General features: G+C 46.7%; 1 protein-coding gene across 1 annotated transcript; it reads right to left on the bottom strand.

The window, feature by feature from the left end:
• Positions 1 to 5,757: 5,757 nt before the first annotated feature.
• MED9 (mediator complex subunit 9) lies at positions 5,758 to 32,350 on the bottom strand. Its single transcript, XM_068246424.1, has 2 exons — positions 32,132 to 32,350; positions 5,758 to 6,281 (listed from the first exon to the last, which is right to left on the bottom strand). Exons 1-2 carry the CDS (start codon positions 32,257 to 32,259, stop codon positions 6,065 to 6,067), a joined length of 345 nt encoding a protein of 114 aa, XP_068102525.1. The 5' UTR covers positions 32,260 to 32,350; the 3' UTR covers positions 5,758 to 6,064.
• Positions 32,351 to 72,089: the final 39,739 nt, after the last annotated feature.

The following is a 72,089-nucleotide window of genomic DNA, read 5'->3' on the forward strand; positions in this document are numbered from 1 at the left end:
TTGATGCCAAGGACCCCAAAGCTCACAAACTTGGTCATGCCAAAAACAAATTTCACTGGGAAAGTGTAAACTGCAGCCCTTCTTAAACTGTTTATGGCAGGGTTCCCAAACTTTGCCCAGATGGTCACTGAGTGACTGAGATTAATATTCAGGGAAGTGGGTGGAACCTATAATAGCCAATCAAAATTCACCTGTTGATTTTCAAGTGGATAATTTCAATTGCTGCCATTTTTCCACTGTTAATAGCAGATGCCTCAAACCTGCTACAGTTGGTCATTGGGTGACTGGGGTTCAAATGCTGCAGAGGGGGTGAAGCCACAAACAGCCAATCTGATTTGTTTAATTTCTATTGGAATATACAAATTATTGATGCCAAGGACCCCAAAGCTCACAAACTTGGTAATTGAGTGTTTGTCCGTTAGGGTTATAAAGTGGCCGGAGCTAACACCAGCCAAATACATACACGGGCAATGCCGGGTCATCAATGGGTGGAGACAAATACAAATTTCACTGGGAAAATGTAAACTGCAGCTATTCTTACCCTGTTAATGGCAGGGTTTTTAAACTTTGCACAGTTGGTCACTGGGTGACTGGGATTAATATTCAGAAAAGTGGGTGGAGCCTACAAAAGTGTATCAAACTTCACCTATTGCTTTTCAATGGGAATATTTAATTGCTACCATTCTTGCACTGTTAATGGCACAGGCCTCAAACCTGGTACAGTTGGTTATTGGGTGACTGGGGTTCAAATTCAGAAAAGGGGGTGGAGCCACAAACAGCCAATCAGATTTTTTCATTTCAATGCAAATTATTGATACCAAAGACCGCAAAGCTCACAAACTTGGTCAGTGAGTAATTGTGTGTTAGGGCTAGAAAAATTATGCAGAGTCAACACCAGCCAAATACATACCCGGGCAACGCCGGGCAATCAGCTAGTGTTCTCTAAATCTGTCTCTGACTGTTTCTTTGATGTAAAAAATGCTCCAGAAAGCAGCCAAATTGGTTGTGGAGCTCAGACAAGCTCTTTTGCATAGATAACAAGTGAAGTTTCTTAACTCTTCCTGTACTGGAAACAATAGGAGACTCATGTTTGTGCTGCTAATGTGCCATTTCTTAGCTGTACTACGCATACAATTCATTATAAGTTTATTTTCACTTCAGTGTTACTATAAATATAGTTAGTATGAATCTGTAAAATAGGTTCGCAACAGGTTGCAGTTTTCGCATTTACGCTTAGAATTTTTGCATTCAGGTCCCTAGAGCCCGCTTCAGTAGACATCTAAAAGAAGATGCAAAAAATTGTACGCAAAAGTATCACCGTCCCCCTGGCCAACCTGCCGAGGGTCGGCCATACTTCAGAACCTGACAGCAGGACCAGAGAGAAGGCCGGAGATGCGGCGAGGGACAGACGTGACTTCAAGGGGCCGGAAGAAGCCCCAGGCAAGTAAAGATTTATTTAATTCGCCTCGGATATCCTTTAAGACACAGAGCGCTGGAAGATATACACGGTGACAGAGAGCCATGGTTTATCTAGGCCAGAGGCGGGCGAGAGTCATTGGCTGCTGCAGCTCAGGTTATACCAGTGAGGTTACTTCACAGGCCAATGCACAGCCCATATAACTCCTTCTTCCAAGAAGATTCCTCTGAAACGTAAATTATACACAACTCGACAGATTAACGCTCATTGACGTCACACGCGCCGGGCCGCCTACCTAATAAGCGGTATTGCCGGAAGCAGAGAGTGAGGATTACATACAGGTGATTTAGATAACTGGTAAACAAACACCGCGTTGTGCAACCTCCTGACCTATAAGGTATCGTTCAGCTTATAGAGGCTCCGGGCCTCACTGGCTGAAATAAACTTTCTAGAGGTGCTCACAGTTGAAGTGGGAACACGGAGGAAGAGGAGGGGGCCTGGAGGGGAGCCTTGGGGGGCTGGTAAGATGCAGCAATACTGATCACTATGAGAGCAAAGGTACCCTACAGATAATCAAATGAGACATAGTAAGGTTAGTAAACCTGGTACACACATCCAATTTTCATTGGCCAATTATACCACCTCCATGTAGTGTTAGAGTGAATAAATGTTGAATACTATGAACATATTGTGTAGGGAAGCCCTCACACTATATGGAGGTGGTAAAATTGGGGTCTTGGGCCTTCCCTCTTAACTTTTTTTTTTTTTAATTTTGCTTCTGGTTTGCTTTAATCAGGCAAAACAAATAAAAAAAATCTTTACTCACCTGGGGCTTTCTCCAGCCCCTACCAGCCGACTGTCCCACGATGACCGCTCCGCTCTCCGCCATCGTCCCGGACTCCCCGCACGGTGCAGAGGCCGACCTCGAGGTCATCCTTACTGCGCCAGCGTGAAGTGCTGCTGTCAATCACGGCCACGTTGCCTGCGGCGTACTGTGCAGGCACAGAACTACTGCGCCTGCGCAGTTCGCTTGGGCAACGTGGCCGTGATTGACAGCGGCGCTTCACGCTGGCGCAGTAAGGATGACCTCGAGGTCGGCTTCTGCACCGTGCGGAGAGTCTGGGACGGTGGCAGAGAGCGGAGCGGTCATCGTGGGACAGTCGGCTGGTAGGGGCTGGAGAAAGCCCCAGGTGAGTAAAGCTTTATTATTTATGTTTTGCCTGATGACTCCTTTAAGGCTACTGTTCAACGAACAGTTGATAGGCAGTGAAATGTCTCTCAAACTCTCGCAAGCACATGTAACTGGCGTCAAGCGATTCCCGCCGGCGCCGGATACTGTGGACTCTGCTGTAGATGCAACTTGAAAATGGCCCAATCGCGTGACCAATCCTCACTGACCATTCCAAGTCGAAGGTCCTCCTAACAGCGTCATAACCAGGGCTGCGGAGTCGCTACAAAAATCATCCGACTCCAACTCCTGCTCCTCAGTTTATGAAACCTCCGACTCCAACTTTAGGTACCCAAAATGGCTCTGACTCCTCGACTTCGACTCCACAGCCCTGGTGATAAACACACAGTTGTCAGATTGTTTCAGGTCAGGTTAGCTAGATCACAGAAGCTACACACACGCGATTATACTTGGCTGAGGCGGCAACTAGTGTGTGTACAGTGATCATCCAACATTGCCTACAGACAGGGGCGTAACAATAGACCCTGCAAGGGATGCAGCTGCAGGCGGGCCCAGAAGCCACAAGGAGCCTTGTGGGGGGGGGGGGGGGACTTTATTTTCCCTGTCCTGAGTGACTGACAACTAAGGGCACGGAGAGAAAAAACTTCCTGCATAATTGTTCCAATGACTGCATCTGCTCAACCACTGATGACAAATCATACAAAGTTTTGCAGACAAAGATTTGAATACAGTCCCTATTCAGTGTGCAACAGGCTCTTGTGTACAGCTGTGCTCTGCCCCCTGTACTGTACTGATGCTGGAGGAGTCTGCAGAGCCAGTTCTATCAGAGATGGACAGAGTGAGTGTAAGAAGCTGTGGCTGGGAGCACGCTCGTCTGTCGGTTTTCTGTATGCGTTTTCTGCACACCATGTGTGTCTGTATGTGTGATAACATGCACGTTTATCACAGAAGCTAATGTAACTGATAGAGAAAATGCTCCCGGTGCTTCACTGCTGTCTGTTTTTATCTGCATGGCGAAAACACATACAAGTGTGCACTAGCCAATTAAATGACATTGGTTCTCAGTCTACCTGTGCAGAAAGGGAGGGGGGCCCAATCCAAAGGCTCGCAGGGGGGCCCAGTGATTTCTAGTTACACCCCTGCCTATAGATCTGGTATGCCGGCTCCTTAGTGACCCTCAAGTGTTCTCCCCAATCAAACATTTTCCATAATTTCTGGCTGGGCTCCTCGCCCTCCTGAACAGTTATTTGTGCGATGATAACCCAACTACACCTCACTCACCAATTACAGCGGTGCTGGACACTGAGCACAGGAGATTGTTCAAAATGGAGTCCGCACACCGTGAGGTGAAAAATGTCCAAGAATAAAGGCTTCATTTTAGGCAACAGCACATAAAAACGGCTGAGCTATTTTTACATGCTGTTGCCTAAAATAAAGGGGAACTGTAACCCAGGAGTGATCCCAATCAGTATCAGATACCTCCTTTCCCACGAGAAATCTCTACCTTTTATTTAATCGATCCTCAGGGGGCGCTGTATGGCTGATATTGTGGGGAAACCCCTCCCACAGTGTGAGGTCAGGACCCTGGCCCTGACGATTTCCTGCCTGTGAACCCCATTGCATTGTGGGAAATAACGGCTGTTTCCAGCTGCCAAGCAAGCAGCATCTCCCTCTGTGCACAGAACTCTCAGTAACGAACATTCCGTACAGATCACCTGGCAGCAGTAAAGATGTCACCACCAGGGATACATTTCGGAATGTAAATCAGGGAGAGGAAAGATATTACAGTGGGCAAACACTGTCTAAATAATCTATAAATTCATATTGTGAAAAAAAATCAATTTGATTAGTTATATTATTTGCACTACAGTTCCTCTTTAAAGGAAACCAGAGACGGAGCACCCTCATGTATTTTACCATATATATCAGTGGGAACATTAGAGAAAACACCTATCCTGCTCTCTGTTTCATCCTTCACTGCTCAGTCTGCTTGTTATCAGCCCTGATAAAATCCCCCACTGAGCATTCAGTCTGGCTTTGCTCAGGAATCATTATAGCTGAGTCTGTCTTCTCTGATGTCTCTTCAAGCCCAAGCCTGCCCCCTTGTGGCTCTGCTATAATGTCTCAGCTATAATGATTCCTGAGCAAAGCCAGACTGAATGCTCAGTGGAGAATTTTATCAGGGCTGATTACAAGAGGCTGAGAAGTGAAGGATGAAACAGAGAGCAGGGCAGGTGTTTTCTCTAATGTTCACACTGATATATATGGCAAAATACATGTGGGTGCTTCGTCTCTGGTTCACTTTAAAGCCTTTTTTTACCTCAAAGTGTGCAAACTCCATTTTGAACGAACTTCCTCCTGAACAGTGCCAGAAAGAACAAAATAACTGCATTTACTATCAAATACGCTGCATGCAAATCAATGGCTGACTCCACCCACTTCCGCCCAAACCCAGTCCAGACATTTTCTGAAAGTGGAATTATACCGAACGACATGGCTTCAACTTCTCCTCCCGCTTCAGCCAATAAACGTCTTACCAGTCACCTCAAACTTCCAATCTAAAGGGTTTACAGGATGACACACATGGGACACCCTTTCATTACCTTCTCTGCAGGATTATTCAATAGCATCTTAAAGGATACCCGAAGTGACATGTGACATGATGAGATAGACATGCGCATGTACAGTGCCTAACACACAAATAACTAGGCTGTGTTCCTTTTTTTCTTTCTCTGCCTGAAAGAGTTAAATATCAGGTATGTAAGTGGCTGACTCAGCCCGGACTCAGACAGGAAGTGACTGCAATGTGACTCTCACTGATAAGAAATTCCAACTATAAAACAATTTCCTAGCAGAAAATTGCTTCAGAGTAAGAAAGAGATAAAAAAAGGGGAATTTCTTATCAGTGAGGGTCACACTGTAGTCACTTCCTGTCTGAGTCAGGACTGAGTCAGCCACTTACATACCTGATATTTAACTATTTCAGGCAGAGAAAGAAAGAAAAAGGAACACAGCATAGTTGTTAGTGTGCTAGGCACTGTACATACACATGTCTACCTCATGTCACATGTCACTTCGGGTATCCTTTAAGACACATGCTGTATGACAGTCACAAGACGCCCTTAGCTTGAACACAAAAGCCAAACACAAATTGTACAAACACCAATATGTATTTCAAAATAATCCAAAAAGAAAGACACGAGTGAATCCAAGCCAAAAACGTTCCTACGGAACACGAGAAACTCAAATGAAAGGCAACAGTAGCCGTCCTGGCCAGCTTCTTCCTGCAGCGGTATAGTCCTGTAGAATCCAGATTAACACAATGTTTTTGCACGTTATGGAGCGGTTGAAGCCATAGTCTGAAGATGAAACCCTGGATCGGGAATTTGTTTCATCACGACGGTCCAGTAATGATTCCCAACGAGCCGCCCTCTGCATCCGAGAGGTTGGCTTTCTGGCTAATCCTTGGGGATCTCAAACATGCAGAGACTCTTATACTTCTGCAGAAGCTCGTTCTTGGTCTGCACCTGGGCCCGGAGACTCTGCAGGTGCTGCTGCTGCTGTTCCGGAGTCATATCGATCCCCGGCATATTGCCAATTTGCTTCCTCATGGCCTGGAACTTGTTTTTGAGCTCGTTCAGTTCCTGGTAGACATCTTGGCTGTCTTTGTCCATGCTGAAAGAAAAGGAAGAGAATGGTGGTGAGCAGGCTTAGCTAGCTTCAGAGGCTTAGAAAAGTGCTTGCAATATATGAGTGGAGGGAGAGGGGACGACACATGAGAGGTTAGGACACGAGGCAGCCTTTGTGAGATTTTCTCGTTTTGCTTCTATTTGGAATTCGGTGGAACCAAAGTTTTCTTTAGAACAGAGAGCTAGGGAGGTGGGTCCTGATTCCTGCTGGGGCTGTGCTGGGCTACAATCACATAATCTTAGTCTTTAATTGGCTGCTAAGTCCCACCCAACAAGCCCCTCGTTAGCAAGGTGGTTTGGTCAGAACGTTTGACATGTACGCTTCAGCTACCAAACGATCGAGATACGAGTGTTCCGTACGCTACAAACGTGGCTCCCCACCGTAATGGCCTCAATTCACTAAGCAGTTTAGACTAATCTACTGATGGTTTTTAGTCTACTGATGGTTTTGGTCAGTTGCATCAAGAGGGAATTCCCTATTACCGAATGTTTTAGACCTGTTTTTAGACCTGGTCTAAACCATTTGGTAATTAGGTGGTTAAAGCAGGGGAAATGATCAAAAGATGCAATTCACAAACGAGTAGCTATGACTGACATCACTCATGCATAATTAATTCAAAAGGTTCCATCCTCACATCTAAAATACCTCACAGAATTACTTTACTGACAAGAAATCAGCTGGTCTGATCTCTGTCCTAAAAATTGGGCGTGGCCACTCCTGGTTTGCCTCTGTGAATTGCATCTTTTGATCATTTCCCCTGTTTTACCGACCTAATTACTGAATGTTTTAGACCAGATCTAAAATCAAGTCTAAAACATTACACCAAGCCATCAGTAGACTAAAAACCATCTGTAGACTAGTCTAAACTGCTTCGTGAATTGAGGCCAAAAATGACATCATTTTCGGGCAAAGGCGTAGTCCAACACGCGGACCACAGTGAGTTTGGGGCTGCGTGGGACTGTCTTGAAGTTAATGTGGGAAAGCAGAGGAGACACAAATAGTGGAATTATGGAGGGCGGGGGGGGGGGGGGGGGGGTTGGGTAGGACAGGTGGCACTGGCAGGCATTGTAGACACAGAGGGGTAACAGGGGCACAAAAGGGGGCAGAGGAGACACAAAGGGGGCAGAAGTAGCACTAAGGGCTCTTTCACATTAGGGCAGATTTTCTGCGTTTCAACGCAAAGGATAAAGTTTGCGTTACCCAAGGTGAAATGAAAGTCCATAGACTTTCATTTTAGCTTTCACATATAACGCAGCCTTTTTGTGCGTTGCGTTCCACTGCACCCAGGCGCAGTTTTTTGGCCAACGCTAGCTTTATGCGTTACAATGTTAGTCAATGTAAAACGCACACTATGCGCGTTTTTAATCCGTTAACGCAGGCAATCAGTCCCAGAATGCAACAGAGGAACAATGTAGAAAGTTGACAACTAAAAGAAAAAAAAATTACCTGCGTTTTTCTATGTGCAGTAACGGATTGAAAACGGATTAAAAACGCACACTCACTGCAGTGCAACGCATATCAAAACGCAGTAAAAGGCATACAACAAAACGTATGCTTTGAGCGTTCTCCAACGCAAGCTCTGATGTGAAAGAGCCCTAAGGGGTACAGGAGGACCTAGGTGGGAGCACAGAGGGGGATACTGGAGGCATGGGGGGGGGGGGGGGGGGCACAGTGTTCCAACTTACAAACAAATTCAGGTTATAGGGAACCTAAACTGAGAGGGATATGGATGATTCCTTTTAAACAATACCAGTTGCCTGGCAGTCCTGCTGATCTCTTTGGCTGCAGTAGTGGCTGAATCACCCACCTGAGACAAGCATGCAGCTAATCCAGTCTGACTTCAGTCAAAGTACCTGATCTGCATCCTGTGATCTTACAGACACAGGATCAGCAGGGGAGTCAGACAACTGGTATTATTTTAAAAGGAAAAATCCATATCCTTCTCCGTTTAGGTTCCCTTTAAGAACGAACCTAACGTCACCATCTCATTTATAAATCAGAAACTACCTGAACAGTTTTTGGAATAATTGCTTTGTGAATGATTGGATGATTTAAATTAGTGCTATCCACTAAACATGGTCAGATGCCTTCAAATACCATCATAGGCCGACTTCTCCCACGTCAAATTAGGTCAGCTAATCACGCCAACACACAACACTACGTTACACACTTCTATTCTAAGCCACACCAATCCCCAGCGAGCCGAGAGCGTGGTCTACAGTGACACGTGAAAGATTAAACAGCGGAAACAGCTCCCGAATTTGTTAAGTCGTGCCTCGCACACCGAATGTAAACACAGCATGTAAAGACGGATCATTAACCATAAAAACAAGGTATCCATTGATAGCGATCTGACCCGACGCCGGGAGCATCAGTCTCTGCGGATTAGGCAGGTTCTGCTCTGCGCGGATATTTGGGTTTCCGCCTTGTTTTTGTAGTGATCCCTTTATCCCGCGTGCGTGGCCCGGCGGGGAGGAGATCTGTGGCCAGATGGAGGTGAGTCTCTTACATATGCAGTCCTCTGGGGGCCTACGCACGGGAGTATTGTGCACGGCGGGCCTTCATATTAATTTCCCCCATATCAATAACATTCCAGTCACCTGCTGGCTGCTGCCGGACAACGTGATGGCTTCCAGTGACTGGGGAATGACATACAGGAGACTGACTTCCGGAAACAGGAGATGGGATAAAAACTATCGTCTATTGAGTAATAACTTTCCATCAGGGAAACATGGAAGCGGTCACAACGGACCTTTTTATTATTATGCTTTACAGGTAGTCCCTGACTTATGAACGACCGACCCGCCGATACAAAGGGCATGGATTCTGTGGGAACAAGTTAAAAAAAAAATTCAAATTGGACTTGTAGTTTTTGAGAAAATAGATTTAAAAAAAAAATGAAAGGGAAAAATGGCTTTTAAACTTGTATAAGCAGGTACAGAGGGCAGAGGTGACAAAGAGGGGAACACTGGAGGCACAGGGGGGCACAGAGGAGGTACAGGGGACAGAGGTGACACAGTGGGGGACACTGGAGGCACAGAGGAGGTACAGAGGGCAGAGGTGACACAGAGAGGGGCACTGGAGGCACAGGGGGGCACAGAGGAGGTACAGGAGGCAGAGGTGACACAGAGGGGGACACTGGAGGCACAGGGGGGCACAGAGGAGGTACAGAGGGCAGAGGTGACACAGAGAGGGGCACTGGAGGCACAGGGGGACACAGAGGAGGTACAGGAGGCAAAGGTGACACAGAGGGGGACACTGGAGGCACAGGGAGGCACAGAGGAGGTACAGGAGGCAGAGGTGGCACAGAGGGGACACTGGAGGCACAGAGGGCAGAGGTGACACAGAGAGGGGCACTGGAGGCACAGAGGAGGTACAGGAGGCAGAGGTGACACAGAGGGGGACACTGGAGGCACAGGGGGGCACAGAGGAGGTACAGGAGGCAAAGGTGACACAGAGGGGGACACTGGAAGCACAGAGGAGGTACAGAGGGGGACACTAGAGGCACAGGGGTGCACAGAGGAGGTACAGAGGGCAGAGATGTCACAGTGTTCCAACTTAAGAACAGATTCAGGTTAAGAACGAACCAACAGTCCCTATCTCTTTCGTTAACTGCGGACTACCTGTATTTATAAAGTGGTAACTAGGGATGATCAATGAGAAGCAAATATTTCCAAGTTCATGCAGAATTATGTTAATTTTTATGCAAATATATGCAGCTTAAAAATTGACCAATCAATTTAAATCTGGGTTGGACTTAAAGGGACTCCGAGCAGTGCAGAAACTATGGAAAGATGCATATCCTTTTAAAGCTCTCTTTCTCCTCTTTCCAATGATATATGCGATGCGATTTCGATCGCGAAAATAGAGAAAACTAAAAGGTGTAGGGCAACGATTTAGGTGTCGTCAGAAAGAGGAGAAAGAGAGCTTTAAAATGATATCCATCAAGCCATAGTTATATTGTATTACACAGGACGACACTTTCCCCAGTGTCAGCAGCTCCATTCTGCTGAATGGAGCTGCTGACTTTGACAAAAAGTCGCCCTGTGTAATACAATATAACTATGGAAAGATGGATATCATTTTAAAGCTCTCTTTCTCCTCTTTCTGACGACACCTACATCGTTGCCCTACACCTTTTAGTTTTCTCTATTTTCGCGATCGAAATCGCAGTCGCTGCAATTTCAATCGCGAAAATAGCGAAAACTAAAAGGCATAGGGCAGTGGTTTATATATCATTGGAAAGACGAGAAAGAGAGCTTTAAAATGATGTGCATCTTTCCATAGTTTCTGCACTGCTCGGAGTCCCTTTAATTTGTTCATTTTCAAGCTGCATATATTTGCATAAAAATTAACATAATTCTGCATCTCATTTATTATCCCTAGTGATCACATCTTACAATAGAAGATGCAGCATTAAAGTGGACCTGAACTCTTGCACGGGTCAAAAAGGAAAAACTAGAGAAATACACCCTGTATGTACAGTGGCTTGCAAAAGTATTCAGCCCCCTTGAAGTTTTCCACATTTTGTCACATTTCTGCCACAAACATGAATCAATTTTATTGGAATTTCCACATGAAAGACCAACACAAAGTGTTGTACACGTGAGAAGTGGAGCGAAAATCATACATCATTCCAAACATTTTTTACAAATAAATAACTGCAAAGTGGGGTGTGCGTAATTATTCGGCCTCCTTTGGTCTGAGTGCAGTCAGTTGCCCATAGACATTGCCTGATGAGTGCTAATGACTAAATAGAGTGCACCTGTGTGTAATCTAACGTCACTACAAATACAGCTGCTCTGTGAGGGCCTCAGAGGTTGTCTAAGAGAATATTGGGAGCAACAACACCATGAAGTCCAAAGAACACACCAGACAGGTCAGGGATCAAGTTATTGAAAAATTTAAAGCAGGCTTAGGCTACAAAAAGATTTCCAAAGCCTTGAACATCCCACGGAGCACTGTTCACGCGATCATTCAGAAATGGAAGGAGTATGGCACAACTGTAAACCTACCAAGACAAGGCCGTCCATCTAAACTCACAGGCCGAACAAGGAGAGCGCTGATCAGAAATGCAATCAAGAGGCCCATGGTGACTCTGGACGAGCTGCAGAGATCTACAGCTCAGGTGGGGGAATCTGTCCACAGGACAACTATTAGTCATGCACTGTACAAAATTGGCCTTTATGGAAGAGTGGAAAGAAGAAAGGCATTGTTAACAGAAAGCATAAGAAGTCCCATTTGCAGTTTGCCACAAGCCATGTGGGGGACACAGCAACCATGTGGAAGAAGGTGCTCTGGTCAGATGAGACCAAAATGCAAAACGCTATGTGTGGCGGAAAACTAACACTGCACATCACTCTGAACACACCATCCCCATATCAAATATGGTGGTGGCAGCATCGGGGGGGGGGATTGCATCTCTTCAGCAGGGATAGGGAAGCTGGTCAGAGTTGATGGGAAAATGGATAAAGCCAAATACAGGGCAAACTTGGAAGAAAAACTCTTGGAGACTGCAAAAGACTTGAGCCTGGGGCGGAGGTTCACCTTCCAGCAGGACAACGACCCTAAACATAAAGCCAGGGCAACAATGGATTGGTTTAAAACAAAACATATCTATGTGTTAGAATGGCCCAGTCAAAGTCCAGATCTAAATCCAATCGAGAATCTGTGGCAAGATCTGAAAGCTGCTGTTCACAAACGCTGTCCATCTAATCTGACCGAGCTGGAGCTGTTTTGCAAAGAAGAATAGGCAAGGATTTCAGTTTCTAGATGTGCAAAGCTGGTAGAGCCATACCCTAAAAGACTGGCAGCTGTAATTGCAGCAAAAGGTGGTTCTACAAAGTATTGACTCAGGGGGCTGAATAATTACGCACACCCCACTTTGCAGTTATTGATTTGTAAAAAATGTTTGGAATGATGTATGATTTTCAATCCACTTCTCACATGTACACCACTTTGTGTTGGTCTTTCACCTGGAATTCCAATAAAATTGATTCATGTTTGTGGCAGTAATGTGACAAAATGTGGAAAACTTCAAGGGGGCTGAATACTTTTGCAACCTACTGTATTTAGAGAGTTTAGCCTGTCTAATCCCCCCTCATCTGTGACTAATCACAAGCTGTAATTTGATCTCTCCCCATCAGCTGGCTGCCATGGCAGAGAACTAATTGGCAAACACAGAATGTTAACAATATGTAAGTAGAAACACTGCAGATGTATCGCAGGATTTATATCAGCTGTAACAGGGAAATGTTTTTTCTGTAAAGGTTATTATGCTGTTGCTTATCTATTAGAGTAGAGAGGAAGTTCTGATGTGCGTATGGGGGGGTGCACTGTACAATAAGCACCTCTGGCAGTCTGCATGCTTCTTATCTGTATCGGTTGATTCCAGCTTATCTCCCCAGTGTGCCCAGATCAGCAGATTGATCACAATCTGCGTATGTAAAGTGTTCATCAATATACGACCATCACCTCTTCCAGCGAGGGCTCTTCTTATATGGATTGCGGTATAGCATGGATTGCGGTGAGTCACCGCGAGAGCGAGAAGGCCGCAGAGCCGTATACAGGACGCTCACAGCTGCACGTCAAACGCTTTCTCTGTGACGCATCTCGGTGGCGCAGAATCCGAACGCCTCTGATGACAAACGCTGATTCAGATGCCTCTGAGCACAAAGATCATTGCAGACAATAAATTTCAAGGAACACTATCAAATCAAGTGTTCTACAATGACAACGTACAAATAACGTCTAAGTAGCTGGGTTAACATTTCCCTACTTTTCATGTTAAGTATCAGAGGCAAAAGCTGTAATTCATTGTGCGTAGATTTTAATTCGGTTGGCATGTCTCATTTGCAGAGGTGAATCTCTGCAGTCTGACATGCTAAGAACAGTGTAATATTGAAGCAGAGTTCACATACTATTACAAATGTTTATATTACATTTCCTCTGCTTTCTGCAGAAAGCTCTCAGAGACAGGCAGCTGCTGAGAGCTTTCTCTTACACACACAGGGTTAACATAAGTAGTGTGAGGGAATCCCCCCTCCCTTCATGATGTAGTCTGTCAGATTTTGGCATCACTGAAAGGATACCCGAAGTGACATGTGACATGATGAGATAGACATGTGTATGTACAGTGCCTAGCACACAAATAACTAGGCTGTGTTCCTTTTTTTCTTTCTCTGCCTGAAAGAGTTAAATATCAGGTATCTAAATGGCTGACTCAGTCCTGACTCAGACAGGAAGTGACTACAGTGTGACCCTCACTGATAAGAAATTCCCCTTTTTACCTCTTTCCTGCTCTCAGAAGCCATTTTCTGCTAGGAAAGTGTTTTATAGTTGGAATTTCTTATCAGTGAGGGTCACACTGTAGTCACTTCCTGTCTGAGTCAGGACTGAGTCAGCCACTTATATACCTGATATTTAACTCTTTCAGTCAGAGAAAGAAAAAAAAGGAACACAGCATAGTTATTTGTGTGCTAGGCACTGTACATACACATGTCTATCTCATGTCACATGTCACATGTCACTTCCGGTATCCTTGAAGTATGAAAGCTGTTATTGTGAGATAATAAAGAGATAAGCATTCAAATGTATACACCCGTACTTAGCAGCACTTCCCAATCTTAATTGAAAAAAAATGTTCATTGAAAGTCTCTGGAATTCTTCGCTGGTGGTGGTGGTATCTTTATTCCTGTCAGGTGCACACCTGTGGAATGTTCATTACTGAGTTCTATGCACAGAGGGAGATACTGCTTGCTTGGCAGTTGGAAAAAGCCGCTACAGTTCACTGACCTCTGTTGTCAGATGTCACCTGGTGTAGAGCAGAGCAGCTGGATGGGTCATGTTGCTATCCAGGTGCTTTGCACCGCAGTGGGAAACATTTCTATCTTGCAGGAGAAGTGCTGCTCCCACAGGTCAATGAACTTAATAGCAGCTGTGCAGCTCTGCAAGATGAAAACAACTCTAAAGCGTACCGGAGGTCATCTAAAGAAAATAAACAGGTCAGTGTTCTCCCCAGGATTTTCTTTTCAGCCGGGAGACATGAAAAAGTAGCCGGGTGGGGCGCGATTAGAGAATGCAGGGCCAGTGCTTCTCTGCACAACTCTGCTGATGACAGCCGGGTGCTCAACAAAACTAGCCGGGTGCAGCACCTGGCAAAAAGAGCCTGGGGAGAACACTGCAGCTAGACACCTATTTAGCCTGTGGATAAATCCTACAACTCCAAGTTCTGAGGGCACAGTGGGTGGGACAACCCGACATCTAAGTCCTGAGGGCATGGTGGCGGGACAACCTGACATCTGAAGGCATGTTTGCAGGACAACCTGACATTCAAGTTCTGAGGGCACAGTGGGTGGGACAACCTGACATCCAAGTTCTGAAGGCACGGCGGCGGGACAACCTGACATCCAAGTTCTGAGGGCACAGTGGGTGGGACAACCCGACATCCAAGTTCTGAGGGCACGGCGGCGGGACAACCTGACATCCAAGTTCTGAAGGCACGGCGGCGGGACAACCCGACATCCAAGTTCTGAAGGCACGGCGGCGGGACAACCTGACATCCAAGTTCTGAAGGCACGGCGGCGGGACAACCTGACATCCAAGTTCTGAGGGCACAGTGGGTGGGACAACCTGACATCCAAGTTCTGAAGGCACGGTGACGAGACAACCCGACATCCAAGTTCTGAAGGCACGGCGGCGGGACAACCCGACATCCAAGTTCTGAAGGCACGGCGGCGGGACAACCAGACATCCAAGTTCTGAAGGCACGGCGGCGGGACAACCCGACATCCAAGTTCTGAAGGCACAGTGGGTGGGACAACCCGATATCCAAGTTCTGAAGGCACGGTGGCGGGACAACCTGACATCCAAGTTCTGAGGGCACGGTGGCAGGACAACCTGACATCCAAGTTCTGAGGGCACGGTGACGGGACAACCCGACATCCAAGTTCTGAAGGCACGGCGGCGGGACAACCCGACATCCAAGTTCTGAGGGCACGGTGACGGGACAACCCGACATCCAAGTTCTGAGGGCACGGTGACGGGACAACCCGACATCCAAGTTCTGAAGGCACGGTGGCGGGACAACCCGACATCCAAGTTCTGAGGGCACGGTGGCGGGACAACCCGACATCCAAGTTCTGAAGGCACGGCGGCGGGACAACCAGACATCCAAGTTCTGAAGGCACGGCGGCGGGACAACCCAACATCCAAGTTCTGAAGGCACGGCGGCGGGACAACCCAACATCCAAGTTCTGAAGGCACGGCGGCGGGACAACCAGACATCCAAGTTCTGAAGGCACGGCGGCGGGACAACCCGACATCCAAGTTCTGAAGGCACGGCGGCGGGACAACCAGACATCCAAGTTCTGAAGGCACGGCGGCGGGACAACCCGACATCCAAGTTCTGAAGGCACGGCGGCGGGACAACCCGACATCCAAGTTCTGAAGGCACGGCGGCGGGACAACCAGACATCCAAGTTCTGAAGGCACGGCGGCGGGACAACCCGACATCCAAGTTCTGAAGGCACGGCGGCGGGACAACCCGACATCCAAGTTCTGAAGGCACGGCGGCGGGACAACCCAACATCCAAGTTCTGAAGGCACGGCGGCGGGACAACCCGACATCCAAGTTCTGAAGGCACGGCGGCGGGACAACCCGACATCCAAGTTCTGAAGGCACGGCGGCGGGACAACCCGACATCCAAGTTCTGAAGGCACGGCGGCGGGACAACCAGACATCCAAGTTCTGAAGGCACGGCGGCGGGACAACCCGACATCCAAGTTCTGAAGGCACGGCGGCGGGACAACCCGACATCCAAGTTCTGAAGGCACGGCGGCGGGACAACCCGACATCCAAGTTCTGAAGGCACGGCGGCGGGACAACCAGACATCCAAGTTCTGAAGGCACGGCGGCGGGACAACCAGACATCCAAGTTCTGAAGGCACGGCGGCGGGACAACCCGACATCCAAGTTCTGAAGGCACGGCGGCGGGACAACCCGACATCCAAGTTCTGAAGGCACAGCGGCGGGACAACCCGACATCCACGTTCTGAAGGCACGGCGGCGGGACAACCCGACATCCAAGTTCTGAGGGCACGGCGGCGGGACAACCCGACATCCAAGTTCTGAGGGCACGGCGGCGGGACAACCCGACATCCAAGTTCTGAGGTCATGGTGGGTGGGACAACCTGACATCCAAATTCTGAGGTCACTGTAGGCAGAACAACTTGACATGCAAGTTTTGAGGTCATGGTGGGCAGGACAACCTGACATCCAAGTTCATGCCAGGCATCACTACCTAAATAACGTGAAGAAGTTGGGCGCTAGGGTGGTGGACTTATTCTAATAAACGTAGAATGGGGAGACAAGAAGTGACCATGAAATGAACGGGTAGGTTTTTAATCACACAACATAAAACGATCAGTACAGCCAAGCGTGGCCCAGCACAAGTTTCCAGTTCAATAATCATCATCAGACACTGGAAAGATAAATGAATTCATCCTCGTTTCTCGGTATCCATCTGATGCGCACGGTTCGTTCTGCGTAGCGCCGCTATGGTCATATTACCCCGCTCGGTTCAGCAGACTGGTGAACAGCTGGCAGAGACTGTAAACAGGATCCGCACAGCACATGGAGGGAATGACGCCATACACTGCGTTCCAAATTATTATGCAAATTGTATTTAAGAGTCATAAAGATGAAATAATTTGTTTTTCAATTAAACTCATGAATTGTATTGTGTCTGAGGGCTTTTTTGATTAAAATCAATCTTGGACACCTCTGATAACTAGTTTGCCCGGTGAGCCCGATTAAAGGAAAAGCTACTAAAAAAGGGTGTTCCACATTATTAAAGGGGTCCTGTGGGGGCTTCTACCCACCCCCTGCAGCAGTCATGTGCCCGCACCATCCCCCTATGATCCGCCGTCACCGTTCAATTATTTCGTCTAACTAGATGAATACAACTACGCCGGCGCGGCCGCACGTCCTAGCTCCCGCTCGCGTCTACGGGAGCTTACTGCCACCCTTTGAACTTTTCAACGCTAAAACCTTATCAGAAGCCATTTCTCATTCATATTATGCCTGGCACAAACCATGCAATTTCCTATGAGATTGAAAATAAACGTATGACATAATGAACTGTATGTGTACAGCTAAGAAATAGCACATAAGTAGAAAAGAAAAGTCTCATATTGTTTTCCAGTACAGAACGAGTTAAAAAAAAAAAATCAGTTATCTATGCAAAAGAGCTTCTATGAGCTCTTCCACCCACTGGGTTCAACACAGTCCTGTTTTCTGAAGCACTTAAAGAGACACTGAAGCGAGACTAAATCTCGCTTCAGCTCTCATATATAGCAGGGGCACGTGTGCTCCTGCTAAACCGCCGCTATCCCGCGGCTAAACGAGGGTCCCTGACCCCCCAACCCACCCCCCGCAAACCTTGGTCGGAAATCTGGTCGCAGATTAGCCCTTCCTAGAGGCAGGGCTAACGGCTGCAGCCCTGCCTCCAGTCGCGTCTATCAGACGCGCATCGCCGCCTCTCCCCCGCCCCTCTCAGTGAAGGAAGACTGAGAGGGGCGGGGGAGAGGCGGAGATACGCGCTGACAGACGCGCGTGGGGCAGGGCTGCGGCGGTTAGCCCTGCCCCAATGCGGAAGCACTCCCCCGCATTACGGAGGGAGATTTGGGGGGACAGGGACCCCCGTTTAGCCGCGGGATAGCGGCGTTTTAGCAGGGGCACACGTGCCCCTGCTATATATGAGGTCTGAAGCGAGATCTATTCTCGCTTCAGACTCTCTTTAAAGGGGAACTGAAGTAAGAGGTATACGGAGGCTGCCATATTTATTTCCTTTAAGGGCTGGTGCACACCGAGCGGCTTTTTCAGCGTTTCTGCAGCCACTTGCGGCTGCGGATAAGCTTGGTCAATGTATCTCAATGGGGTGGTTCACACCAGAGCAGGAGGCGTTTTGCAGAAACGCATACTCCCGAGGTGAGGCATTTTTTGGATTGTGGATGCGTTTCTGCCTCAATGTTAAGTATAGGAAAAACGCAAACCGCTCTGAAAAACGGCAGTTCAGAGCGGTTTTGCCGGCGTTTTTGTTACAGAAGCTGTTCAGTAACAGCTTTACTGTAACAATATCAGAAATCTACTACACCAAAACCGCTACACAAAACCGCAAAACGCTAACTGAAACGCTACACAAAAATAACAAAAAGTGTTTCAAAATCTGCTAGCATTTTGCGGATCTGCTAGCGGTTTTTGGTGTGCACCAGGCCTTAATCAATACCAGTTGCCTGGCAGCCCTGCTGGTCTATTTCTCTGCAGTAGTATCTGAACAACACCAGAAACAAGCATGCAGCTAATCTTGTCAGATCTGACTTTAAAGTCTGAAACACCTGATCTGCTGCATGCTTGTTCAGGGGCGATGGCTAATAGTATTAGAGGCAGAGGATCAGCAGGGCTGCCAGGCAACTGGTATTGCTTAAAAGGAAATAAACATGGCATCCTCCATATACCGCTCTCTTCAGCTCCCCTTTAAGCAGCCAAGGAACAGTGAGAGACCTCTTTAGATAAGGTTTTACTGCAGGAAAGTTCAAAAAGTCATTAGCTCTGCTTTGTTTTATAGTTTAAAATATAGAGTTTGGTTTGCAAACTGCAAATAAGGCCTAAAGCTTGCAGCTGACCCAAAGTACGTAAAACGCCAGTCTGAGTGCAAGCAGCTCGACAGCAGAGTAATAATTATCGTAGTGTCTGGCAGTATTGTCCCGGGCGACTGCTAGCGGTTGAGGGGCGACACTATATAACTGAAAATAAGAAATATGCAGCTCTTTTCTTTGCTACTCATGTTCTATTTATTATCCACACTACACATACAATTCATCATAGGTTTCATACACCATGAGTTTTTTCGGCAGATAGATGACTCCATGGATAATTTCCGATAGGCCAGATCTGATTTCGATTGTTTTTCTCATAGAAATGAATGGGATTGCATCTGCCAAAATAACTAATTGTGTATTCCCAGCATAAGGGTTAATAGAATTAACGGTCTAAAGACTCAATCACAATCAATGCTGCCTGACGAAGATGCAGTGCGGACCATACCAGTGCAGGCGCAGTACCACCGCGTTCGTTAGTGGAGGGGGCCAGTTAGCCAGTGACAAAGATCAGGAAAAAAAAAAGGATTAGGGACCTGGCCAGCGGCGGCGAGGTTAAGGAGAGTGTCACAAGAGCCCCACTGGCCGTGAACACGCAAAACCGTCCGATCCGATTCTAGCACACAGATTGAGAGCTATGGACGCAATCTGCGTAGAATTGGCGGAGTTTGAGCGTCACGACGCAGTAGGGAGCCTGTGAGGTTACGAAAATACACTTTTACTCCAACCCAGGGGTAGATTTGCCACCATCTCTGTTTTCTATCAGCCCAGAGAAAACTGCTAACTGGCTATAGACCTGTGAAACAAACAACCGGTTAAAACTGTGCAATTCCTATCTATCTATCAAAACAGTAGCGTCCCTTCGGAAGTTTAGGTCTCGTCTGTGTATACTGAATAGAAGGTTTTACTGAGAGGTAAAGACCTTTTAAAAAGCCTTTATTTGTTACAATATAAATAATTAATATATACAGACAATCGTGAACAATTAAACGATGAGAGACAGTGATAACACAGTACATAAAAGAAAAAGGGATAAAAAGAACGAATACTTATGATTCTGTGGAAAGTCCGTTCGGGAAAAGACAAAGTTCCTTTGTTGCAGTTAGTTCGCAATATGGCCGAACCACATGGCCGTTGCTCCGCCTGCAAGATGGCCACTGCTATTTCCCCAAGCAGTGGCAGTCTTTTCGGTATGATGGAAAGTGGGGGAATTGGCTGGGGGTCCTCATGCAATCAGTTTTGAGCACTGACATTTCTGGGCGGAGTCTCAAGCTCAGCCCAGGGGCGTGTCAGGCAGTGAGTTCTCAGGGGAGGAACTTCCAGCCATCCACAAAATATGTCCAATTTCATACCCCGCCGGGGTTTTGTCGCACATGCAAACCGATTTCATATTCAGATTGGGCTGAGAATACACGTTCATAGGACATCAAACTTGCAATATTTGGGGCGCACGGGGACCCCATTATTCATATCTCAGCCCCTGCTTGGGTTACCTGGCTATGTCTAGTATCACCATATTCTACAGAATTAGGGAAACAAAATTATGTAATTTTCATACTCCTCCCATGGATGGTATTTGCAAAATGTGACAAAGTTATCAACACCATGCATTCCATACTCAGTTTAGTCGGTGCCGTCAAGACTGGGGGGAATGTAGGTGTCAATAGACCTCATGCTGTGCTAGCTTCCCCTGTTGAATAGACTCTGTTGGTATTTCAGCTCTGCCCAATTAGCACATTAGTGTCACCAGAGCTTTTCCGGGAGCCTTAACAGGATTTCTTGCTAAACCAGGTTGCTTTAGCCATATGCTAACGCAGGCCCATTCAGCCCTCATGGCAAAAGGGGGGGGGGGAAGGCAGGAAGGAAAAACTTCTATTTTAAAAATAAAGAATGTCAGTTTTCCGATCACGGTTGCGATCGGACACTCGGCCGCGAATCCTCGGACGACTGGGCGTCGCCCGGCGTCACACCTCCCCCTTCCCGAGCTCTGCTCAGGGAGGTGTCAACAGGACGCCTTCCGTAGCAGCTATTGGCGCTGTTGGGTCGGGTTCCCCCTGACACCGCGACAGCCCATCAGCGTTTTGGTGTCGGCTGCCTGCTTTGTGTTGGATCGTAAAGTCGTACTGCTGCAATGACAGGCTCCACCGTAGGAGCTTGCCGTTGGTTCCAGCAGTACGGTTTAGCCAACTCAGGGGATTGTGATCAGTGACGATCGTGAAGGAGCGGCCGTACAGATACGACTGCAGTTTCTGTAGGGCCCACACGATCGCCAGGCACTCCTTTTCAGTTGTGGAGTAGGCTACCTCTCGGGGCAGGAGCTTCCGGCTCAGGTAGAGGATAGGGTGTTCATCCCCCTTTCCATCCACCTGGCTGAGGACTGCGCCGAGACCGTAGTCAGAGGCATCGGTTTGCACCACAAACCGACGACTGAAGTCTGGGGCCTGAAGCACAGGGGCGCTTGCGAGGGCCTGCTTCAAGGCCTGGAAGGCATTCTCGCAAGCGGGGGTCCAGCTAACAACCTTGGGGTGCTTCTTGCTAGTGGCATCGGTCAGGGGCTTCGCCAGTGTACTATAGGCGGGAACAAATTTCCTATAGTAGCCGGCGGTCCCCAGGAACGCCTGGACCTGCTTTTTCGTGATAGGTCGAGGCCATGCCAGGATGGCGTCCACCTTTCCCGTGTCAGGTTTCAGGGTGTTACCCCCCACCCGGTGACCTAAGTACTGCACCTCGGTCATGCCAATCTGACACTTACTCGGTTTAACCGTCAGATTGGCCATGGCCAGCCTCTCTAGTACCTGGGACAGGTGTTTGAGGTGTTCTTCCCAGGTGGGGCTGAACACCGCAATGTCATCCAGATACGCTACAGCGAACCCTTGCATTCCCTCTAGCAGGTCGTTCACGGCCCGCTGAAACGTGGCAGGGGCGTTCTTCATCCCAAAGGGCATCATCGTGAACTCGAAGAGGCCGAAAGGGGTGATGAAGGCCGACTTTTGCCTCGCGTCAGGTGCAAGTGGTATCTGCCAATACCCCCGGCTCAGATCCATGATTGATAGGTACCTGGCTGATGCCAGTGTATCTAGCAGCTCATCAATGCGAGGCATGGGGTAGGCGTCTGTAGTGGTGATGGCGTTCAGTTTCCTGTAGTCTACGCAGAACCGAGTTGTCTGGTCCTTCTTGGGGACCAGGACAACAGGGGCTGCCCAGGCACTACTGGACTTTTGAACCACCCCTAACTCCAGCATCTCCCTCACCTCCTTCTGCATGTCCGCCTGTACCTCGGGAGAGACACGGTAAGCGGATTGCCTGATGGGGGGATGGGTACCTGTATCTACCCCATGCACCGCCATACTGGTCCGCCCCGGGATACCGGAGAAGGTGTGCTGGTACTGGCCCAGCACCTTCTGTAACTGCTCTTGCTGGGCTGAGGCGAGCTGTGGATTGACGTTTAGGTCGCCGTCCACATCTCGTACGTCAGCCAGCAGGTCTAACAGGGGGTCTGCCTCTCCCTGCTCTAACCGGCTGCACACTGGCAGCGCATACTGGGTCCTGTCATGGTGGGCCTTCAGCATGTTTACATGAAAGCTCTTCTGCTTCCTGCCCCCCATGTTCACTAGATACGTCAGAGGGTTTAACCGCTGCACTACAGTAAAAGGCCCCTCCCAGGCTGCTTGCAGCTTGTTCTGCCTCACGGGAAGAAGGGCATATACCTTGTCACCCACATCAAATGACCGCTCTCCAGCAGTGCGGTCGTACCATGCTTTTTGTCTGGCCTGAGCCTGGGCCAGGTTGTTGGTCACTACTGCGGACAGGGACTCCATTTTGTCCCTGAACTTGAGGACGTAATCGACCACGGAGACATCAGTGGGGTCGCCCTTGCCCTCCCATGTCTCCCGCATCAATTGTAAGGGTCCTCGGACATTCCTCCCATACAGGAGTTCAAACGGGGAAAACCCGGTTGACTCCTGCGGCACCTCCCTGTACGCAAACAACAGATGAGGCAGGTATCGTTCCCAGTCCCCACCTTGCGACTCAACAAACGTGGTCAGCATTTGCTTCAGCGTCCCGTTGAACCGTTCACACAGTCCATTGGTCTGCGGGTGGTAGGGACTGGAGACAATGTGCGTCATGTGTATCTTTTTGCACAGGGCCTCCATGAGTTCGGACATAAACTGGGATCCCTGATCGGAGAGCATCTCCGCAGGGAACCCGACTCGGGAGAAAATGTTAAGTAGCGCGTCTGCTACCTTGTCCGCCCTCAGGGAGGAAAGCGCCATGGCCTCAGGATAGCGGGTGGCGTAATCCACCACCGTCAGGATGTACCTTTTGCCACTGCTGCTGGGAGTGGGCAATGGTCCAATTATGTCGACTGCCACTCTGTGAAAGGGCTCACCTATGATTGGCAGTGGACACAAGGGAGCCTTGCGGGGGTTCCCAGCCCGTTTTACCTTTTGGCAAACAGTACATGAGCGGCAATAGTTGGTCACATCGATCCGCATCCTGGGCCAGTAGAAATGACCCTGGATACGGTCAAGTGTCTTGTGGATTCCCAAGTGCCCTGCCAGGGGAATGTCATGTGCGGACTTCAGCACATGCCCCCGGAAGGCACTGGGTACCACAAGCAACTTGGTACCCACACTTGTTTCACCTTCGGTGGGCTGTACAGGCTCGCTGTACAGCTTACCACCTTCCCAATATACCTTGAAGGTATCTTCATTCGTGAGGGGCTCCGAAGCCTGCCTTCTGAGTGCCTCGAGGCTAGGGTCAGTCTGGAGTGCTTGCACAAATGCAGCACTCTCGCTCTCAGCCAGCTGGCCCGTGGCATATGCAGTTAGTGGCTGAAGGCTACCATCCCTGTGGTCAGAGGAGGGGGAGGAGGCCGGAACCTCTTCCACCTGCTCTGAGCCCAGGTTCTGAGCAGCGCGGCTGCGTGTTACTGCCAGTACAGGTACACCTTCAGACTGGCACATACTGGCATTACTCACATCCTGGCTGCATGCATGAATTACAGTGACAGGTACAACAACATTTCCATCACAAACAATCGGTATATCAAACACAGGTACCTGTGACACAGGTACTATTGGACTCGGTACCCCTGGACTGGGCACATTCAACCCACCTCCCCCCTGTTCTTGCCCCTTGGTGCAAAGTACCTTAGTGTGGGCGGAGAGTCCGTCTCCCTCCTGGCAGTCTGAGGGGCTTGGGGCAGGTTCATAATAGGACACAAGCTTGCCCAGGTCGGTCCCCAACAAAACTGGGACCGGCAGTTGGTCCAGGACCCCAACAACCTTCTCTTGAACCCCCACCCCCCAATCGATGGACACCCGAGCCTGGGGAATGCGAGAAAGAGTGCCCCCCACTCCAGTGAGGGTAAGGTATTTGTCAGGGAGGATATTTTCCGTCGGGACCAGGTGCGCACGCACCAGGGTGACATCCGCTCCAGTGTCGCGGAAACCGGTAACAAGCTGGTCGTTCACTGTAACCAGCTGGTGGTTGCTCGTAGCGGAGTGGATCCCTCTCCCACCTGCGAACATGACGTTGTTGGGTGCTCCCGGCTGGGGTGCGCTGGCTGGCGGCAGTTGCCGTGGGCGAGGTGTAGGTGGTGCAGGAGCTGGCGCGGTCTGCCTCCGCTCCGGGCAGTTAAACTTCATGTGTCCGGGCTTGCGGCAAAAGTGACAGGTGATGCCCTCTGTTACTGCAGGCCTGGACGCAGCAGCTGCGCTGGAGGGCCTCTGGGGCGCACGGCTCACAGAGGTAGGAGAGTCTGCAAAATTGTGGGACTGACCTCCTCTCCAGCTAGATGGGGCAGTCCTGCGGGTCTCCGGCACCCTGGTCGTTGCAAAGGTCTCAGCGAGGTCTGCAGCGACCGTCGCTGACGCCGGTCGGCGCTCCAGCACAAACTGGCGTACATCAGCCGGGCAAATGTTCAGAAACTGCTCCAGGACGATTAAGTCCTCCAGGACACCGTAAGACCCTTTAGTGAGGCCTAGCGTCCACTGGCGGAGTGTGGTGAGCAGACTGCTGACCACATCTTGATAAGAATCAGTAGATTTTTTCTGCCAGGACCTGAACCTTTTCCGGTAGGCTTCTGGCGTCAGCTGGTACTTAGTGATTATAGCCTCCTTTATAGCGGTATAATCATTGTCCTTTTCCACAGGCAGCTCTGAGAAAGCATCAAGCGCTTTGTAGCGCAGCAAGGGTGTCAGATGTCTGGCCCACTGGTCTTGGGACAGACGATACTGACGGCAGGCCTTTTCAAAAGACCTCAAAAACAAGTCAATGTCAGTGTCTTTTTCGATAATAGCAAATTTAAATTTTGCACTTACTGGAGCGGCAGTCCCTTCAGCAGGGAGGCTGGGCGTTGAACTCCGGCTGGCTTGCTGCACTTTCGCCATGTTCAGCTCATGCTGTCGTCTCTCCCGCGCCTCTGCAGATTGGCGTTCCTCTCGCTTTTGCTCCGCCATGTACTGCAGGTACTTGTCCACATCAGTTTCCATCAGCTTTTGCAATGCCTGCTGCATTACTGGATCAACATAACTGGACAGTCCAGTACTGGCCGGTTCCAGGCGAGTACTTTCAGGGGTTCTGGGGTCGGGGATCACACTGACAGCCTCCTGCGTATCTGTTGCCGCATTGCCCGCGGGTTGCTCAACCTCGGTACGCACAGGATCTTCAGTCTCTGGTTCCCCTCGACTTGCGTTAGATGAGCCGGTGTCCTCCACAGTGGACACCTCCAGCGTCCGCAGATTCTGGCTATCCCATCGGTACAAGTCCGTTATCAGGTCCTGCTGTTTCTTGCCGCGGATGTCCATGCCTCTCGCCTCGCACAGACTCTGCAGGTCGGATAGGACCATGACCTTGTAATTCCCGGACATTTCCATGCCAAATAAAAGAAAACTTAGGGGAGGGGTACTGGTTACACAGTCTCTCTGTATATATGAAAAATATATTGCACTCAGTCACTACCAACGAATTAGTTCGTTTCTCGATAGGGCTAATTCGATAGCCCTACCTGAGATACTATCAGCACACACAGATCCCAAACGCTGCCGACCACTGTCACAAGAGCCCCACTGGCCGTGAACACGCAAAACCGTCCGATCCGATTCTAGCACACAGATTGAGAGCTATGGACGCAATCTGCGTAGAATTGGCGGAGTTTGAGCGTCACGACGCAGTAGGGAGCCTGTGAGGTTACGAAAATACACTTTTACTCCAACCCAGGGGTAGATTTGCCACCATCTCTGTTTTCTATCAGCCCAGAGAAAACTGCTAACTGGCTATAGACCTGTGAAACAAACAACCGGTTAAAACTGTGCAATTCCTATCTATCTATCAAAACAGTAGCGTCCCTTCGGAAGTTTAGGTCTCGTCTGTGTATACTGAATAGAAGGTTTTACTGAGAGGTAAAGACCTTTTAAAAAGCCTTTATTTGTTACAATATAAATAATTAATATATACAGACAATCGTGAACAATTAAACGATGAGAGACAGTGATAACACAGTACATAAAAGAAAAAGGGATAAAAAGAACGAATACTTATGATTCTGTGGAAAGTCCGTTCGGGAAAAGACAAAGTTCCTTTGTTGCAGTTAGTTCGCAATATGGCCGAACCACATGGCCGTTGCTCCGCCTGCAAGATGGCCACTGCTATTTCCCCAAGCAGTGGCAGTCTTTTCGGTATGATGGAAAGTGGGGGAATTGGCTGGGGGTCCTCATGCAATCAGTTTTGAGCACTGACATTTCTGGGCGGAGTCTCAAGCTCAGCCCAGGGGCGTGTCAGGCAGTGAGTTCTCAGGGGAGGAACTTCCAGCCATCCACAAAATATGTCCAATTTCATACCCCGCCGGGGTTTTGTCGCACATGCAAACCGATTTCATATTCAGATTGGGCTGAGAATACACGTTCATAGGACATCAAACTTGCAATATTTGGGGCGCACGGGGACCCCATTATTCATATCTCAGCCCCTGCTCGGGTTACCTGGCTATGTCTAGTATCACCATATTCTACAGAATTAGGGAAACAAAATTATGTAATTTTCATACTCCTCCCATGGATGGTATTTGCAAAATGTGACAAAGTTATCAACACCATGCATTCCATACTCAGTTTAGTCGGTGCCGTCAAGACTGGGGGGAATGTAGGTGTCAATAGACCTCATGCTGTGCTAGCTTCCCCTGTTGAATAGACTCTGTTGGTATTTCAGCTCTGCCCAATTAGCACATTAGTGTCACCAGAGCTTTTCCGGGAGCCTTAACAGGATTTCTTGCTAAACCAGGTTGCTTTAGCCATATGCTAACGCAGGCCCATTCAGCCCTCATGGCAAAAGGGGGGGGGGGAAGGCAGGAAGGAAAAACTTCTATTTTAAAAATAAAGAATGTCAGTTTTCCGATCACGGTTGCGATCGGACACTCGGCCGCGAATCCTCGGACGACTGGGCGTCGCCCGGCGTCACAGAGAGTACAGATGAAATCGCCGCCGGGAGACTTGGGCGCAGGATAAAGCCGATATATACGGCTTAGCCTGCTCCTGCACAAGTCCCGGCGGCGGTAATTACTATTCCCCCTCCGGGTCCACGTGGATGGTGGGGAATGACGTAACTCTGCTTCCAGCTATTGCTGGCGGACGAATGACAGTGTTGTAAAAGTAACTTCAGCTCTGTCATCTGATGGCGCCGAAGTTACTCACTGTGCTCGGCTATAGCGGTAGCTCCTATTACGGTCTATGGTGGCGCCGGCTGCGCCCAAATCTCCTGCGATGGATACAACGTGTTCGGGTTGAAGAGAACACGGGGAATGGGAGTTCCATCTACTTAGATAACCGTCTGGTTATGCTTCTTTCCTTCAGTACAGGTTAACTTTATTAAAAAAAAAAAAATATGATTAAAACGACACTAGGATTCCTTTTGTCCTACTCTAGAGGGGCGATACAAGTTACAAGAAGATCTCTCCCTAGGCCTGGAATCTGTGTGGAGTCCCAGGGCCGTGAAGGAGGGGATGGTCAAAGAGAAACAAATAATTCTGAGGTACATTTTTATATTTTTGTGCTAATGTTCTATCTATCAGGCCTGTGGAGTCTGAGTCAAGGAGTCTGAGCCATTTTGGGTACCTGGAGTCAGAGTCTGTGGTTTCAGTAAACTGAGGAGGAGTAGGGTGATTTTTGAACCAAAACCATAGCCTTTGTAAAGATTAGACTAAGGAGTCAGAGTCTGAGCAATTTTGGGTACCTGGAGTTGGAGCTGGAGTCAGAGGTTTCATAAAATGAGGAGTCGGATGATTTTTGTACAGAATCCACAGCCCTGCTATCTATGCAGCCTGAAAACAGAGCAATCAAACTCTGGGGCAAAAACATTTTGTCGGTTCAATTTTAAAACTACATAATTGTAGTTTTGTGCATGCGCAATTCAGGGCTGTGGAATCGGTACAAAAATTTTCCGACTCCTCGGTTTATGAAACCACAACTCCGACTCCGGGTACCCAAAATGGCTCCGCCTCCTCGACTCCGACTGCTCAGTCTAAAGGTGGCCACACACCATACAATTTTTTAAATATCTATTCAATTTAAGAATTGCAATCAATTTTTCTGACTGATTGTAACATTTCAAAAATATATCCAATGTACCACACACCTGTGTTCAATTTTTCCCCATTTATGATAAAAATGATTGGAAACGCTTAGAAAATTGCTTGGGTGTGTATATTAATAAATTGACAATCTAAAGCCCAATCTACACGATACGATTCTTTATACAATTCTATTTACGATCCGATTAAATCAGACATGTCCAATCAGGATTCGATTCAATTCGATTTGCCATTGTTTTGCAATGGCAAATCGAACTGAATAAAAACCTGATCGGACATGTCGGATTTAATCGGATCGTAAATAGAATCGTATAAAGAATCGTATCGTGTAGATTGGGCTTTACACACACCATGCAATCTTTAGAGAAATTGAAGAAAAATATCTGACATTCTGGATAGATAAAAAAAAAAAAAAAAAAAAGAAAATCCGATCGGATTTTTCAGTTGAATGAAAAAAAAAGCTTTCGATTTTTTCGGGAGATCCGATAGTTTTTATCGAATTGCCATAAAATTGGATTATTTTATTGTATCGTGTGTGGCCACCTTCATACTTAACAGGGCTGTGGATTTTGTACAAAAATCATCCGACTCCGACATTTATGAATTCAGCATCTCCGAATGCCCAAAATTGCCCAGACTCCGACTCCACAGCCCTGGCGCAATTACAAGTCTTTAAAAACGTGCATGCACAGAAGCGTGTGATGGAGGCGGAGCATGGCCCAGGCAGGGCATCCACCACTGCTGTGACCCAGCTGGGAGGGAGGTTTAATTAGGGGTGACAAGGGCACAACAGCAGGGGCCTCAGAACACAGGGCCCTGGAACAAGCACCCCAGGCAAGTAAAAATCAACTTTTTTGTCCCGGTTCAGGCGTGCTTTAACTGCAACCCAAATATCCTAGTTCACAAGAGCCACTTCAGTCAGCGCTTTCTTTCAATGTTCTGTAGATTGTTCTGACATTTATAGCTCTATGTCAGACGCTTATGTTAGTCTACTTGTTGACTTATGTTCCCCAGGTTAGCCACCGCGGCTCTCATAATGGGGTCATTGTTCGGAACCTACTGTTATTTGTAGTAGTGATGTAAGAGAACATTGAGGTTGTTTGCCAGAGGTTACCGCGTACGTGTACCGTGTTATGTAATGACTTGTACAATCACACAGTGAATTGCTGGTTTATACTGTTCAATAAGCGGAAGCGAAACGGTAAAGTTGGCCATACAAGCATCGATATTCCCTGCCAATAACCGACAGATCGCTGATCAAACATGCCGCATCCACTTACTTTCCATAATTCCCTACACCCCCCTCCCTCCTGCTCTGCGACCCTCTAAACAATCTTCAGCATCAGTGTCGCAGTTTGCTGGCGGCCGCTCTCGTCTCCGTGTATGAGCAGGGGCGCACAGCGCGGGCCACGTCTGCACAAGTGGCTTCATGCTACTGCGCAAGCGTGGCACGGTGCTAGCCTATGTGGGTAAAAGTGTTGGACAAAGAAAGTCCAATACTTTGATCCCCTTCGGTACCACGTGGCACTGCATAATTACCCCGACACACGCAATGGCTGCACAGTGAGCAGGGCGGTCAGCGGCTGCACAGTGAGCAGGGCGGTCAGCGGCTGCACAGTGAGCAGGGCGGTCAGCGGCTGCACGGTGAGCAGGGCGGTCAGCGGCTGCACGGTGAGCAGGGCGGTCAGCGGCTGCACGGTGAGCAGCGCGGTCAGCGGCTGCACGGTGAGCAGGGCGGTCAGCGGCTGCACGGTGAGCAGGGCGGTCAGCGGCTGCACGGTGAGCAGGGCGGTCAGCGGCTGCACGGTGAGCAGGGCGGTCAGCGGCTGCACGGTGAGCAGGGCGGTCAGCGGCTGCACGGTGAGCAGGGCGGTCAGCGGCTGCACGGTGAGCAGGGCGGTCAGCGGCTGCACGGTGAGCAGGGCGGTTAGCGGCTGCACGGCAGGGGGGTCAGGGGCTGCAGAGTGAGCAGGGGGGTCAGGGGCTGCAGAGTGAGCAGGGGGGCTGCAGAGTGAGCAGGGCGTCAGGGGCTGCAGAGTGAGCAGGGCGTCAGGGGCTGCAGAGTGAGCAGGGCGTCAGGGGCTGCAGAGTGAGCAGGGCGTCAGGGGCTGCAGAGTGAGCAGGGCGTCAGGGGCTGCAGAGTGAGCAGGGCGTCAGGGGCTGCAGAGTGAGCAGGGCGTCAGGGGCTGCAGAGTGAGCAGGGCGTCAGGGGCTGCAGAGTGAGCAGGGCGTCAGGGGCTGCAGAGTGAGCAGGGCGTCAGGGGCTGCAGAGTGAGCAGGGCGTCAGGGGCTGCAGAGTGAGCAGGGCGTCAGGGGCTGCAGAGTGAGCAGGGCGTCAGGGGCTGCAGAGTGAGCAGGGCGTCAGGGGCTGCAGAGTGAGCAGGGCGTCAGGGGCTGCAGAGTGAGCAGGGCGTCAGGGGCTGCAGAGTGAGCAGGGCGTCAGGGGCTGCAGAGTGAGCAGGGCGTCAGGGGCTGCAGAGTGAGCAGGGCGTCAGGGGCTGCAGAGTGAGCAGGGCGTCAGGGGCTGCAGAGTGAGCAGGGCGTCAGGGGCTGCAGAGTGAGCAGGGCGTCAGGGGCTGCAGAGTGAGCAGGGCGTCAGGGGCTGCAGTGAGCAGGAGGGTCAGTGGCTGCAGAGTGAGCAGGGGGGTCAGGGGCTGCAGAGTGAGCAGGGGGGTTAGGGGCTGCAGAGTGAGCAGGGGGGTCAGCGGCTGCAGAGTGAGCAGGGGGGTCAGGGGCTGCAGAGTGAGCAGGGGGGTCAGGGGCTGCAGAGTGAGCAGGGGGGTCAGGGGCTGCAGAGTGAGCAGGGGGGTCAGGGGCTGCAGAGTGAGCAGGGGCGTCAGGGGCTGCAGAGTGAGCAGGGGCGTCAGGGGCTGCAGAGTGAGCAGGGCGTCAGGGGCTGCAGAGTGAGCAGGGCGTCAGGGGCTGCAGAGTGAGCAGGGCGTCAGGGGCTGCAGAGTGAGCAGGGCGTCAGGGGCTGCAGAGTGAGCAGGGCGTCAGGGGCTGCAGAGTGAGCAGGGCTTCAGGGGCTGCACAGTGAGCAGGGCGTCAGGGGCTGCACAGTGAGCAGGGCGTCAGGGGCTGCACAGTGAGCAGGGCGTCAGGGGCTGCACAGTGAGCAGGGGGTCAGTGGCTGCACAGTGAGCAGGGGGTCAGTGGCTGCACAGTGAGCAGGGGGTCAGTGGCTGCATATAAAGTGCAGAGTGGCTGCAGGTGAGCAAGGGGGGGGGGGGGGTCAGTGGCAGTAGAGGAGCAGTGGATGCAGAGTGAGCAGGAGGTCAGTGGCTGCAGAGTGAGCAGGGGGGTCAGTGGCTGCAGAGTGAGCAGGGGGGTCAGTGGCTGCAGAGTGAGCAGGGGGTCAGTGGCTGCATAGTTAGCAGGGGGTCAGTGGCTGCAGGTGAGCAGGGGGTCAGTGGCTGCATAGTTAGCAGGGGGTCAGTGGCTGCAGGTGAGCAGGGGGTCAGTGGCAGCAGGTGAGCAGGGGGTCAGTGGCAGCAGGTGAGCAGGGGGTCAGTGGCAGCAGGTGAGCAGGGGGTCAGTGGCAGCAGGTGAGCAGTGTGTCGCGCATGCGCAGTGCCTGCCCGCTTCTCACCACTTGATGATGTCGTGTAGCAGCGGCAGGAAGGTGCAGTCCTCCTCCTCTTCCTCCTCGGTAGCTTCCTCCTCCTCTTCTTCCTCCTCCGGCTCCTCTCCCGGGTTCGGGGGTCCTCCCGTTGCCATGCTGTATCCCCGGTACACCACCGAGCCGCTGCGTCACTCTACCCGCTGCCCGGCTGGATGCACCCTATTCAGGATGACGTCAGTGAGATGCGACCGTGAGGTGTCTGTCTGACGTCACTAGTGCGCGCCGCTGCCTGAACATGTGTTCTACTGCTGGATGGAGAGATGTTAGAGAGAGTAGCACAGTGTGTCAATTCCATTGTTTTTGCTGGGACCATTAAGTGTTATATACAGTTATTAATAATATGTATCATATAGCATTGCTCCACCTCCTTAGCTCACTACACTGGCTACCCATAAAATGGAGAATCCTTTATATAATTGGCATGCTAACTTTCAAATCCCCACATGATCCAGGCCCAGGACACCTACCCCATCCTCAGATCAAAAGGATACAATAACTGAAAACCTTTGGAGCCATGCTGTCATGCTGCCCCTACCCTGTGCAATGCCTTGCAATTTGATTTGTACTATGCCCAGTGCTATGGAAGATGTTGGCCCTCGGTATATCCTCTATAATAAAACCCCTGTATCCCTGCGTCATGCTGTCCCTGTGTAGCTGGGTCCGTGCTTTTTGCTACTGCGCATGTGCGGACCCGGGCAGCAGTTGGGACTGGAGGAGGTGGCCAGTGACCCGGGCGGACGGGTGTGCGCACGCACGAGCGGCGGTTGCATGCGTGCAAAGTTTAAAAAAGCAGACCTAGAGCCCGTTTAAAAAAGGGGCTTGGGTCTACTAGTAACATATAATAATATATGTATAAATATTTCAAAATATTACTATATATATTTACTATAGTTAACCTAACCCCACTCTTACACAGAACTCTCCACTACAGATGCCTAACGATAAGACCCATCTGGTGGTGCCTAACCTAAACACCTCCCCTGGTGGTGCCTAACCCTAACCCCTTCCCCGCCGGTGGTGCCTAACCCTAAGATTACACCTGGTAGTGCCTAACCCTAAGACTCCCCTTGGTGGTGCCTAACCCTAAGACTCCCCTTGGTGGTGCCTAACCCTAAGACTCCCCCTGGTGCTGCCTAACCCGAAGACTCCCCCTGGTGCTGCCTAACCCTAACCCCTTCCCTGGTGGTGCCTAACCCTAAGATTACACCTGGTGGTGCCTAACCCTAAGATTACACCTGGTGGTGCCTAACCCTAAGACTCCCCTGGTGGTGCCTAACCCTAAGACTCCCCTGGTGTTGCCTAACCCTAAGACTCTCCTGGTGGTGCCTAACCCTAAGACTCCCCTGGTGGTGCCTAACCCTAAGACTCCCACTGGTGGTGCCTAACCCGTAAGACTCCCCTGGTGTTGCCTAACCCTAAGACTCTCCTGGTGGTGCCTAACCCTAAGACTCCCCCTGGTGCTGCCTAACCCTAACCCCTTCCCCGCTGGTGGTGCCTAACCCTAAGATTACACCTGGTGGTGCCTAACCCTAAGATTACACCTGGTGGTGCCTAACCCTAAGATTACACCTGGTGGTGCCTAACCCTCAGACTCTCCTGGTGGTGCCTAACCCTAAGACTACCTCTGGTGGTGCCTAACCCTAAATCCCCCACACCCCCGTGGTGCTTAACCCTAAGACTCGCCCCTGGTGGTACCTAACCCTATAACTAAACCAAACCGGTCCCCCTGCACAAAAAATGAAAAAAAAAAAGCATAAACGATAATTATCGGCGTCTCCTGGCACCCGAATTTCCATTTTGGGGCCGGCTTGCCTATATTTTCATATAAATCCTATGGCGGTGCCAGATTTGTCCAGAAGCTGCGTGCATCCAATTTGCCTGATTCCCTGGCTAGTGGCTCCAGCCAAAAACAGAAAGGTAGTTAATATTTTTATCAGCAAATGTTGTTTAATGTTAAACATGTCTCAGACTTCAATCAAAAATGTTCAGCTGTTAAACCCAAAATAAAAATATGGGGCGCCAAGAAACTTTTGCTTAGGATTCGGCCCACAGATACATTTACTTATGTCAGAAGTTTATTTTCACTTCAGATTTGCTTTAAAGGAAGCCTGAAGTGGAAATAAACTTATGAGATGGTGAATTGTATGTGTAGTACAGCTAAGAAATAGAACATTTGTTGCAAAGAAAAGAGTCTCATGTTGTTTTCCAAGAGTTTAACCTCCTTAGCGGTAACCCCGTGCTGGACACGGGGTAAGCCGCCGGAGGGTGCCGCTCAGGCCCTGCTGGGCCGATTTTCATAATTTTTTTTTGCTGGACGCAGCTAGCACTTTGCTAGCTGTGCCAGCACTCTGATCGCCGCCGGCCCCCGCCCGATCGCCGCTATCTGTTGCGGCGCGCGCCCCCCCCCCCCCAGACCCCGTGCGCTGCCTGGCCAATCAGTGCCAGGCAGCGCCGAGGGGTGGTTCGGGACTCCCAATGACGTCATCCCGCCCCGTCGCCATGGCGACGGGGGAAGCCCTCCAGGAAATCCCGTTCTTTGAACGGGATTTCCTGATCGGAGCCATCGAAGCGGGCGGGGGGATGCCGCTGAGCAGCGGCTATCATGTAGCGAGCCCTGGGCTCGCTACATGATTTAAAAAAAAAAAAAAACTGCTGCGCTGCCCCCTGGCGGAATTTTTCATACCGCCAGGGGGGTTAAAGAAATTCAGTTGCTATCTATGCAAAAGAGCTTCTCTGAGCTCTCCGACCCACTGGGTCCAATACAGTCCTGTTTTCTGAAGCACTTTAACAGCGATGAAACAGTGAGAGACAGTTTGAGATACAGTGGGATGCAAAAGTTTGGGCAACTTTGTTAATCCTCATGATTTTCTTGTATAAATCGTTGCTTGCAACGATAAAAAATGTCAGTTAAATATATCATTTAGGAGACACACACAGTGATATTAAGTGAAATTAAGTTTATTGGAATTACAGAAAGTGCTCAATAACTGTTTGAATAAAATTAGGCAGGTGCATATAATTGGGCACTGTTGTCATTATATTGATTCCAAAGCCTTTAGAACTAATTATTGGAACTCGAATTAGCTTGGTAAGCTCAGTGACCCCTGACCTACATACACAGGTGAATCCAATTATGAGAAAGAGTATTAAAGGGGGTCAATTGTAAGTTTCCCTTCTCTTTCTTTTCTCTGAAGTGTAGCAACATGGGGGTCTCAAAACAACTCGCAAATGACCTGAAGCAAAGATTGTTCACCATCATGGTTTAGGGGAAGGATACAGAAAGCTGTCTCAGAGATTTCAGCTGTCTGTTTCCACAGTTAGGAACATGTTGAGGAAATGGAAGACCACGGGCTCAGTTCAAGTTAAGGCTTAAAGTGGCAGACCAAGAAAAATCTCAGATAAACAGAAGCGACGAATGGTGAGAACAGTCAGAGTCACAGAACCCACAGACCAGCACCAAAGACCTAAAACATCATCTTGCTGCAGATGGAGTCACTGTGCATCGCTCAACCATTCGGCGCACTTTACACAAGGAGATGCTGTATGCGAGAGTGATGCAGAGGAAGCCTTGTCTCTGCCCACAGCACAAACAGAGCAGCTTGAGGTATGCTAATGCACATTTGGACAAGCCAGCTTCATTTTGGAATAATGTGCTGTGCACTGATGAAACTAAAATTGAGTTATTTGGGCATAAAAAGGGGCGTTATGCATGGAGGAGAAACAACACAGCATTCCAAGAAAAACACCTGCTACCTTCAGTAAAATGTGGTGGTTCTATCATGTTGTGGTACTGTGTGGCCAGTGCAAGGACTGGGAATCTTGTCAAAGTTGAGGGACGCATGGATTCCACTCAGTATCAGCAGATTCTGGAGACCAATGTCCAGGAATCAGTGACAAAGCTGAAGCTGTGCCGGGGCTGGATCTTTCAACAAGACAACGACTCTAAACACTGCTCAAAATCCACTAAGGCATTCATGCAGAGGAACAAGTACAACGTTCTGGAATGGCCATCTCAGTCCCCCAGACCTGAATATAATTGACAATCTGTGGTGTGAGTTAAAGAGAGCTGTCCATGCTCAGAGGCCATCAAACCTGAATGAGCTAGAGATGTTTTGTAAAGAGGAATGGTCCAAAATACCTTCAACCAGAATCCAGACTCTCATTAGAACCTACAGGAAGCATTTAGAGGCCGTAATTTCTGCAAAAGGAGGATCTACTAAATATTGATTTCATTTCTTTTTTTGTGGTGCCCAAATGTACGCACCTGCCTAATTTTGTTTAAACAAATATTGCACACTTCTGTAAATCCAATAAACTTCATTTCACTTCTCAAATATCACTGTGTGTGTCTCCTATATGGTATATTTAACTGACATTTTTTAACATAACAACCAACAATTTATACAGAAAAATCATGATGATTAACAAGGTTGCCCAAACTTTCGCATCCCACTGTAAGGTTGTTACTGCAGGGCAGTGTAAAGGGCCATTATTTCCGCTTTGGCTTAAAAGACAGAGTGTGGTTTTAAAACTGCAATTGTGATAGAATGATGCAGTGTTAAAAAATAAAGCTATGTAACTGAAGACTGTTTTATTTTTGCTGCTAATGTTCTATTTATTTATGTACTACACATACAATTCATTATAAGGTTTTTTGTTTTGCTTTAGGTGTATGAAGGGAAAGCTGAACTGAACTGGTGTTGGTGGGATTTAGGGTGTAATCTAATATACATGATCGTTCTAAGCCTTATGGCCACAGCCTGACTCTTTGTAGGGATGGTTACAGTGGGAACATTTGCTTAGCGGCAAGACTGAACTTGTCTGAAAGGAAAACAGAGTCCATAGAAGAGCTGTACACACCGCTAGTGAATGGAGGGTTGGTGAGTACAATGGTCTGTATGCCAACGTCGTGTTTATTTGTGTCTTAGGCTTTATATAGCTACGCATTGTGTTCAAGTTCACCGGCAAGCCACAAACTGCTGATGTCAGGATATCGCCAGGCCAGTGATGCTGTCGATTTTAACATTAAAGTGAGGAACAATTTTTTTTTTTGTTTATGTATTTAGGATCAGTTTACACTTGTTTCAAAACCGTATCCGTGGCTCAGTTTTTTTACCCTGGACAAAAACGGAGCCACGGATACCAATGTTAAAGGATACCCGAAGTGACATGTGACATGATGAGATAGACATGTGTATGTACAGTGCCTAGCACACACATAACTAGGCTGTGTTCCTTTTTTTTCTTTATCTGCCTGAAAAAGTTCAATATCAGGTATGTAAGTGGCTGACTCAGTCCTGACTCAGACAGGAAGTGACTACAGTGTGACCCTCTCTGATAAGGAATAACAGCTATAAAACACTTCCTAGCAGAAAATGGCTTCTGAGAGCAAGAAAGAGATAAAAAGGGGAATTTCTTATCAGTGAAGGTCACACTGTAGTCACTTCCTGTCTGAGTCAGGACTGAGTCAGCCACTTACATACCTGATATTTAACTTTTTCAGGCAGAGAAAGAAAAAAAGGAACACAGCCTAGTTATTTGTGTGCTAGGCACTGTACATACACATGTCTATCTCATCATGTCACACGTCACTTCGGGTATCTTAACCACTTCGCCCTATCTGGACGGATATATCCGTCCAGATGGGCACTGCTGCTGCAGCCGTGTGGTGCGCGCGATCGGGCGCGCGCCCGCGCGCGCTCCCGCTGCCTCCCGCTGCCCCCCCGATCAGTGAATGGGAATATAATTCCCATTCACCGATCTAAGTCTCCGGCAGAAATGCCGACGCTTTCTCATCAGAGAGCGCGGTATTTCTGCCCCCAGGAAACATCACCTTCTTCTTATAGATCCTAGATGCGAGATCGTTCGCATCTAGGAATTTTTTGAATGTGGCCATCTTGTGGCCAAATAGTAAACTGCACCCACATACCTAAATTACATAAAAAAATACATTATATTACATCTAAAATTAGCTATTTACCTCCCAAACTAAAATGACCCAAATACATTTTTGTATTTTAAAAAAAAATAAAAAAAATTACAATTAAAAAAAAAAAAACTACATAAATAGTTACCTAAGGGTCTGAACTTTTGTAATATATGTGGCAAGAGAGTATCTTATTAATTTTTTTAAAATTATAAGCTTATAAATAGTGATGGACGCAAATTGAAAAAATGCACCTTTATTTCTAAATAAAATATCGGCGCCATAAATTGTGATAGGGACGTAATTTAAACGGTGTAATAAGCGGGACAAATGGGCACATAAAATGCATGGGTTTTAATTACTGCAGCATGTATTAATTTTAAACTATAATGTCCAAAAACTGAGGAATAATGATTTTTTTCCATTTCTATCTTAATCTTCCTGTTAAAATGCATTTACAGCAAAGTGGCTCTTAGCAAAATGTACTACCCAAAGAAAGCCTAATTAGTGGCGGAAAAAACAAGATATAGATCAATTAATTGTGATAAGTAACAATAAAGTTATTGGCGAATGAATGGGAGGTGAGCATTGCTCGGATGCTTAAGATTTTCGATGCTGTAGGCTGAAGTGGTTAAAAATAGCGTCCATCTTCACACACTTCAAAAAACAGATCAGTGGCCTCCATTTTAGAAAATTGAACAGAGAGTCCAGATTTTGCATATTTTCACGGAGACAGGATACCCGCGGAGGCAATGAAAGGCAACACAAAAACGGATCTCCCGCTACACCGAGAACTTTGCACACAAAACGGATGCCAAAGCAGATTGCCTACTGCCTGCTCCTCCCCCTGCCTGCTCCTCCCACTGCCTGCACCTCCCACTGTCTGCTCCTCCCACTGCCTGCTCCTCCCCCTCAGCATCATCTTTGTGGACCTCTTTATCCAATAGAAACACACAGGAAGGAAGGACACATTTTTTACACGTTTTAACGGACTGGAAACGTATGCTGCAAAAGCACAACATTTTGAAAAACGGATCAGTTTTTAGAAAAACTGATCCATTTAAAAACGCATTCCGATCTGCAACCTGACAAGTGTGGACCGATCCTAACTGTATATTAGTGATGATTGCGATCAGCTAATTACCATTACAATTTCGCAATTACGCCCATACGTAATTACAATTGGCAAATCCGATGAAATTTGCGTAATCATTCTTAGTTGCACGTATTTTTTTTTTTTTGCGTGAATAGCCAACTTTTGCAGTGAATAGCAAAGGCCCCACACAGGCTATTGTCACCACAACTGCTACATATGCTAAGAAGAAGCATAGTGGATGCAAGTCAAAAAAATTATAATTTCAGAAAGACCTTGTAGTTTTTGAGAAAAAAAAACTATTTTAAAAAATACAATGAATTTTTTTTTTATGGTTTAAAACTACAAGGTCTTTTTGAACTTGTACCCACTAGTCTCCATAAAGGATTCCCGAAGTGACATGATGAGATAGACATGTGTATGTACAGTGCCTAGCACACACATAACTAGGCTGTGCTCCTTTTTTTATTTCTCTGCCTGAAAGAGTTAAATATCAGGTATGTAAGTGGCTGACTCAGTCCTGACTCAGACAGGAAGTGACCACAGTGTGACCCTCACTGATAAGAAATTCCAACTATAAAACACTTTCCTAGCAGAAAATGGCTTCTGAGAGCAGGAAAGAGATAAAAAAAGGATCAATAGCTCATAGATTTTAGCTCTGGCATACTTCAATGGATGTGTCATGGGGCGAAAACAATACAACAGTTAAAACTTAAAAAGTAGATTTAAACATAAAATAAAACTGGAATATCGTAAAAAGTCATTTTTAGGAAAGGAAGATAGATACAATCGTTTATTTCATTAGTTTATTTTCGCTTCGGGTGTCCTTTAACATCTGTAGCAATTTTGGCGACAATGGCATGTATGGGGGATTTGCTATTGACCGATAAAGTTGGCACAAAATTACGTGAACTTTACACAAAATTACAAATTTCCTGAAAGTTCGCAGTACAATTTTGCATGAGAACCAGAGATGAAGCACCCTCTTGTATTTTACCTTATAAATCAGTGGGAACATGACAGTAAACACCTAATCTGCTCTTTGTTTCATTGTTCTCTGTTTAATCTGACTGTTATCACCTCTGATAAGAATCCCCAACTGAGCACTCAGTCTAGCTTTGCTACAGAAAGATTATAGCTGAGTCTGTCTTCTCTGGTGTCTTTTCAAGCCCAAGCCTGCCCCCTTGTGGCTCTGCTATAATGACTCAGCTATAATTATTCCCTGCAAAGCCAGACTGAATGCTCAGTCCAGGATTCTTATCACAGCTGATAACAGACACTTTTAGCAGTGAGGATGAAACAGAGAGCAGAGTAGGTGTTTTCTCTAATGTTCCCCCTGATATATATGGTAAAATACACAAGGGTGCTTCGTCTCTGGTTCCCTTTAACTGCAAAAGTCAATCTGAAATCACATCTATGCAAAATTTGTGCTCATCACTAATTCATATACCGCCAACATCTCTAGTGCTGTACATAGTACAAAATAGTACAAAAACCTACATTGCTGGGGCGCATAGATTAGGACATCTAACATCACACGTACAAATATATGCATAGCTGATGTGGATTTTGAAAACATCACCAATACTGGTACATGTTCATTTGATAAAATATACAGATACAGGAAACACTAGGGGGAGGTTCCTGTCCTTGCAAGCTTACACTCTACAGGGTAGTGAGGTGGAGACACTAAGGGAGTAACCAGTGGGGCTAGCAGAGTTCCCATTTGCCGATCGAAGTGCGTGTGATCAATGATCACGGCATTAATAGCATTCCGTGGTCATTGACAAACTGAAAGTAAAAACATATATTACCGGTACTTCCTTTTAGCGTACTAACAATACGCACAGGAAGATAAACTGGGGGGACATCTAGTGGCCAAATAGTAAAAATACATCCTACATACATTACTTTTAAAGCGGAATATAACCCTGCATTTTAACTTTGCTCTAAAACATTATTTACAGTATATTATATTGAACCAGCATTTTTTTTTACTAGACCAGCATTGGAAGGGTTACACAGGGCTTTAAACTTCCTGGAGATTTCTGCAGACGCATCCGAAGCTGAAATAGATACATTTTGTTTACATAAATGTATCTAAGTGTTGAATGTGACTCATCTCTCTGACTGAGAAGGAGTTGGAGGACAGCCAAAGAGTGTGTAACATTTCTCAATAGATACATCTAACTAAATAGAATGTAACAATCTGAACTTCTGCATATCTCTCCACGGAACTTGAAACCTCTGTGTTTAACCCTTCCAATGCTGGTCTAGTAAAAAAAAAATGCTGGTTGCATATAATATGCTGTAAATAATGTTTTAGAGCAAAGTTGAAATGCAGGGTTATATTCCGATTTAATCAAAAATACATAAAATATCCCATAAATTAACCCCTTACCTCCCCTCCCACAGTTACCAAACTAAAACACTTGTATGAAAATAAAAATAAAAAGTGACATTTAAAAAAAAATACATAGTTACCTTAAGGACTCAACTTTTTAATATGTATACAATGAAGGTATATTAATGTTATTTTTGCAAATGTGGGCTTGGGATAAGTGACAGACGCAAACTGGAAAAAATACACCTTTATTTCCAAATCAAATATTTTAGCCATATGTTGTGATAGGGACATAATTTAAAGAGAAACTCCGACCAAGAATTGAACTTTATCCCAATCAGTAGCTGATACCCCCTTTTACATGAGAAATCTATTCCTTTTCACAAACAGACCATCAGGGGGCGCTGTATGACTGATATTGTGGTGAAACCTCTCCCACAAGAAGCTCTGAGTACCGAGGTACTCCTGGCAGTTTCATGTCTGTGAACCTTGCTGCATTCTGGGAAATAGCTGTTTATAGCTGTTTCCAACTGCCAAAAAAGCATGCAGCAGCTACATCACCTGCCAACAGCAAAAATGTCACCCATGTAATAAATGTCAGAATGTAAATCAGGGATTTAAAAGATTTTACAATGGGCAAACACTGACTAAATCATTTATACATAATTATTGTAAAAATGAAGCACTTTTTTATTACATTATTTTCACTGGAGTTCCTCTTTAAACATTGTAATAACAGGGACAAATGGTCAAATAAAATGTGTGCGTTTTATCCACAGCACCAAGTTTTATTTTAAAATGATAATGGCCAAAAACTGAGAAAAAAATGATTTTTTTCCCCATTTTTTCTTATTATTCCTGTTAAAATGCATTTGGAATAAAATAATTATTAGCAAAATATAACACCCAAAGAAAGCCTAATTAGTGGTTAAAAAACCAAGATACAGATTATTTTGTTGTGATAAGTATTGATAACGTTATTGGCAAATGAATAGGAGGAGCGCTGAAATGTGAAATTTGCTCTGGTCCATAAGAAGAAGTGGCTTTCAGTAGTGCAGGGGTTAAATAATCTATTTGGGTTTTCAGGGATTTTTTTTTCATGTTTATAAACCATTTTCACTGTAAAAAACAAAAAGATGCTTAATAAGCAGCATTGACAATTATTTTCTTCTTATTTTCTTGACAATGGCCGAAGCCATTACCAGAGGTAGAAGGAGGTGCGACTATGGCCAAGAAAGCTTTATTCAATCAATGTGTTGCGTATTACTTTGCAAATCCGCCATCTGGATTTTTGCCTGATCCGAAACATGGCTGCCCAGCGCAAGAATAATAAACGTAGGCCTACAGGGATTTGTAAGGTCCCTTTTTCTTCTCTAAACCTCTCCCTATGCACTTTATTATTTATTGCACAAGCACACCTTGTTCTATTGCTTTTGTTTTGTTTTGTATTTGTATTATAGAAGGTAGCACATTGGTCCAGATAGGTTCACCATGAACCATGAAGACCTTCTTGTGTAGGACGTCCCAGGTCTTATTTGCTTGCAACAATTTCCTCTTTGAATTAACGACCACATTCCCTTCTTAATCTGAAATTAGCGTGCTGTATTATTTAGAGGAAAAGAACATGAAATAAGTGGCGTAGGTAGAAATAATAATAGAGGGGCTTGGGGCAGCGAGGCCTCAATCTTCTGTGAAGGCAAGAAGACTTCCTGCACCTGGCTTCATGCCGGGGCTGGGCTTCCATCAATGGACCTTTCAGTACGGCAGGCAGTAGCCTATTATCACCTTCTATAATTACAGGTAACGCACATGATTTACACAAGGAGTTCTGCCAAGACCTCAACCCACGGCAGCAAAATCCAAATTGCTCCATAATGTCAAAATGTCAAACAAAAGCCCGGATTGTTATTCCGCTGTTTCGCAATATGCCAGAGAAAAGTTTCGAGATTCTTTAGCCAGAGTTGAAGACGTCAGAGTGACCCAACCGGCGAATAACAGTCAAGCTGTGCGGTCACTCCCCCAAACTGAAGACGGTCTCGCACTACACTAGGGACGTTTCTAGTCTTTTCGTCACTCCAGGCAGCAAGAAGTTCTGTGTCAAAAAACAACAAAAGACACATCACACAAGATAATATAAACCATGTGCTATATAAGTTGGATGCATAATACAGGGCGTTCCAAGATACAAACGGGCTGAACCTGTTCCTGTGCACCCCCAGCCCGGTGTGTAAATATAAAGTATAGAAGAGCATAAGCTGTGCTCTCACCTCTCCGCTGGAGTCCAGTGCTGTGCTTCCGCCTGTCCGCTCACTGCTCACCCTAGTGGCCAGCATCTCCTAATGCATGTAGCGTGATTACACTCACATGAGGAGAGTGAGGTGCCAGCACTAGAGGGAGCAGGTGGCAGACAGGATGATCACACAGGACCAGCACTGGACTCCAGAGGGGAGGTGAGAGCACAGTTTCTGCTGCACTATACTCTGCATTTACACACTAAGCTGGGGGAGTGCAGGAGGGGGATGAGGACAGACAGGATGGTCGCACAGGCACAGCACTGGACTCCAACAGGGAGGTGAGAGCACAGCTTCTGCTGGACTATACACTGCATTTACACACTAAGCTGGGGGAGTGCAGGAGGGGGATGGGGACAGACAGGATGGTCACACAGGCACAGCACTGGGCTCCAGCGGAGAGGTGAGAGCACAGCTTCTGCTGCACTATACTCTGCATTTACACACTAAGCTGGGGGAGTGCAGGAGGGGGATAGGGACAGACAGGATGGTCGCACAGGCACAGCACTGGACTCCAACAGGGAGGTGAGAGCACAGCCTCTGCTGCACTGTACTCTGCATTTACACACTAAGCTGGGGGAGTGCAGGAAGGGGATGGGGTCAGACAGGATGGTCGCACAGGCACAGCACTGGATGGAGAGATGAGAGCACAGCTTCTGCTGCACTATACTCTGCATTTACACAATAAGCTGGGGGAGTGCAGGAGGGGGATGAGGACAGACAGGATGGTCGCACAGGCACAGCACTGGACTCTAACAGGGAGGTGAGAGCACAGCTTCTGCTGCACTGTACTCTGCATTTACACACTAAGCTGGGGTAGTGCAGGAGGGGGAAGGGGACAGACAGGATGGTTACACAGGCACAACACTGGATGGAGAGGTGAGAGCACAGCTTCTGCTGCACTGTACTCTGCATTTACACACTAAGCTGGGGGAGTGCAGGAAGAGGATGGGGACAGACAGGATGGTTACACAGGCACAGCACTGGATGGAGAGGTGAGAGCACAGCTTCTGCTGCACTATACTCTGCATTTACACACTAAGCTGGGGGAGTGCAGGAGGGGGATGGGGATAGACAGGATGGTCACACAGGCACAGCACTGGACTCCAGAGGGGAGGTGAGAGCACAGCTTCTGCTGAACTATACTCTGCATTTACACACTAAGCTGGGGGAGTGCAGGAGGGGGATGGGGATAGACAGGATGGTCGCACAGGCACAGCACTGGACTCCAGCGGAGAGGTGAGAGCACAGCTTCTGCTGCACTATACTCTGCATTTACACACTAAGCTAGGGGAGGGCAGGAGGAGGATGGGAACAGACGGGATGGTCACACAGGCACAGCACTGGACTCCAGCAGAGAGGTGAGAGCACAGCTTCTGCTGCACTATACTCTGCATTTACACACTAAGCTGGGGGAGTGCAGGAAGGGGATGGGGACAGACAGGATGGTCACACAGGCACAGCACTGTACTCCAGCGGAGAGGTGAGAGCACAGCTTCTGCTGCACTATACTCTGCATTTACACACTAAGCTGGGGTAGTGCAGGATGGGGATGGGGACAGACAGGATGGTCACACAGGCACAGTACTGGACTCCAGCAGAGAGGTGAGAGCACAGCTTCTGCTGCACTATACTCTGCATTTACACACTAAGCTGGGGGAGTGCAGGAGGGGGATGGGGACAGACAGGATGGTCACACAGGCACAGTACTGGACTCCAGCAGAGAGGTGAGAGCACAGCTTCTGCTGCGCTATACTCTGCATTTACACACTAAGCTGGGGGAGTGCAGGAAGGGGAAAGGGGACAGACAGGATGGTCGCACAGGCACAGCACTGGACTCCAACGGAGAGGTGAGAGCACAGCTTCTGCTGCACTATACTCTGCATTTACACACTAAGCTGGGGGAGTGCAGGAAGGGGAACGGGGACAGACAGGATGGTCGCACAGGCACAGCACTGGACACCAACGGACAGGTGAGAGCACAGCTTCTGCTGCACTATACTCTGCATTTACACACTAAGCTGGGGGAGTGCAGGAAGGGGAACGGGGACAGACAGGATGGTCACACAGACACAACACTGGATGGAGAGGTGAGAGCACAGCTTCTGCTGCACTATACTCTGCATTTACACACTAAGCTAGGGGAGTGCAGGAAGGGGATGGGGATAGACAGGATGGTCACACAGACACAGCGCTGGACTCCAACGGAGAGGTGAGAGCACAGCTTCTGCTGCACTATACTCTGCATTTACACACTAAGCTGGGGGAGTGCAGGAAGGGGAACGGGGACAGACAGGATGGTCACACAGACACAACACTGGATGGAGAGGTGAGAGCACAGCTTCTGCTGCACTATACTCTGCATTTACACACTAAGCTGGGGGAGTGCAGGAGGGGGATGGGGACAGACAGCATGGTCACACAGACACAGCGCTGGACTCCAACGGAGAGGTGAGAGCACAGCTTCTGCTGCACTATACTCTGCATTTACACAATGGACTGGGGGAGCGCTGGAGGGGAATGGGCACAGATAGTGGGACAAGTGGACATAAGGAGGCACTAGCAAAACAATTTTGTAAATGTGTCGAAAGCGGACCTGAGCTCAGAACTTTCTCTCTGCTCCAAAAGATAAACAACAGCATAACAACCTTTAAAGGGGAACTGAAGAGAGAGGTATATGGAGGCTGTCATGTTTATTTCCTTTTAATCAATACCAGTTGCCTGGCAGCCCTGCTGGTCTATTTCTCTGCAGTAGTATCTGATGAAAACCAGAAACAAGCATGCAGCTAGTCTTGTCAGATCAGACTTATAAGTCTGAACCACTGAAACACCTGATCTGCTGCATGCTTGTTCAGGGGCTATGGCTAATAGTATTAGAGGCAGAGGATCAGCAGGGCTGCCAGGCAACTGGTGTTGTCTAAAAGGAAATAAACATGAAAGCCTCCATATACCTCTCTCTTCAGTTCCCCTTTAATGAAAAAAAGTCTTTGTTCCAGCTGCGATAAATCTACAGTGTGTCCACTTCCTGCTTTCACGGAAGCAGACATAGGGTTAACATCCTGTGTTTACAAATTAGCTGCTCTGCCGAGGCAGCCAGCTGACTTGTGACAGGTGAGGGGGAATTAGACAGGCTTAACTCTCTGAATACATACAGGGTGCATTTCTCTCTGTTTTCCTTCTGTCCTATGCAAGAGTTCAGGTCCACCTGAACAGAAAAAAAATATGAGCATTTTAGTCCACGAAACAGCCCTTTTCTCTTAATATAAATTGGTCCTGTAGTGCAACCAGCTCCTTGGATGCTAGGTACCGACAGAAAGTTCCGCACTTTGTGGGAGGTGTCGTTACTGCTCTGCCTGTCTCTTAATCATGTCTACCTCTCTTTGCTTAAAGGATACCTGAAGTGACATGTGACATAATGAGATAGACATGTGTATGTACAGTGCCAAGCACACAAATAACTAGGCTGTGTTCCTTTTTTCTTTCTCTGCCTGAAAGAGTTAAATATCAGGTATATAAGTGGCTGACTCAGTCCTGACTCAGACAGGAAGTGACTACAGTGTGACCCTCGCCGATAAGAAATTCCAACTATAAAACACTTTCTTAGCAGAAAATGGCTTCTGAGAGCAGGAAAGAGATAAAAATGTTCAATCGTTCATAGATTTTAGCTCTGGCATACTTCAATGAATGTGTCATTGAGCAAAAACAAAAACAGTTAAAACTTAAAAAGTAGATTGAAACATAAAATAAAACTGTGGAATATCTTAAAAAGTCATTTTTAGGAGAAGGAAGATAGATACAATTGTTTATTTCATTAGTTTATTTTCGCCTTGAGTGTCCTTTAACCTCCTGAGCGGTATGGACGAGCTCAGCTCGTCCATCACCGCCGGAGGCTGCCGCTCAGGCCCTGCTGGGCCGATTTTCTTCAAATAAAGTGCAGCACACGCAGCCGGCACTTTGCCAGCCGCGTGTGCTGCCTGATCGCCGCCGCTCTGCGGCGATTCGCCGCGAGCTGCGGCGAAAGAGGGCCCCCCTAGCCGCCTGAGCCCTGCGCAGCCGGAACAAAAAGTTCCGGCCAGCGCTAAGGGCTGGATCGGAGGCGGCTGACGTCAGGACGTCGGCTGACGTCCATGACGTCACTCCGCTCGTCGCTATGGCGACGATCTAAGCAAAACAAGGAAGGCCGCTCATTGCGGCCTTCCTTGTTTATTCTGGGCGCCGGAGGCGATCGGAAGAACGCCTCCGGAGCGCCCTCTAGTGGGCTTTCATGCAGCCAACTTTCAGTATATAGTTTTCAGAAATAGTTTTTTTTTAATTAAAAAAAAACCCTCCCGCAGCCGCCCTGGCGATCTCAATAGAACGCCGGGGAGGTTAATTACCTCCTCTGATATTCTCTTTTACTGTTTAGCTGTTGGTTTTGGAGTATTGTGTCATCGGAGCTGTGTGGCTGCATAACGCGGGCGTAGATGAGATATCGAGAGGTGAGTGGCTCTCAGCGGCTCCCATGGGCTTCGGACTCGTCGGTTTAGGATTCGCAGACGCACGGCGAGAGGCTTGCGTAGAGCACGTCGTGTGCGCAGGGACGCAGGAACAAACACTTGTCCATAATTACTTGCTTCTAATTTCTTGCCTGCCAATGTTCTCGGAATCATCGACCTCGGTCGTTTCCTGGATCTATAAATGGAGGCTGCTATATTTGCTGCCACCTCAAGTCCTCCGATTCGTCACCTTCTTAAACTGATCAGCCGCGACGCCACTTCTTCGCTATTTTTAGCTCCTCGATTTCGTCTAGCGGATAAGACGCCACTTGATCGAATTAACGCTCGTTAAACGAAGATTACTGATTATCTATTTTTTCGCATACGTGCGTGACGGATAATTACTATTCAGTGACACATGGCGGGGGGAGGCTGATGATTGGCCGGTGACATTAGGCCCCTCGGAGGCCTAAATTGAATTTATGCAGACGTAACTTGGGAAAAGACTAGGGTTTAAATAGAATATTGATGCGGGCCGAGCTATTTATAACGCAGCGTCTGGCATTTGAGGTCTGGCTCGTGAGGTCGCATAGTTGCCAATATTGTAAATTAATCTTCAGGAGCGATTCACAGATGAGAGAACCTAGGAACAAGTACAAGAGTAACCATATTCAATTTAGGAACAACCCCCACTCTTCAGAACTTTATGTCAAAAATAGTTTATTGGTAGAAAAATATACATATTTTTCTACCAATAAACTATTTTTGACAAAGTTCTGAAGAGTGGCGGTTGTTCCTAAATTTAATATGTTTTGTATTTTTCAACCTGCCTTCCCTCGGGTTTTCTTGAGGTGAACTAAGTCTTTCAGGGACTTGTGCACCAGATCAATTAATTTTTGTACAAGAGTAACCAGTTATGATGGAATTGAAACCACACGAAAAAATAAGATGCCATCTAATAACTTGGTCACCCCCAGAGTGCTCAGAGCCAGAGCCTTCTGTCATGCTGCCCCTACACTTTGGAACTCCTTGACACACCCAATCAGGACATCTCCATCCCTGAAAGCATTTAAATGACACCTGAAATGAGAGGGAGGCTGCCATATTTCTTTCCTGCTAAACAATGCAAATTGCCTGGCAGCCCTATTAATCCTCTGCCAGTAATACTTTTAGCCATAAACCCTGAACAAGCATGCAGATCAGGTGTGTGATTTGGACACTAATGCAGCCAAAGAGATCAGCAGGGCTGCCAGGCAACTGGTATTGTTTAAAAGGCAAAAAATATCGCTGCCACCATATCCCTCTCAATTCAGGAGTCCTTCAAGTCCAAGCTGAAATCACATCTAAAGAGGTATGACAGGACACTAAAACGGGGGTGGAGGAGCCCAGTGCATAAGAGATAGACTAATAAGCTGTTAATATTATGAACAGAGATTTGGACCAGTTTAATGAAAAAAGGTCTCTTATTCAAGCACATGAAATTGACAATACGTTTCGCGGGTGCTTGCCGCTTCCTCAGGTCAGTGAAAACAGGTGCCTTAACTGCTATGGCTGCGTAGCAAGCATGAGCGCCGCTATGTGACATACAGAGAGGCACGTATGCTTGCTACACAGCCATGGCAGTTAAAGTGGATCCGAGATGAACTTTTACTCATTGCATAATTGTGTTCCTTTCCTATTGTTTATAGGGCATTCCTGAATCCAAATACTTTTTTGTTTTAATACTCTAATTCCCTATAAACTAAACAAGCCACGCCCACAGGTTTCAGAGAGCCAAGGCACTTTCAGACAGTAGCAAGGGTTCATGGGAACTCAGTCTGGGCAGGAGGAGGGGGAGGTATTACTAGCCAGAGATTTCAGAGGCAGAGGGAGGAGGAGGGGGGATTCGTTTTTTTTGCTCAAGATGCAGATAAGCCTGCCTGTGTGTAATGTTTACAAACAACATGGGTGCTGTCATTGTATCACAGGAACAAATAATCATATTTTATTAAAGCTGTTTGCAGATCAGCTCTCACTAACCTCCCTGGGATCCAGCGCTACAGTTTTCCCTCCGTCCTCCGAGTGCCGCTGTAACCGTTTAGTGAGATGGCAATCTCACCAGGGGGAAGCAGAGCCTCGGAGGAGAGGAAGAAGAATGGCAGCCAACGTTGGTATCCTACAGGAGGTGAGTAAAAACGCTCGCTGCGCGCATTGCTCTGCATAGACCTCCTGGAGGCTATCACAAATTCAGCTCGGGGATACCGCTCCTAGCATGTTTTTCCCACCCCGAGCTAAACTCGTGATTACCGCTAAGAAGGTTAAGTGACCTGCTCCGTCTGGCATTTACACTTGACTACTTCGCATCGCCTGCAACTATTTCTCCTCTTTTTCCTATGGCAGAAAAGTGCTTTATAAATGTTATTGTATTGTATAGTAAAGATACATCACAGCTAGTGATGTAGTGTAATAGTAATATAGCAGTCATTTTACAGCTTCAGAATGACGATGCCAAAGAAAAAATCATTAGGTCAAATACTTTGCACATCATCTTAATTATGGTGCTTAATTTCACTATGAGTCACAATTTCACGAATGTTTAACTTTCTCTTGGTGTTCTCAATGTGTTGTCTTATTGCCATAGACTTCGATGCATGTGTGCGAAAATGTATTTTCTCATGTGCAAAAAATGTATTTTCTTATGCCCACAGACATCAGCACATCATGTGCATTGACTAGTGTTGGGCGAACAGTGTTCGCCACTGTTCGGGTTCTGCAGAACATCACCCTGTTCGGGTGATGTTCGAGTTCGGCCGAGCACCTGATGGTGTTCGGCCAAACTGTTCGGCCATATGGCCGAACTAAGAGCACATGGCCGAACATTACCCGAACGTTCGGCTAGCGCTGTGATTGGCCGAACTGGTCACGTGTAGTGTTGGGCGAACATCTAGATGTTCGGGTTCGGGGCGAACATCTAGATGTTCGGGTTCGGGCCGAACATGGCCGCGATGTTCGGGTGTTCGAGCCGAACTCCGAACATAATGGAAGTCAATGGGGACCCGAACTTTCGTGCTTTGTAAAGCCTCCTTACATGCTACATACCCCAAATTTACAGGGTATGTGCACATTAGGAGTGGGTACAAGAGGAAAAAAATTTTAGCAAAAAGAGCTTATAGTTTTTGAGAAAATCGATTTTAAAGTTTCAAAGGGAAAACTGTCTTTTAAATGCGGGAAATGTCTGTTTTCTTTGCACAGGTAACATGCTTTTTGTCGGCATGCAGTCATAAATGTAATACACATAAGAGGTTCCAGGAAAAGGGACCGGTAACGCTAACCCAGCAGCAGCACACGTGATGGAACAGGAGGAGGGTGGCGCAGGAGGAGAAGGCCACGCTTTGAGACACAACAACCCAGGCCTTGCATGAGGACAAGAAGCGTGCGGATAGCAATTTGCATTTTGTCGCCATGCAGTCATAAATGTAATACAGATGAGAGGTTCAATAAACAGGGACCGGAAACGCTAACCCATCACAGATGTTCATTGTTCACGTTACTTGGTTGGGGTCCGGGAGTGTTGCGTAGTCGTTTCCAATCCAGGATTGATTCATTTTAATTTGAGTCAGACGGTCTGCATTTTCTGTGGAGAGGCGGATACGCCGATCTGTGACGATGCCTCCGGCAGCACTGAAACAGCGTTCCGACATAACGCTGGCTGCCGGGCAAGCCAGCACCTCTATTGCGTACATTGCCAGTTTGTGCCAGGTGTCTAGCTTCGATACCCAATAGTTGAAGGGTGCAGATGGATTGTTCAACACAGCTATGCCATCTGACATGTAGTCCTTGACCGTCTTCTCCAGGCGATCGGTGTTGGAGGTGGATCTGCACGCTTGCTGTTCTGTGTGCTGCTGCATGGATGTCAGAAAATTTTCCCACTCCAAGGACACTGCCGATACCATTCCCTTTTGGGCACTAGCTGCGGCTTGTGTTGTTTGCTGCCCTCCTGGTCGTCCTGGGTTTGCGGAAGTCAGTCTGTCGGCGTACAACTGGCTAGAGGAGGGGGAGGATGTCAATCTCCTCTCTAAAGTCTCCACAAGGGCCTGCTGGTATTCTTCCATTTTGACCTGTCTGACTCTTTCTTCAAGCAGCTTTGGAACATTGTGTTTGTACCGTGGATCCAGAAGGGTATAAACCCAGTAATTGGTGTTGTCCAGAATGCGCACAATGCGTGGGTCGCGTTCAATGCAGTCCTAGGCCGAAGAGGTCATAGCCTAGGGTCACAAAAACCTGTTTATTTGGGCAATTTCAATGGTAGTGATGCTGACGTACATAAATCTCAGCCATGGCCGTTAGCAACGTCTGAATTTCACGAAATGTCTCATGCAGGTAGAAGACATATTGTTAGACTTGGATTCCAAAGATGGGGTCCCTACATCTCTGCAAACCAGAGTTACAGGGGTCCAAATTTGGTAAAATCCCCCATAGGCTTTCATTGCCTCCCTATTTCACTTTCAAAAATCTCACATCTTTTCAAAGGGCAATTGCTCAGCAGTGGCAAATTTTCTAGCATTGTAGGGACCCTTAGGGGGAACATGACTGGTGAGTTTCGGGCCCCTAGGCCGAAGAGGTCATAGCCTAGGGTCACAAAAACCTGTTTATTTGGGCAATTTCAATGGTGGCGAGTCTGACGTACATAAATCGCAGCAATGGCCGTTAGCAACGTCTGAATCTCACGAAATGTTTCATGCAGGTAGAAGACATATTGTTAGACTTGGATTCCAAAGATGGGTTTCCTACATCTCTGCAAACCAGAGTTACAGGGCTCCAAAATTGGTAAAATCCCCCATAGGCTTTCATTGGGCCTACTATTTACCGTTCCAAAATCTCACACCATTTCAAAGGGCAATGGCTCAGCAGTGGCAAAACTCACCAGTCATGATCCCCCTAAGAGTCCCTACAATGCTAGAAAATTTGGTACTGCTGAGCCATTGCCCTTTGAAAAGATGTGAGATTTTTGAAAGTGAAATAGGGAGGCAATGAAAGCCTATGGGGAATTTTACCAATTTTGGACCCCTGTAACTCTGGTTTGCAGAGATGTAGGGACCCCATCTTTGGAATTCAAGTCTAACAATATGTCTTCTACCTGCATGAGACATTTCGTGAAATTCAGACGTTGCTAACGGCCATGGCTGAGATTTATGTACGTCAGCATCACTACCATTGAAATTGCCCAAATAAACAGGTTTTTGTGACCCTAGGCTATGACCTCTTCGGCCTAGGACTGCATTGAACGCGACCCACGCATTGTGCGCATTCTGGACAACACCAATTACTGGGTTTATACCCTTCTGGATCCACGGTACAAACACAATGTTCCAAAACTGCTTGAAGAAAGAGTCAGACAGGTCAAAATGGAAGAATACCAGCAGGCCCTTGTGGAGACTTTAGAGAGGAGATTGACATCCTCCCCCTCCTCTAGCCAGTTGTACGCCGACAGACTGACTTCCGCAAACCCAGGACGACCAGGAGGGCAGCAAACAACACAAGCCGCAGCTAGTGCCCAAAAGGGAATGGTATCGGCAGTGTCCTTGGAGTGGGAAAATTTTCTGACACCCATGCAGCAGCACACAGAACAGCAAGCGTGCAGATCCACCTCCAACACCGATCGCCTGGAGAAGATGGTCAAGGACTACATGTCAGATGGCATAGCTGTGTTGAACAATCCATCTGCACCCTTCAACTATTGGGTATCGAAGCTAGACACCTGGCACAAACTGGCAATGTACGCAATAGAGGTGCTGGCTTGCCCGGCAGCCAGCGTTATGTCGGAACGCTGTTTCAGTGCTGCCGGAGGCATCGTCACAGATCGGCGTATCCGCCTCTCCACAGAAAATGCAGACCGTCTGACTCAAATTAAAATGAATTAATCCTGGATTGGAAACGACTACGCAACACTCCCGGACCCCAACCAAGTAACATGAACAATGAACATCTGTGATGGGTTAGCGTTTCCGGTCCCTGTTTATTGAACCTCTCATCTGTATTACATTTATGACTGCATGGCGACAAAATGCAAATTGCTATCCGCACGCTTCTTGTCCTCATGCAAGGCCTGGGTTGTTGTGTCTCAAAGCGTGGCCTTCTCCTCCTGCGCCACCCTCCTCCTGTTCCATCACGTGTGCTGCTGCTGGGTTAGCGTTACCGGTCCCTTTTCCCGGAACCTCTTATATGTATTACATTTATGACTGCATGCCGACAAAAAGCATGTTACCTGTGCAAAGAAAACAGACATTTCCCGCATTTAAAAGACAGTTTTCCCTTTGAAACTTTAAAATCGATTTTCTCAAAAACTATAAGCTCTTTTTGCTAATTTTTTTCCCTCTTGTACCCACTCCTAATGTGCACATACCCTGTAAATTTGGGGTATGTAGCATGTAAGGAGGCTTTACAAAGCACGAAAGTTCGGGTCCCCATTGACTTCCATTATGTTCGGAGTTCAGCGCGAACACCCGAACATCGCGGCGATGTTCGGCGAACGTTCGCGAACCCGAACATCTAGGTGTTCGCCCAACACTAGCATTGACCACTTCAGCCTAACTGCACGGCTATACACGTCCAGTGTAAATGTGGAGAGTGTACAACCAGTTTGTTACTAAATGAGGCACATGTGGTATCATTTTAGCCGGGACGAGTTGTAGAATACATTTTGGTGTGTTTTAAAGCTTGGACCCACATCACATGATAAATGGGTAGGAACAAACTCAATGCAGCATAAAAATTAATTTTCAAAATTATAATCAAACTTGGGAAAGTATTAGTATAGCTACACAAGACATATGGGGTAACATTATACCTGTGATAAGTAGTAGAATAGATTTTAGGGTGTTTTAGGGTTAAGGACTATGTCTTGTGTATTCTTCTTAGTAACAAACTGAATCAAAAGCAGTAAAACATTTGTATATTCTGTACCAAAACCAAGACTTGTAAAATGAAAACAAAGTGAAAGAATATGAAAAAAATATATTGTTACCTTAGGAACTTGGCTTTTTGAATATGTATGCCATGAAGGTATATTACTGTTATTTTTGCAAATAAGGTTTTGTAATCATCGATAGTGTACAATGAGAAAGCAAAAAACATAAAACAGACACCTTTATTCTCAAATACAATACTGTCACTATACATTGTACTAGGAACATCATCTAAATGTAATAACCAGGATGGATAAGCAAATACAATTTGTGGGTTTAACTTATACCTAGCGCTGTTTATTGTAAAGCTATAATGCATGTAAATGGAGAAATATTGTGTTTTTTTCCATTTTTCCCCGTATTTTCTCTTTAAAATGCATAGAAAATAAGGTAATTACTAAAAAAAGATACTGGGGGGACACTGGGGGCACATAAGGAGGAAGGGAGGGAAGAATATAATGGCAGCCACCCATCCCACATCGGCACGGCTGGCGCCTCGATTATTTTGTTTTTGCCTCCTCCCCACCCACGGCCACCTTCACCCTCCTCCCCACCCACGGACACCCCACCCTCCTTCCCACATTGTTTATTTAATTAAGTGATTAATATTAATTTAAAAATTGTTTTTGGTGGGCGTGACTAGAGGGTGTGGTTAGGGTTGTGGCCTAAGTGTCCCACTTTCTGATGACCAAATGTTGGGAGGTATGCTATGGTGGGATTAGATTGTGAGCTCCTCTGAAGACAGTCAGTGACATGACTATGTACTCTGTAAAGTGCTGCAGAAGATGTCAGTGCTATATAAATACATAATAATATGGTAGGACATTAGACTATGATTATGGTAGGATTAGAGTGTGAGCTCCTCTGAAGACAGTCAGTGACATGACTATGTACTCTGTAAAGTGCTGCAGAAGATGTCAGTGCTATATAAATACATAATAATAATATGGTAGGACATTACACTATGACTATGGTAGGATTAGATTGTAAGCTCCTCTGAGGACAGTCAGTGACATTACTATGTACTCTGTAATGTGCTGCAGGAGATGTCAGTGCTATATAAATACATAATAATAATATGGTAGGACATTAGACTATGACTATGGTAGGATTAGAGTGTGAGCTCCTCTGAGGACAGTCAGGGACATGACTATGTACTCTGTAATGTGCTGCAGGAGATGTCAGTGCTATATAAATACATAATAATAATATGGTAGGACATTACACTATGACTATGGTAGGATTAGATTGTAAGCTCCTCTGAGGACAGTCAGTGACATTACTATGTACTCTGTAATGTGCTGCAGGAGATGCCAGTACTATATAAATACATAATAATAATATGGGAGGACATTACACTATGACTATGGTAGGATTAGATTGTGAGCTCCTCTGAGGACAGTCAGGGACATGACTATGTACTCTGTAATGTGCTGCAGGAGATGTCAGTGCTATATAAATACATAATAATAATATGGTAGGACATTAGACTATGACTATGGTAGGATTAGATTGTGAGCTCCTCTGAGGACAGTCAGGGACATGACTATGTACTCTGTAATGTGCTGCAGAAGATGTCAGTGCTATATAAATACATAATAATAATATGGGAGGACATTAGACTATGACTATGGTAGGATTAGAGTGTGAGCTCTGAGGACAGTCAGTGACCTGACTCTGTTCTCCGTGAGTGTTCCCAGGTATGATGCAATTAGTCATATTACTGCAATTGAGCGCTGTAAGCGGCTGTAGGACATAGATATCAGGGGAGCGATCAGTAATTCTGGCATACAGGAAGTCATATTCAGGGAACAGACTTCCTGTGTCTGGCAGAGATAAAAGCCGCAGAATGCGATTTCTACCCATCATGCACTATGTCTGCACATTTACTTGTTATGAGGCACATTAGTGACCCAGGCTTGCTGTATATATATGAACATGATGTCCTTTGATACGGCGGTGATGTCACTTCTGTACAGATAGCAGAGCGGATAGTGACTAAGCGTGAAAAGCTGGTCGTCTGCTGCCCGGGCAGACTCTGCAGAACCTCAGATGTGTCACAGCACCGGCCAGCCTTGCTGCGCAGCCATATACTGCCGTGATAGCCAGCCTCACACAATAGCCTTCAGCAGGGACACACTGTCTGTCCCATTATCAGAGGCACAGCTGGGACAGAACAGGCAAATCCAATACTCCTATCATTGTTGTCCAAAACCTGCAGTACACAAGTCCTGCATTCAGGGTCAGATTCTTCATCAAAGGAACCTGACGTGAGAGTGATGTGGAGGCTGACACTTCTTTACTTTTAAAGGGGAACTGAAGTAAGAGGTATACGGAGGCTGCCATATTGATTTCCTTTTAATCAATACCAGTTGCCTGGCAGCCCTGCTGGTCTATTTCTGTGCAGTAGTACCTGAATAACACCATGCAGCTAGTCTTGTCAGATCTGACTTTAAAGTCTAAAACGCCTGATCTGCTGCATGCTTGTTCAGGGGCTATGGCTAATAGTATTAAAGGCAGAGGATCAACAGGGCTGCCAGGCAACTGGTATTGCTTGAAAGGAAATACACATAGCAGCCTCCATATATCTCCCTCTTCAGTTCCCCTTTAAGCAATACCAGTTATCTTGCAGCCCTGCTGATCCTCTGCCTCTAATACTTTTAGCCATAGCCCCTGAACAAGCATGCAGCAGATCAGGTGACTGAAGTGTGACTGGATTAGCGGCATGCTTGTTTCAGGCGTGTGATTCAGACACTACTGCAGCCAAAGAGATCAGCAGGACAGCCAGGCAACTGGTATTGTTTCTAACAAGTATGACAGCTTCCATATCCATCTCAGGTGCCCAATAGGAATGGGGGTGACCTCTCATCCTCTTCTTGCTCTTCCTTGAGAACCGCAGTAGAGCTGCTGGCCTTACCTCCTCCAGCGCTGGGTCTTCCAGCTTCCTTCCCCACTGCAGCCTCCTGCCCTCCCCTGCCTTCCTCCTTCTACATGTTGCTCAAAGTCACACAACTTGCAGGGGACCATGAGGCAGAGGGAGAGAGGCAGCTGCAGTGGAGGTGAGCAGAGAGGCATTAGAGTGGCCTTACCTCCTCCAGCGCCGGGTCCTCACTGACCTTCCCTACTGCAGCCTCCTGCCCTCCCCTGCCTTCCTCTTTCTGCATGTTGCTCAAAGTCACACAACTTGCAGGGGACCATGAGGCAGAGGGAGAGCGGCAGCTGCAGCGGAGAAAGGAACCAGCGCTGGAGGAGGTAATGCCAGCACCACCATTGCCGTTATTTGCTAAAAGGGGTGGGGTGAAGGATGGGAGGCAGCTACCAGAGGACTACAAAAAGGGGGCACCAATAGAAGGAGAGAAGGAATAAGTCTAAGACCCCCTCCTCACTGGGGATTGCATCACAGAAGGCAAGGCATACTGGTCTGGCTACACTATCATTAAAGGGCTGCTGTCGCGAAAAATTTTAAATATATTATTATTATTATTGATTTATAAAGCGCCAACATATTCCGTGGCGCTGTACAAAGTAGGAAACAAACATGGGGTACATAATAATACAGACAATGGTGTACACCAATATACAAGATACATAATTAGTGACAAAATACAAAGAATGATACAAAATACAAATTATCGAATTGGTAATGACAGTGATAAAAGTAACACAAAAGGGGGAGAGAGCCCTGCCCTTGCGAGCTTACAATCTAAATATATATAATCATAGACAAATAAGTAGTATTTTTCCTCCAGAGTAAAATGAGCCATAAATTACTTCTTTCCTATGTTGCTGTCACTTACAGTAAGTAGTAGAAATCTGACAGAAGTGACAGATTTTGGACCAGTCCATCTCTTCATAGGGGATTCTCAGCATGGCCTCTATTCTTTATAAAGATATTCCCTGAAAAAGATTTATATAATGATGCTGGCCAGCCTCCCTGCTCGCTGTACACTGTTTTGGCAGTTGGACGGAGCAACTGCCATTCACTAAGTGCTTTTGAAAATAAACAAAACCCAGAGAACCCCCCATGAGGAGATGGGATAGCCCAAACAAAAACATCAGTTCTATCATATTTCTACTACCTACTGTAAGTGACAGCAACATAGGAGAGAAGTCATTTATGGCTCATTTTACTCTGGAAGAAATGTACTTCTTATTTGTATGTTTTTACATGTATTTTAAATTTGACTATATTTGCAATAGTGGTCCTTTAAGATACTGCATTTCTTATGGGGGGAGGGAAGCACTTCTTCTGGGGGGAGCAAAGGGGAAAAGTTATGCCATGTTCACAACTTATTATAAGGGCGACACTTCTTAAGGCCCTTTCACACCGAGACACCGAGCAGTAATTTACCACACCCCACCGCCGTGCAATGAAAGTCTATGGAGAACTTCATACTGTAACATTACGACGCATCCCCGATGCAGGGCCAGAACTACGTTACCGCGCGGATTCTGCGTTGAGTTGCGGCGACCTGCGTCAGCCTGGAAGTCATGTTAGTCTATGGCGATGCGCGGATTTGTAAAAAATTACCGATGTCACATTGCAGTGTGCATGCGCAAAAGCTTATTTTAACAATACACTTTCTTGCACTTTTGCATACCCGAATAGGCCTAATAGGCCTCCTGTCACTTGACAGAAAACTTGACAGGCAGTCTATTGGGCCAATCAAAGTGCAGGGATAATGTCCTTTAACCACTTAAGCCTATCTGGACGAATATTATCCAGATAGGCTGCACTTGCTCCCGCCGGTCGCACGCGCTCCGGCCACCGGCCATTATCCCAGCGATCAATGAATGGGATTATAGTTCCCATTCATTGGTCGAAGTCCCCCACAGAAAAACCGACAGCTTCTTAATAGAGGCTGCGGTCTTTCTGAGTAAAACAAAGTTTCCCGTCCTCATTCATGTTCCTGGAAGCGAGATCGATCGCTTCCAGGACTGTGGCCATCTTGTGGCCAAATAGTAAAACTACACTCACATCAACTTTTTATTAAATAAATACATTATTTTACATTTAAAATTAGCTGTTTACCTCTCACACCAAAAATTACCCAAATAAAATTTGTAATAAAAAAAAATACAATTAAAAAAAACAAAAACATAAATAGTTACCTAAGGGTATGAACTTTTTAAATATGCATGTCAAATGACATTATATATATATATATATATATTATAATTTTTTTGATTATAGGCAAATAGTGATGGACGCAAATTGAAAAAATGCACCTTTATTTCCAAATAAAATATCGGCGCCATACATTGTGATAGGGACATAATTTAAATGGTGTAATAAGCGTGACAAATGGGCAAATAAAATACACTAGCCGTCCCGCGTCGTAGCATACGCCGCATCTTCTATCTAATACAGTACGTGCCTCAACCTTGAAGCAAGAAGAATAAAGGTGGGTACACACATCAGATAAAAGTCTTTGGAAAAATGAAAGATCACAGACCAATCTTACCCTCTTCCATGTAGTATCAGAGCCACACCTACACAGTCTATTCTATGGAGCTGAACTCCCCATTAGATAGAAATCTTTGCAAGATGCTGCACAGAAAGTTGCTGTACACATTCAAAAGATCAGTATCTGCAAAAGATCCGTTCCTGCAAAAGATCAGTACCTACAAAATACATTCATAGTCTATATTTCCATGCGGATTATTGTGGACATTTTTCCGCATAAGGGCATAAGCATCCGCATACAATGAATTTTCGATGCTGGTCGAAAACACAAATATTTCTGAAGATTTTCGTGAAAATTCGCCAAAAAACGAAAACAGGATTTTCGATGTGAAAATGACTTAGGCGAAAATTTGCAAGAAACACTGCTACATGCTACATTAGCACTATCCAGGAGCGCCACAGGGAAGATTCCCAATGCCCCCTTTTTATACAACCGGAGGGACCGCGGGAACCACAGCGGCACCCCGGAGGGGGAGGCTAGGTGCCGCAGACGACCCCCCCCCCCCAAGCGTGGCCAGCGCCAGGAAGAGCCGTCTGCACCCACCTCCCAATATTAAAAACAGGCACTTACCTTAACGTCCATTGCGTTCTGCTACATGCGCATTAATTTTCTCATGGAAAGCATTTTGTGCAGTTTGTATCCTTTGGAGGCAGGTGGTGGATGGCTTGCTCCGGTGGTGTGAGCCCTGGAGTGAGTTGTCTGCACCTGTCCTCCCCCCCCCCCTCTGGAGTGCTGTATGTGAGCCAGCCCTGAGCTCTAAAGCTCGGGGTGACCCATACTTCACTCCTTTCTCATGTGGTGCCCCCAAGTTAATGCGCATGTAGCAGAACGCAATGGACGTTAAGGTAAGTGCCTGTTTTTAATATTGGGAGGTGGGTGTGGACGGCTCTCCCCGACGCTGGCCACGCTTGGGGAGGGTCGCCTGCGCCTCCCCCTCCGGGGTGTCGCTGTGGTTCCCAGGCAGTGAGAGAGCCTGGGACCCTGTGGTCCCCCCGGTTGTATAAAAGGGGGGCATTGGGAATCCTCCCCGTGGCGCTCCTGGATAGTGCTAATGTAGCATGTAGCAGTGTTGCTTGCGATATTTCGCCTCGAAAATCCCGTTTTCGTTTTTTGGCGAATTTTCACGAAAATCTTCAGAAATATTTGCGTTTTCGACCAGCATCGAAAATTAATTGTATGCGGATGCTTATGCCCTTATGCGGAAAAATGTCCACAATAATCCGCATGGAAATTCAATCTATGCGGACGTTTATACGGAAAAATGCCCGCAATAATGCGCAAGAAACTTCTCTGAATGCGGGCGCTAATGCCCTTATGTGGAAAATGTCCGCAATCATACGCAAGTAATGCGAAAATGACTGGCCTTAGGCGAAAATTAACGTGAAAAAATTAGATGGAAAATTTGCCTGTCAAAACGAAATTAGGCAAAAATTCGGTAAAAATTTATCGAAACAAATTTTTGCATTTTCGCTCATCACTGGCATGTAGCAGGGCGACCGCTTTGCAGTATTGGTTTTTTGACCCTGCATAGTTTGGCATGCAAAAGCAAATACATGCCTCATGAATAGCCAATTAGGCCAGATTTGCAAAACCAGACTTGCTAGGGTAGGCCTCTTTTCCACGGACAGTTGATAGGCAGTAACATGCCTCTCAAACTCTTACAACTGCTCACTACTGCCTGGTAACAGCTTGCTGCTGCCTGGAAACTGCTTGTTGCTGCCTGGTATCTGCTCACTGCTGCCTGGTAACTGCTCGCTGCTGCCTGGTAACTGCTTGCTGCTGCCTGGTAACTGCTTGCTGCTGCCTGGTAACTGCTTGCTGCTGCCTGGTAACTGCTTGCTGCTGCCTGGTAACTGCTTGTTGCTGCCTGGTATCTGCTTGTTGCTGCCTGGTAACTGCTTGGTGCTGCCTGGTAACTGCTTGCTGCTGCCTGGTAACTGCTAGCTGCTGCCTGGTAACTGCTAGCTGCTGCCTGGTAACTGCTAGCTGCTGCCTGGTAACTGCTAGCTGCTGCCTGGTAACTGCTAGCTGCTGCCTGGTAACAGCTTGCTGCTGCCTGGTAACTGCTTGTTGCTGCCTGGTATCTGCTCACTGCTGCCTGGTAACTGCTTGTTGCTGCATGATAACTGCTCACTGCTGCCTGGTAACTGCTCGCTGCTGCCTGGTAACTGCTTGCTGAGCACACGGCTCAACAGTCCGTGGAAAAGAAGCCTAAAACTTGGTGATTGAGCACGCATACATTTTCTCATGCAAAGTACCTCTTCTTCTTGCTCGAAGTTTGAGGCAGTTACTCTATTATATATATATAGATGTTTTTTAATTACGGTAGCATGTATTCAAACTATATTGGCCAAAAACTGAGAAATAATGCATTTTTTCTATTTCTTTCTTAACCACTTGAGGACTGCAGGGCTAAGGCACCCCCCCCCCCCCCCCCCCCCCCCCTAGTGACCAGGCCATTTTTAGCAAAATTGGCCACTGCAGCTTTAAGGCCAAGCTGCAGGGCCGCACAACTCAGCACACAAGTGATTCCCCCCCCCCCTTTTCTCCCCACCAGCAGAGCTCTCTGTTGGTGGGGTCTGATCGCTCCCCCCATGTTTATTTTTTTTTAAATAAATATTATTGTTTGTTTGTTTTTTGAAAAAAAACCTGTTACTTTAAATTTCCTCCCTCCCTCCCTCCCTCCCCACAGCCGGCCAATTATGGCGATCGGCTGTCATAGGCTTCTGCCTATGAGAGCCGATCGCTCTCTTGTCCCCCATGGGATACAGCCGTGTCACACGGCTGTCCCCAGTACAGCGCTGCTGCTCATCGCAGCGCTGCACCATGTAAATAGACGGCGTGATCGCCGTCTAACAGTCTCCCGAGCGGCAATAGCCGCTCGGAGACTGAAGGCGGGGCGGAGCTCCGCCCTCCGAGCATGAGATGCGCATGCAGCGTGCGCGCGATCTCATGCAAATTACAGCCCCAGGACTTTACACCAATCGGCGTTAGGCGGTCCGGGGGCTGCCGCCGCGGCCACGCCCATTGGCGTGACGCGTGCAGCAGAAGGTTAATATTCCTGTTGAATGGATTTATAAATAAAATAATTCTTAGCAAAATGTACCACCCAAAGAAAGCCTAATTGGTGGCGGAAAAAACAAGACATAGATCAATTAATTGTGATGAGTAGTGATAAAGTTATTGGCAAATGAATAGGAGGTGAAAGTTGCTCAGATGCAAAAAATGAACAACCCTGTGGGCTGAAGTGGTTAAAGTGATTGGACCCGCAGTGGAGCTCTCGTCATTGCCAATTAACAGGCATAAGTTCGTAGCGCTCGCTATGCTACTCTGATAAGGCATGCCAACTATGGTAAGGCATGCTAACTCTGATAAGGAGTGTTAACTCTGATAATGCACGCTATTTGTTATAGTGAATCAACCCCCATGAGCGCTTTCTGAAAGCTTTTCTGACCATCTGAGCTTTCTAAGCAGTTTTTTAAAAATGCCCCTATTGACTTGCATTGAAATCATGGTAAAATTGCTGCAATCTGGATTTTTTTTTTTCTAAAAAATGCCATCACAGAAATTTTACCGTGAGTTTTACCGCAATTTTAATGCAAGTCAATCGGAGTGTTTAAAAAAAAAACAAAAAACAAACATCAGAGCTTTCTGAGCCCTGATGGTCAGAAAAGCACTTAGAAAGCCCTCATAGTGTGTTTACAGCCTAAAGCTGGCCACTAACGGTCAAATTTCTAGCGAAAAATCGTTCCAGCGATCAGAAATTCTGATCGGATTGGTTGTAAATAATCTCTGTTGATGGGCACAATGGATTATGAACGATTATAAAAACAGTCGTCCGATTGGATTTTCGTCAAACCTAAATTTGGATTTTGTTGTTGGTTGTGATAGCTAGGAAGCAAAGACTGGTTCGTTGATGGTGTAGCGAACGATTTTTCCTCCGATCAGAATTATCTGATCGCTCGAACGATTTTTCGCTAGAAATTGGATCGTTAGTGGCCACCTTAAATTAGTTGTGCTGCGTATGGAGAAAAAAAGTCCGTCTTGGACTCGGGAGCTTTTTCTCTGAAAGTCTCTTGAAATGTTGAGAACTTCTGAAGATTCACAGTAAACATAATTATATATCATCTCATCTAACTGCTCCTTATTAAAATCAGCTGAAGTATTTTCTTGTTTACATTTGTTTGCCATTGTTCAGGCTGGACAGGGCCGGCTAGGCCCAAAATAGCCACAGAAATGAGGCATGGAGACTGATAACTACATCATTAATTAGAGAACTTCATTAATTGGAAAAGAACCCTGCAATTATCCTGAAGAAACGTCTTATTTCCGTCCTCCACTGAAAACTGGCTCCGGCTGGAAGAAATCCATTTAATCCCCTTCCTGGGATGCCTCCTTCTATGGAAGAGGACATGGGGTGTGTTGCTATGACTGCATCTCGCCATCTGCCAGACCTCTAAGTGGCCACACAGCAAAGAGCCATTTTTATTATTCTGTATTAATATTGGCCTGACTTCATCCGCAGCACTTTACAGAGTACATCGTCATGTCACTTGTCTTCAGAGGAGCTCACAATCTAATCCTACCATCATCATGCCTCAATCCTACCTCCCCATCACCAGGCGGGTGACCCGCAGTCTGTGCTGCCGGACCCCCTCCACCACGGGTTGAGACCAGGATGCCAGCATGGGAACGTGGGAATGTGCAGAGGAGGCCAAATCGCAGGCCTAATCCAGTCACCATGGAAACGGCCACGCTGCCATGCGGAAATGGAGGGCCTGCTGCTGCCCCATCGCAGCCACAGACGAGGTACACTGCCCCTGGCCTGTCCACCACTTCTGCCCAGCCAGGATGCCCCTGGCCCTATGTCCACCAATTGCTGCCAAGCCGAGGTGCCCCCCGGCCTCATGTCCACCCTGCCGCCCAGCCGGGGCGGCCCCAGGCCCCACATCCACCACTGCTGCCCAGCATGAGTGCCCCCCGGGCACCACAGGGCCCCCACTGTGTCTGCGCCCTCAGTACCCAGCCGTGCGGACTTGTAATTAGAAGCGCTACTCCTGGTTCGAGTGAACTCTGCTGTCCGCCTCCATCATGATGCCCCGCTGCTTCTGCTTTCTCTCTACTTTCCGTGGACAATCGGTTGCACCTGTCTTGTTGGGAGCGTGTCGCTGTGTAGCGTCCAGTGCCGAAAATGGCAGCGCTCATATCAGCTCTCAGGCTGTATTCCTGTCCCACTCTTTTCTGTTCCTGCTATCAGTGTATGTAATTGCTATGCTTGTTTTACGTTAACTGTACGTGTATGCTGTAATGCCCTTGTTTTTGCTTTTTATTTTTGTTCTGCTTTTATTGTTTATACGTATGTACCATGCTTGACTGTTTACGATGCTCTGCTTCATTTTACGCACAAGCTGTTAATGTTGTCCTATGTATGCTTGTCCCATGTCTACCTATGTACCATGCTCAACCGTATGCTATTTTCTTGTTTTTTTCTTTTCATCAATGACCCTGTATGTGCCAAAACCAATTCCGGGTACAACCCACCGTTGTACTTGGCGAAATAAATTCTGATTCTGATTCTGATTCTGATCATGTCACTTGTCCTCAGAGGAGCTCATAATCTAATCCTACCATAGTCCTAGTCTAATGTCCTACCATATTATTATTATGTATTTATATAGCACTGACACCTTCTGCAGCACATTACAGAGTACATAGTCATGTCACTGACTGTCCTCAGAGGAGCTCACAGTCTAATCCCACCATAGTCATAGTCTAATGTCCTACCATATTATTATTATGTATTTATATAGCACTGACATCTCCTGCAGCACTTTACAGAGTACATAGTCATGTCACTGACTGTCCTCAGAGGAGCTCACACTCTAATCCTACCATAGTCATAGTCTAATGTCCTACCATATTATTATTATGTATTTATATAGCACTGACATCTCCTGCAGCACATTACAGAGTACATAGTCATGTCACTGACTGTCCTCAGAGGACCTCACAATCTAATCCTACCATAGCCATAGTCTAATGTCCTACTATATTATTATTATGTATTTATATAGCTCTGACATCTTCTGCAGCACATTACAGAGTACATAGTCATGTCACTGACTGTCCTCAGAGAAGCTCACAATCTAATCCTACCATAGTCATAGTCTAATGTCCTACCATATTATTATTATTATGTATTTATATAGCACTGACATCTTCTGCAGCACATTACAGAGTACATAGTCATGTCACTGACTTTCCTCAGAGGAGCTCACACTCTAACCCTACCATAGTCATAGTCTAATGTCCTACCATATTATTATTATGTATTTATATAGCACTGACATCTTCTGCAGCACATTACAGAGTACATAATCAGGTCACTGACTGTCCTCAGAGGAGCTCACAGTCTAATCCCACCATAGTCATAGTCTAATGTCCTACCATATTATTATTATGTATTTATATAGCACTGACATCTCCTGCAGCACTTTACAGAGTACATAGACATGTCACTGACTGTCCTCAGAGGAGCTCACACTCTAATCCTACCATAGTCATAGTCTAATGTCCTACCGTATTATTATTATGTATTTATATAGCACTGACAACTTCTGCAGTACTTTACAGAGTACATAGTCATGTCACTGACTGTCCGCAGAGGAGCTCACAATCGAATCCCACCATAGTCATAGTCTAATGTCCTCCCATATTATTATTATGTATTTATATAGCACTGACATCTTCTGCAGCACATTACAGAGTACATAGTCATGTCACTGACTGTCCTCAGAGGAGCTCACACTCTAATCCCACCATAGTCATAGTCTAATGTCCTCCCATATTATTATTATGTATTTATATAGCACTGACATCTTCTGCAGCACTGTACAGAGTACATAGTCATGTCACTGACTGTCCTCAGAGGAGCTCACAGTCTAATCCTACCATAGTCATAGTGTAATGTCCTACCATATTATCATTATGTATTTATATAGCACTGACATCTCCTGCAGTACATTACAGAGTACATAGTCATGTCACTGACTGTCCTCAGAGGAGCTCACACTCTAATCCTACCATAGTCATAGTCTAATGTCCTACCATATTATTATTATGTATTTATATAGCACTGACATCTCCTGCAGCACATTACAGAGTACATAGTCATGTCACTGACTGTCCTCAGAGGACCTCACAATCTAATCCTACCATAGCCATAGTCTAATGTCCTACTATATTATTATTATGTATTTATATAGCTCTGACATCTTCTGCAGCACATTACAGAGTACATAGTCATGTCACTGACTGTCCTCAGAGAAGCTCACAATCTAATCCTACCATAGTCATAGTCTAATGTCCTACCATATTATTATTATTATGTATTTATATAGCACTGACATCTTCTGCAGCACATTACAGAGTACATAATCAGGTCACTGACTGTCCTCAGAGGAGCTCACAGTCTAATCCCACCATAGTCATAGTCTAATGTCCTACCATATTATTATTATGTATTTATATAGCACTGACATCTCCTGCAGCACTTTACAGAGTACATAGACATGTCACTGACTGTCCTCAGAGGAGCTCACACTCTAATCCTACCATAGTCATAGTCTAATGTCCTACCATATTATTATTATGTATTTATATAGCACTGACATCTCCTGCAGCACATTACAGAGTACATAGTCATGTCACTGACTGTCCTCAGAGGACCTCACAATCTAATCCTACCATAGCCATAGTCTAATGTCCTACTATATTATTATTATGTATTTATATAGCTCTGACATCTTCTGCAGCACATTACAGAGTACATAGTCATGTCACTGACTGTCCTCAGAGAAGCTCACAATCTAATCCTACCATAGTCATAGTCTAATGTCCTACCATATTATTATTATTATGTATTTATATAGCACTGACATCTTCTGCAGCACATTACAGAGTACATAGTCATGTCACTGACTTTCCTCAGAGGAGCTCACACTCTAACCCTACCATAGTCATAGTCTAATGTCCTACCATATTATTATTATGTATTTATATAGCACTGACATCTTCTGCAGCACATTACAGAGTACATAATCAGGTCACTGACTGTCCTCAGAGGAGCTCACAGTCTAATCCCACCATAGTCATAGTCTAATGTCCTACCATATTATTATTATGTATTTATATAGCACTGACATCTCCTGCAGCACTTTACAGAGTACATAGACATGTCACTGACTGTCCTCAGAGGAGCTCACACTCTAATCCTACCATAGTCATAGTCTAATGTCCTACCGTATTATTATTATGTATTTATATAGCACTGACAACTTCTGCAGTACTTTACAGAGTACATAGTCATGTCACTGACTGTCCGCAGAGGAGCTCACAATCGAATCCCACCATAGTCATAGTCTAATGTCCTCCCATATTATTATTATGTATTTATATAGCACTGACATCTTCTGCAGCACATTACAGAGTACATAGTCATGTCACTGACTGTCCTCAGAGGAGCTCACACTCTAATCCCACCATAGTCATAGTCTAATGTCCTCCCATATTATTATTATGTATTTATATAGCACTGACATCTTCTGCAGCACTGTACAGAGTACATAGTCATGTCACTGACTGTCCTCAGAGGAGCTCACAGTCTAATCCTACCATAGTCATAGTGTAATGTCCTACCATATTATCATTATGTATTTATATAGCACTGACATCTCCTGCAGTACATTACAGAGTACATAGTCATGTCACTGACTGTCCTCAGAGGAGCTCACAATCTAATCCTACCATAGTCATAGTGTAATGTCCTACCATATTATTATTATGTATTTATATAGCACTGACATCTCCTGCAGCACATTAGAGTACATAGTCATGTCACTGACTGTCCTCAGAGGTGCTCACACTCTAATCCTACCATAGTCATAGTCTAATGTCCTACCATATTATTATTATGTATTTATATAGCACTGACAACTTCTTCAGCACATTACAGAGTACATAGTCATGTCACTGACTGTCCTCAGAGGAGCTGACAACCTAATCCTACCACAGTCATAGTGTAATGTCCTACCATATTATTATTATGTATTTATATAGCACTGCCATATTTTGCAGCACTTTACAGAGAACATAGTCATGTCGAAAGTACTGAAGGACATGAGTAGTTCTGAAAGCTGCGCAAGGAGTGCCAAAGATCAAGCAGGTCAAATAACTTCAACTGAGGGCTGCGTGGGAACGACTGGACAGAGGACCGAGAATACTTTATGGTACCCAGAGTCCTCCCTCTACATGGATAAGTAGCCAACCTGTAGTGAGTTTCCTCACTTTAAGTTCTCATAACTCAAGCTCTCCATTGCGTTAAAAAACTTGTTATTTTCTGCATCTTTTAAAGAGGAACTCCAGTTAAATGAACGTAATGAAAAAAAGTGCCTAATTTTTACAATAATTAAATGAAGTGTTTGCCCATTGTAAAAAAATCTTTCCTCTCCCTGATTTACATTCTGACGTTTATCACATGGTGACCTTTTTACTGCTGGCAGGTGATGTTAGTGGAGGGAGATGCTGCTTGCTTTTTTTGGCAGTTGGAAACAGCTGTTATTTCCCACAATGCAACAAGGCTCCCACAGTGTGATGTCAGCACCATGGTCCTGACATCACACTGATGATCCGTTTGTGAAAAGGAAAACATTTGTCATAGGAAATGGGGTATCGGCTACTGATTGGGATGAAGTTCAATCCTTGGTCGGAGTTTCTCTTTAAGGCCAGGTTCACAGTGGTCAGTTGCATAACTCACGCGTTATAATGACTGTGAACTGCAATGGAGACTGGCCATAGACTTTAATACACAGCTTGCCTGCAGCAAGTTAGAATAATGCAATCCGTTACTGTGAACAGGCCCATAAAATTGTATGGGCAGTGAGTTGACATGCAGAATTTTTCTGCAACGCAACAGACCACTGTGAACAGGGCCTTAATCTGGTAGTTTGTGGTCAGGTCCGAGGACGGCCTTATTTGCTAACCACAGTTCCTACAGTGTTTTGATAAGACATTTCTTAACGGGCGCTCCAATCAAAACATGACCACACGAGGGTCACACTCTGAGATATCTCTTCCAGCGAAGGTCGGACTTTGGGATTTCACAATCGCGATCTTCTGAAAACCGAAATATGATTTTACAAAGCTAAGCAGAAGGTCATTATTGGACGTTCTGTACTGCAGAAGCCTTTGCTCTGTCATGCAGCGTCTGTCCAATCATAAACCCTTCGGCCCTCGGGGACCTCTGAACCTTCAAGCCTGGAATAGCTTCAACTGGCACAAGAAATATATGGGCACTGCCTGGGGATTCAGAGACATACATGCAAAAAAAGGCACCCGGGAAAAATCGGTGCTGGAGGTAGCTGCTATTCTACTATTAGGCTCTATGTAACCCAGCGCTGTGTAATATTTTGGCGCTTTTTAAATACAATAAATAAATAAATAACAATAGTAAAAGATCAGTCATTTTTACCAATATTTTACTATCGCCTTACCTGACCCCGATCTCACTTGAACCCTCCCTCTATTAATGCTTTGCTTTAACTGAGCCCCCCCCCCCCTCCCAACTCATGCCTAACCCTAATCAACCCCCAAACCCATGCCCAACCCCAAGCGACCTCCCAACCGATGTCTAACTGTAACTGACCCCTCCAACCAACGCCTAACCCGAACCAACCTTCCCAACTGATTCCTAACCCACCCACCCTAAAAAAAATGCTTAACCATAAATGACCCCACCCACCAACCGAGGCCTAAAGGTGGCCACACACCATACAATTAAAAGATCCAATTTTGATAAATTTGATCGTTTGTCCGAAAAAGTCGAGAGCTTTTCGTTGTTTTCGATCAATAAATCCGATCGAATTTCCTGTTTGTTTGATTGTTTTTATTTTTGGTGATTGGTCATGTTGGAAATTTCAGACCAACTGAAGAATTGTATGGTGTGTGATGGATTGGCAATTACTTGATGTACAGTTCCAATCAATTTTTTCTGAGCTTTCAATTATTTTATTCATAACTGGGGAAAAATTGAACATAAGTGAGTGGTACATTGGTCAGATTTTTGAATTGTTAAAATCAGTCGGAAAAATTGATTGCTATTCTTGAATTGAACAGATATTTTAAAAATGTTATGGTGTGTGGTCACCTTAACCCTAACCAACCCCCCCTCCCCCCAACTGATACCTAACCCACACTCCCCGGACGATGCCTAACCATAAACGCCCCCTCCAACTCATGCCTAATCCTAACCAACCCATGGCCAATCCATCAATAATCATGAAATTGGCGCTTTATAGAGAGCTGCATAATATGTTGGTGCTTTATAA

This window comes from Hyperolius riggenbachi, chromosome 7 (assembly GCF_040937935.1).
Source record: "Hyperolius riggenbachi isolate aHypRig1 chromosome 7, aHypRig1.pri, whole genome shotgun sequence".
Lineage (NCBI taxonomy): Eukaryota > Metazoa > Chordata > Amphibia > Anura > Hyperoliidae > Hyperolius > Hyperolius riggenbachi.

Excerpts from the sequence above, each read along its gene's own strand:
- MED9 (XM_068246424.1), bottom strand. The coding sequence starts at position 32,259 with ATGGCAACGGGAGGACCCCCGAACCCGGGAGAGGAGCCGGAGGAGGAA. Across the intron at positions 6,282-32,131 it reads CTACACGACATCATCAAGTG|CATGGACAAAGACAGCCAAG; the intron begins GTGAGAAGCGGG and ends CTTTTCTTTCAG.